Below are 64,512 nucleotides of genomic sequence, written 5' to 3' on the forward strand. Positions count from 1 at the left end.
GCCAAGTTCCCCCATCATCAGATCTCAAACCAACTCTTGATCCACTACTTTTAAGAAGGACTGATGTAGACTGACAAAAGCAGCATAGATGCAATGTAGAAGCCTTAATCAATAAAACCCCAACTGAGGTGATGAACCTGATAGCTACTATGGCAGAAAATTCTCAACAGTTTGGAACTAGAGCTGCAGTCAGTGTAAAGTCTGCCAATGAGGTAACTAAACTTAAGAAAGATATATCTGACTTAGTTTCTATTGTGAATGTTGTGAAATAGTTGGCAAAAGTAGAGATTGGACAACCCGCTACTATTTGCCAAGTATGTCATGGAACTGACCATTCAGCTGACATTTGCCCAAGTGCTCTGCAAGAAGCAATTCCTGAGGTGAGTGTCATTGGAAGCTACAATTATAATGGGCAAAATGAATGATGAGACCCATTTAGTCAAACCTATAATCCTGGGTGGAGAGACCACCCAAATTTCAAATGGGGAGGATAAAATTAGCAGGCCCAGCCTAATCATGGAGCTTCGTCTGGTTCAAGTATGTCGTTAGAGGACATTGTTAAAAGTCTTGCTGATAGTTCGTTTCATTTTCAACAGGATACAAAGAAGGCCATTGAATCTTTGGGAACCCGAGTCTCACAGCTAGCCATCTCTATGAGCAAATTGAAGAGATAGTCTTGCAAACTTCCATCCCAGCCTGAATCTAATATCAAAGAAAATGTTAGTGCAATCATATTGAGGAGTGGAAAAGAGTTGGAGCTACTTGTCAAGCCAGTTGAGGAGCCAGAATTGGAAAATCCAGGAATTTCTTCTTCTGCCAATTTGGCAGTCATACCACCACAAAATAAACAGGTAGTATCTTCTCACCCTTATCCCCTTTTAGATGCATATGTTCCTAAAGCCCCTTTTCCTTCCAGTGTTGTTAGGCTAAAGGAAGCAGTTGCAGACAAGGACAAGGAGCTTTTGAAGATGTTTAGAAGGGTTGAGATAAATATTCCACTCCTCGATGCCGTCAAGAAAATTCCCAATTATGCCAAATTTTTTAAGGAGCTTTACACAAGGAAAAGAAAGCCAAGGAAAAAGAGAGAATGGTGGTAAGTCAATTCGTATCTGCGATCCTATAGAAAAACTTGATGGTGAGTTGATCAAGTTTAATATTTTCGATGCTATGAAAACTTCCACCATAGGGCAAGTACATTATTTATGCCAGATTGATGTTTTTGACTCTCTTGCGTAAGAGGTTATATGGGATGTCTGTGACGACGATGAGGATGACTCAGGAGATTTAGTCCTCCTTGGAGAGCTTGCCACCTTGTCCATGATAGAGCCGATAAGTATGCTTTCATGTTCTGATGATGAATCTTCTGACAAGGTGCTTCATTTTGTTTTTCTGGCACCTAAATTGGAGCTGAAGAAGCTTCCAAACAACCTAAAGTACGCCTATTTGGGGGAAGTTGAGACCTTGCCTGTTATCATCTCTAAGAACCTAACTAAGGAACAAGAAAAGAAACTGGTTGAGGTATTGTAGAAATATAAGTTGGCCATTGAATGGACGTTGACCAACTTTAAAGGTATTAGTCCCGCTGTGTGCATGCATCAAATCTCTTTGGAAGATGGAGCTAAGCCTTGTCGACAGCCCCAACGACATCTGAATCCTGTCTTGAATGAGGTAGTTATGAAAGAGGTCTTCAAATTCTTGGATGCAGGTATTATCTATCCTATCCCTGATAGCGAGTGGGTCAGTTCTATTCATGTAGTGCCTAAGAAAATGGGCATTACTATGGTAAAAAATGACGAGGGTAGTTTGATTCCTGTTAGGGTCCAGAATGGGTGGAAGATGTGTATAGATTTTAGGAAATTAAATGCTATATCTAGAAAAGACCACTTCCTCATTCCCTTTATCGATCAGATGCTCGAAAGGCTTGTTGGAAAGCCCTTGTTTTGTTTTCTCGATGGTTTTTTGGTTTTCTATCAGATCTCGATAAATCAAGAGGACCAACAGAAGGTGACATTTACATGTCCTTATGGCACCTTCGCTTTCAGAAGAATGCCATTTGGACTATGTAACACTCCCAACACCTTTCAACGTTGTATGATGTCCATATTTTCAAAGTATATTGAAAAATGCATGGAGGTTTTTATGGATGACTTTACTATATATGGAGACTCATTTGCAGATTTTCTGTCTAATTTGTCTACGGTGCTAGAAAGATGCATTGAGTCTAACCTTGTTCTGAATTTTGAAAAGTGTCATTTCATGGCCTCGCATGGCATAGTTTTAAGACATATAGTATCTGAGCATGGCATAGAGGTAGATCCTGCTAAACATGATGTTATTGCTAAGCACCCTTACCCCACAAATGTGAGGGAGGTTCGTTCATTTCTTGGTCATGCAGGTTTCTATTGCAGGTTTATTAAAGATTTCAGTAAGATTGCTCAACCGATGACCTCCCTTCTCCAAAAGAACGTGGCCCTTGATTTTAATGACGAATGCCGGAATAGTTTTGATGTGCTAAAGAACGCCTTGTTATGCACTCCGATTATTCGGTCTCCTTGTTGGGACCTTCCCTTTGAGATCATGTGCAATGCGAATGACCATGTTGTGGGAGTAGTGTTGGGGCAGAAGATCGATAAGAAACATCATGTCATCTACTATGCTTTGAAGACCCTCAACCTAGCTCAGTGTAGCTACACCATGACGAAAAAAGAGTTTTTAGCTATTACTTTTGCTTTAGAAAAATTTCACTCTTATATTTTGGGATTTGAAATTATTGTTTTTTCTGACCATGCAGTTCTACGCTACCTGATGTCAAAGAAGGAGTCCAAGCCTAGATGGCTGAGGTGGGTTCTTCTCCTTCAAGAGTTCAACCTGAAACTCCAAGATAGAAAAGGATGCGAGAATGTCGTTGCCGATCACCTGAGTAGGATTATAGGAGAGAGAGGTTGGCTCAGTTCTAATGGAGACTTCCCTGACCATACTTTGATGTAGACAGATGGTATGTCTATGACTCCCTGGTATGCTGACATTGTGAATTACTTGACCACTGGTAAGTTCCCAAATGGGATGAACAAACATAGTGAAGATAAAATTAAAAGTGAGTAAAAATATTATGTTTGGGAGGATCCTATTCTATGGAAGTTTTGTTCAGATCAGGTAGTTAGGAGGTGTGTCCCTAATGATGAGTTCTTTTCTGTTCTTGAATTCTGTCATAAGCATGCATGTGGAGGGCACTTCAATCCGAAGAGAACCACCAAAAAAGTCTTAGATATTGGTACACACTATTTAGGGATGCATATTTTGTTTGCAAAACTTGTGAGCGATGTCAGAAATCTGGAGGGTTGTCCCATAGGAATGAGATACCACAATTCCTTATACTTTTTTGTGAGATATTTGATGTTTGGGGGATTGATTTTATGGGACCTTTTCCTTCTTCTTTTGGGTACAAGTATATTTTATTGGTAGTGGACTATGTTTCCAAATGGGTGGAAGAAAAGGCCACAGTTACTGATGATGCTAAAATGGTTGCAGGTTTCTTGAAGACTAACATTCTTAGCAGGTTTGGCTTCCTTAAAGCAATCAGTAGCGATCAGGGATCACACTTTTGCAACAGAGTCATTCCATCCTTGTTGAAGAAGTATGGTGTCCAACATCATATTTCCAACCCATACCATCCTCAGACCAATGAGCAAGCAGAGGTGTCCAACAGGGAAGTAAAGACAATTTTGGAAAAGGTGGTCAACCTAAGAAGAAAGGATTAGAGCCTCTGGCTTGATGACGCTCTATAGGTTTAATGGACAGCTTTCAAAACTCCTATTGGAATGTCCCCTTACCAGATGGTTTATGGTAAGGCTTGCCATCTTCCAAGTGAAATCCAGCACAGGGCTTATTAGGCTATCAAGAAGTGCAACTGGGACTTAGAGGCAGCTTGGGAGGTCAGACTTTTACAGCTTTAGGAGTTGGAAGAGCTGAGGTTAGAATGTTTTGATAATTCCTTGATTTATATGTAGGAATGTATCAGCAACAGCAGAAGCAACAAGGATCATTTAAGCACTCTAGTTCATTGATTTTGGTAAAATATAAAGCATACTCTTGCAGAAAACAAGTGAGTTTCATGACATACCTTTGTAGAATCTCTTTAAAGCTCGATCTCCAGCTGCAATCTTCTCCAAATCTTGTTGCAGACCACCTCAAGATCTTACCCACTTTTCTCTTGGTGCTCTAGATTGAGTTGTGGGACTCAAAACAAGCTTGAATCAAGGGATTAAGGAGAATAGCTCCCAACAGCAATCTAGTTGAAGAACACTTTCTTCAGCACGAATTTTCTCTAAAATTCTCTCTTGATTGCATGTCCGAAATTCACTCCAAACTCTTCGATATATTATAGATCATCATGCAAGGAAGAGAGTTGCATGAGTTACAGCTCATGCTTAGAGTAACATAAGGCAATAGTAATGGCTTTTGTGTGAGCAAGTAGAAGATGGATAACGGAAAACATGGTTTTTCCATTTTGTGTAATGCATTTTCCAATTTTCTAATTTTATCTCAAAGTCAAAATTTGATATTTAAAATCTATTTTGATTTTAAAACTGAAAAATTTAATTAATCTCATAAATTAATTTTTTAAATAAAAATTAATTAATTTAATATCAAATATTAAATTAATTTTTACACATATCCATCTTTATATATTTAAATCATCTTTAAATATAAATTCTCCTATTCCATTTAATTCTCAAATTAAACACGTAATTATATCTCATATAATTACTAAATCCCTTAATTTTAATTTGAACTTTCAAATTAACTTATCACGCTATTCTAGAGGTAGTCCATTTACGAGCTATAGGGGGACCTCGCGGACCTACAAATCATGGGCTCCAATGATCCGAGATTAATTGGCTAAACTCATTAAACCAAATTAATCTCCATTCGTTAACTAATGGGTCATTCCACTAAAGCCCATAGTTGCACTCCCCTCACTGTAGATATATTATGTCCACATGATTTAATAATCAGCAAGTCGACCCTTCACAAATTGTCTGTAATAACGGCTGGGTCAAATATCTGTTTTACCCCCGAGATTATGTCTTATTCCTCAAGTTGCTACTGATCCTCTAATGAACAACTTGTTTGTGATCCAATCACTTAACCAAACTCTCTCAGCCCAATGAGAGGGTGGAGCCCCTTGTTCAAGACCTGGATTCAGTACTTGAGAGAACAACCTTTCTCCTATCCCTAAATCGAGTAGGCGTGAACTTCGTCTTACACCCTATATCCTCAACTATCTATTAGGTCTTACCCCTGAAATGAGAGTCTTAGTCGGCATTGTTGAGCCAACCCTCACCTACGCAAATCTAAGGATAATCCCGAATAAACAGGAGTTCATAGTTAGCTTAGGATTAAGATTGAGTTACCTAGGTCATCTAGGTGAAATAGTCAGTCTTATACAGTAAACAGTGTTATAAAGTAAGAGTAAATTATTTCTTAGTCCAATCTTATGCAAACTCATTGTATAGGATGCCCCAACTCCTCATGTCATAACATGTACGAATTAGGATCACGTTGTATATAGCACTTTACAACTCTTTGTAAAAACTACAGAGTAGGTTGCATCCAATGGTGTTACCAGAATAAGGTACCCAACCTTATTCATGTACCAAAGATCATTTTGATTATTTACTCGAACCTGATTCACTCTTATGTCTCCACATAAAGTTCAAGTACTCATGAAATAGTCATGGGTCTTAATTTATTGAATTTAGACTTTCATATAATTTATGAAATCAATGATAAGTTTATTGATTATAGAAAATGTTTATCATTTTACAAACTGCGAGTTTTAGGACATAAAACCCAACATTATATGCAAAAAGCGAAGGATATTCAGGAAATGATGCTCACATCCAAGGAGTTTCAGGTAGGGCAAAAGGTACTTCTTTATAACTCTCGATTGAAATTTATGCCTGGTAAACTCCGGTCCAAGTAGATTAGGCCCTTTGGTGTTTCCCACGTTTATCCTTATGGTGCAGTAGACATTGTTAATCTTGAGACAGGAAAGTTATCAAAGTTAATGGGCACAGGTTAAAGGTCTTCCATGATGGCGAGTCTTTGGATTACTTTGACATGGACTACTGGTTGGACTCGCTGGTTGATGCATGGAAAATTGAGTAAATAAATATGCGTTCATCATTCGCTCTCTATGCGTCGCTGGTCATGCGTTGGACTAAGGGATATGCAATATGCGTCTAAGAATCTAGGAGATGACCATGCGTTCCTGCCACAAGTTTTCTTGCTCTCTCACCAAGTACAACGAGATCACAAGTTTCTCGGGGTGATCCGAGGTTGAACTCAGGGACTTATAGCTAAATGTTATGAAGTAATGTGTTTTCAGCGAAGAATAAAAGAATATCGAAGTTTAAGGACTATACGCTACTTCTACTTCTAACTAAACAGATTAAGCAATGGAAATATGACTATGAAAGTTAGGGACACGACAACTGTTGACGTGTAATAAGATGCATGGGAAAATAGATAAAATAATGGAGGGGGTGACTTCACTGTAACATTAGGCTTGATCATAAGGGTAAACCCAACCAGCACAAGTTATGTGATTATGATATACACAATTGACTAAGATGCATACGATGCATATGTGATAGTGTCGATAGGACTTATATCTAAGTTTCTATTCTTGCTCACGCAATCTAACACATAAACAAGGTGACCGCATACCACCGTATCCTACTTCTAGACGCATGTGATGTGATCGCATACTATCATATCCTATCTATAGGGTGCATGTGCTGTGTAATAGCAAATAGAACTTATTCCTGAGTTTCTATTCTTGCTTATGCATTCCAATCTAACTCTCTCAAGCCTAGATTTGGTTTTTAGACTACTCTCTCAAGTATGCCCAAATGATGAATGATGCGCTCATAAGACAAGGTAATCACATAAAGCATGGTTGACATAAGATTATTCCTATCTCTAGGAACACAGCTTACTTTGCTTAGTGAGTTCCACTACTTACCCTCTCCGGCAGTTAGTCGCCACCGATTAGCTCATAGACAATTATTGTGACAACCTCACACTAAGCAAAGAGAATTTTCTCACAATACTCACTCAACGCACCTCTTGGTGGTTTGCTACATGCTTCATATGTCTATGCCGCATGATTAAGTATGTGATACTCTAGCAATCTTACTTAGTCGTTGCAATGAAAGTAAAGGATGATACAGAAGAGGTAAAGGAAGATGGAATCGAAGGAAATAAAGAAATGCATTAATCACAAAATGTTTTAATGTCTTAAGCCACAATGTAATACAATACAGAGATAAAAGAGAGATGGAGAGCCAGATGTAGACAATGTCTTGCTCCATCAGATGTGTCAAGGCTGCCGGTGGTGCCATATATGGGCGGTAGAGTAGTCTCTCTCGAGATCTATCTCCGACGAAGCTCCGGTCGTCACTCAAAATGGTTGTAGGAATGAAGAACTCTCAAAGAATGTCTTCTCACGCTTTGGTCGGTGATCACAAGGATATGCCCTAAGGCAGTAGCTCGGATGATTTCAAGTTGGGCTCTACGGTTTCTATTTATAGAGATCGATCGCCGACACATTAATGGTCCTACTCTGATATTCTATTACTAACGGCATGATGGACTTGCTCTGAATCTCTGCTATAAATGGCGTGGTAGGTGAAATGTCAACATCATCTTTTGATACTCCCAAGGTATGCATTCATGCTTGATTTCTAGAGTATCATCGCATTCTACCACCCTTGCATTCATACCTCTATTATGGTTATACTCTGTAGCCGCAACCTTTATGCGATGGACACATGTGGTTAATGGCCGCAACATCCATGCGTCGAACGTATGCGATCGCGTTTTGCGATGGTGGGAATCACCGCATGCGATCGATTCCTACGATAACTACAAAAATAGATATTTGGACGCAAAATAATGCAAAATAGTGGGTTACAGAGATTTTCAATGCTGATCGACGCAAGCTCACTTTTCTCATGAATTATTAGTATAATCATTGCATATTCTACTTATCAGTCCTCATAATTTTAAATAAGAGGCCTATAATAGCGTGCATTTCAGTCCATTATCACTAGTCTACATTTGAAACGAGCCATTACGGTCGAGCAATCGACCATAAACATTTGTGCTACCTGGAGACAACCAGGTTTAAATTTGCTTGCTTTCTAGGATTAGATTTCAATTTAGTATTTTTCTCTTTTTATTTTTCTCATTTATTGAGCCTAATTCTTTCTATTATTCTTGTTTGTAGGATTTTTCTAGGAGAAAAATAGTTGAGCAGAGGGCTCTACATCCTTCCTTCACCTCATTGTTCAGGGGAGTATTCTGATCCCTCGTTCCCTATTTTTATCATATTAGGTACATTGTGTATTTTAAAAGTTGGGGGGTGGGGTGTTTGGATTTTTGGGCCATTTTTTCAAATTTTTGGGCTGAATTTTTATTGATGATATTATTTAGGGTCCTTGAGCGTTGTGCTCAGACAATGCTTGCTAATTGAGTTTGTCTTGTTGTTGTATTCCTTATGATGACTAGTCTATGATGCACTCGTAGGAATTGTTGTTGCATGAGAATAGGTCAAATGAAAGGGTTCATAATTTGCATAATATTTTTTAAAATTATGCTTAATTTTTTTTATTACATCTCTAAGTCATTTGCATATCTATCTTGACCCTATATACTTACTTAGAATTGAACTATGAGACCATAAGTTTGATTTCACTCTGATAGGCCTTGGTGATAGATATTAGTCTTTTTAAGGTACAATTTAGTAATGCATGCTTGAGATGTAGTCAATTGATATCCCCGTCGCTGAGTAAAAAAAAAAATCATTTATTCATGTTTAAGGGTCTACTCCTCTTCTTCAAAGGGCATGATTAACCTGAGGCGGCCATAACACCCGTGGTTTCCCTCTAAGCTAAAGTATCCTAATGGAATGAGTAAGCTCAGGCACTTTTGAAGGGAAATTGGCCCATAGTTGGATGATTCGCATGACACCCATGTGGGCAAGCCAAAATGAAAGTTGATTTCCTGAATTAAGTTTTCCCTTGTTATTTGTGGAAATATATACATACACACATACACACATACATACATATATATATATATGTGTGTGTGTGTGTGTGTGTATGTATGTATGTATATATATATGAGAAAAGGTAATAGCATGTGAAAAAGACGATGGTGAATAAATTTTGACCAATCCAATGTTATGTCATTACCACTTTGAATTTAGGAAAGCTAATTCAGGATCCTTCGAGCCAGTGTAGGGGAAAAATAAATGGAAGATTCATAAGGCCATTACAGGCTCGCTCTTGTTCAAAATAAATAACTTTGAGCTTGAACATGCATTAAAAAAATTATAAAATGAATTTTTAAACTGTCCAGAAAATGATGGAATGCTTTTTATTTACTTATTCGATTGTGATTTCTTTCTAGTTGACTGTTGAGGCTTGAGTAGGGAACATTCTAGTTTGAAAAACTGATTATTTTTGGCATGATTGCTTGTTTTGACTTGCTCGAGGACGATCAAGAATTAAGTTGGGGGTGTTTAATAGCACTTGAAATGTGCTATCTTCTTCCACTTAACTCAGGGTTGTTTAGCTACTTCATTTTGTTTAATTGATTATTTTGTAGGACTCGAGTGTACAAGAAGATGGATTAAGTGTTCAGGACTTAAAGACGCCAAAATGACAAAATTAAAAGCTAAATTAATCAAATGACCAATGGAGGAAGGCTATTGCACTATCGAGCGTCGCAACGCTGCTATTAAACCTAAGTCTGACGCGAAGTTGACACTGTAGGACATAGTGCTTGAATGCAGGGCAGCGTCGCAATGCTGCACCAAGTGTTGCAACGCTCTGGAAAATCAAAGATGCCATTGTCACAATGCACTCCAACGCTGTAAGGCAGAAGCAGTAACATTACGCTCCTTTGGAGCATCGCGATGCTACGTAGTTTGACGCGAATCCCCTAGCGTGTGTGGCGCAACCGAGTGTTGCAACGTTTTCCCTAGCGTTGCGACGCTGTGGCTAGCCTATAAAAGGAACCCTTGGGGTTCAACCGAAATCATCTCATCTCATCCCTTCTTCTTTTGATTTTGACCGTTATAGTCTATTTTCTAGCTCTATTTTTGTTTTTTTTCCTTTTATTTTTGTAATAAGTCATACCCTTTGCCAATCGTGTTGATTTTCGACATGTTCCATGGCTAAAGGGAAAGAACTTTGGGTTTGTTAATTTAATTTCATTCCGATTTAATTCTTGAGACTGGTTTTGTAATTCCGTAAGTTTTATTATGAATTTTATGAAATTTATCTTGAGCATATTTTTCAATTTTCGTATATGGGATAATCTGACAAATTAGCTGTGCATGTTAAATTGATTGCTTTAATTGACCCTAATTTGTAATCGTTAGGTAGTCGTCACCTAAAAGCATGAGTTAAATAGGTTTGTTGTGTTAATTTGGGATTCCAATTAGCAAGTATTTACTTTATAACTTAGATAAATTTCAATCAATTAATTACTTAGACAATGGAAACTGATTAATTGGCTTAGTTTTGCCTTGAATCTTAATGCCTGTTGATTAATTGATTGGTTAAGGATTCTTGCTTTTCTCTTAATTAACTTGATTTTATGGACTACCGTTTAGGATTCTAATTGAGTAGAATAAGTTTATAATTTAAATAATCCCACGTATCTTTCGAGTAGTCTATGATAGAATTAATAAGGAATGAATTAAATTATAATTACCCAAGCTAAGTATTTGTTCGATAATAAATTTTCTCAATTGTTTACATTGCACAATTTTTGCTTTCACAATTTATTTTAACAATTTTCACAAACCCCCCCTTGGTTACTTCCTACAAGTTCCAACTTTCGAGGAATTCATATTTGGCTCTATGTGATTCGATCCTGGAGTTGCTACTTGTACTACTAGTTAGTATAAAGGGTTAGTTCTGTGCATATAAATTCATTTGCATGGCCGTCTTTCAGGAGTAACATCGTAAGATACAGTCTGTCAGAGGGAAGACCTCCATTCCACTGTTGATCAAGAGGTGCTACCGGGGAGAACCTCAAGAGAGATATCTTCTTCAATGCCTCCACCTAGTTGGTTGTAGCAAGCATTTAAAACAAGCCAAAGAGGACAAGGGATTGAATTCTACGACTTGATTTCTTCCTTTTTATCTTACATTTTCATTCACCGTCTTATTTCATTGAGTTGAGATTGTTGCAAACACTTGTTACCTTTAAGTCAACCTTATCTTTGACTATTCATCACTTCTCCATCTGTTTACTCTCAAATCTGTTTGTGTTTGTAAATTTTTTGACTTAATGAGAGCATAAAATTTGTTGCTTAAGTCTTCCTAATCAGTTGATTAAAGTGATTAAGTAGTTAAGTCACTCGAGAGAGCAATTTAACTATTGAACGCATTAAGTCAGGACGTGAAGTAATTTTAGAGATAGAATTGCTCATGTCTTTTGTAACCAACGCATGCATGTTGGAGATAAGATTATGTGTGGCATTCGCATTGAGAGATGTTGAGCTTAGAATGAATTGAAGAATAGAATTTCCAACTCATAACACATATATTTAAATTGTAAACAAATATCTGCATCATCGTCATTCCATCTTCATTGTGCTCATATAGGCTTATTATTCCTGCTAAGAAATCAATGCATATCACTTACACTTAAAATCATTCATCGATAAATCACTCTCCCTCTGAACTTCTATTTCTTCTTGCATACGTGCCATTAATTTAGTGTAAATAATCAATGCCACTCAGTTAATTAGGAAACCTATGCATTAGTTACGAAAAGAATCCTTGCGTTAGTACATTCTAGAGTCCTTGTGTTCGACCCTTGACTTACCAGGAAACTTAGGTTAGATTTATACTTTGGTCTAACTTAAGAGAACTTGTACACATCAACAAAGTGTGCATGCTGTATCATCAACTCGATGCTTGATTTCCTTACTAAGAGATAGAGCAATTCTTCATCCATATCCATTCATTATAATCATTCATCACCATTCTCCTTCATCATTTTAAGCACTTTTAGAATCAAAATTATGAGGCGAACTACTACTAAGAAATACATTGAAAGAATGTTGAACCAGGTAAGACACTAAAATAAGATTCCTCTTAAACTGAGGAACCAAATTGTTATCCAATAACAAATAACAGTTCTTGCTAAAAAAAAACCTTCACACTTCCTACAACAATAGCTGAGAAAACCTCTCCAGTCCCACTTTCATTGTCATTTCTCCAGTCTCTAACTGTTTCCAGGAGTCAGATTCCTAAAATAAAGAACGAACATGATTAGTGATACCTGAATCAAGTATCCACGCAAAATAATCATTCTCCATTAAGCATGTTTTCAAAACAAGTAAATCATATTTACCTATTTTGGACTTGCTTCTTTCAGTCAAGGACTTTTCTATGATAATTCCATTCATTTCATCAAAATTAATATGGACTATCATATCGATAACATGTTCCCGAATAAATATTCCTAGTAGAAATGAGCGCTAGGTTGTATTGCACCCAAATTAATTTTCATGCCTTACTCTACTAAATATAGTAAGGAAAGTACGGAGTCGATTCTTAGAGAGCCGATTTAGATTTCTCAACCTAGAAATGTAAAGGATGTAACCAAATGGGGAGTTTGTGAAAATAATTAATGTAAATTGCATGAAAATTAAAACAATGTGGAGTAAACTAAATGCATAAAAGTAAATTGAGTGAACTTTAGTGTGAAAATTTATCAATCAAAACAAAACACTTAGCTTGGGTCAACCCAATTTATCTCATTCCTTTTAATTGTATCGTGGACTTAATCATAAAATTAGTGTGAGATTTTTCAATTAGAACGTAGCCTACTCGCTTAGAATCCTAACCGGTAGTTCTTAAGATCAAGTTAATTTATAGAATGAGCGAGAATCCTCCCCTAATCTATAAAATAGCAAGCATTAAGTTTAAGGGCATGCTAAGCCAAACAATTGATTTCCATCGTCTAACCAACTATTCTAGTGAGATTTATCTAGATTTGAAAGTAATGTTTATCAAATGAATCCCAAAGTAACTTCACAAATCTTACTTGATCCTTGCTTCTAGGTGATTAACTACCTAACAATTACAAATTAGGGCTAATCAAAGTAATCAATCATAACACGGTTCATTTATCAGATTGTCTCATGCAAGATAGATTGAAGAATAAATTCAAGATGAAAACTCTAAAATTTAGAACAATCTCAACAAGAATACAACCCAAATCTCAAGAATGAAGAAGGAATGGAAATAAACTACAAGATCCAAGCTAAGCACTTACCTCTTAGCCATAAATCATACTCCAAAATGACAATAATTAAGATCTCAGATTATAAAAATGGTAAGAAGTTACAGTTTATAGTCGAGAGGAGAAGAAAAACGAGTGAAAAATGGAAAAACAACATGATAACCTACGTTTTGGACAGAAAACGTGATATAAAGCAGGTGTCGCAATGCTGCACAAGACAGAGCACGCGCCTCCGTCTGATGTTTGTAGCATTGCAACGCTGGCCTGTCTTCATAAAAATGTAACGCTTCTGCCTTTGAGTGTTGCGCAACACTGCTTTTGAGTGTCGCAACACTCCGACTAGGGGAAAATTGGTAATTTCTCAACCTTATTTCCCTCTTTGTGAAATTTAGCTCCCAACTTGGACGTTTTATCATCTTTTCACACCAAACGCCTTATCAACCTCTTGTTCACTAGAGATCTATAAAAACATCAATTGAACTCATTAAATAGTCTAATAATCCCAATTAAGGAGAGGGAGATAACACATTTTTGGTGTTATCAAACATCCCTTACTTAACTCTTGATCATCCTCGAGTAAGGTAGAACAAACAATCATACAAAAATAATTAGTTTACGAAGCTACAATGCCCTACTCAAGTCTCAAAAAGTCCACTAGAACCATACATACAACAGATTAGGCAATCAAAAAGCATTCAACCATTTCAAGACATATTTGGAAATTCGTTTCAAGCTTTATCATGCATATAGAAGCACAAAGTTATCTATTTTGAACATGAGTGGACCTGGGATATCCTTATGAAGCCTCAGTTTGTTTACCCGCTACTCTGGCTTGAAAGATCTGGAATTAGGTTCCCTAAGCTTAAAGTGGCAATGTCATTAAATTGGAGTGGTCAAAATCAGTTTACTTATCACCCTTATTACATATGTTTTTTTTCTTCCCTTTTTTGTTTTGCTCATCATCATTTTTTTCGAATGGAGAGGAAACATTATCAAGGAAGACTGCTTTCGTTTTGGCTTGCCCACACAGATTATGTGAAAGATATCCAGCTACAGGCTGGCTTCCCATTAAAAGTTCCTAAGCTTACTCATCCCTCTAGGGCACTTTAGCTCAGAGGGAAACTAAGGGTGTCATAGTCGCCCAAGGTTAATCATACCCTTGAGGAAGAGGAGTAAACCTCTCCTTATTCCCACTTCTTTCATTTTTTTCATTGTGGTGAATGATGATGTCAATTGACTACATCTCAAAACATGCATTACAAAATTGAAACATGGAAAAACCAATATCCGTCTCTAAGATCTTTCAGAGTGACAACAAACCTATAGCCTCATAATTAAATCCTAAGCAACCAAGAGACAAGATAGATATACAAAGAGCTCGAAGATGCATGAAAAGATCAAGCAAAAATTTTAAAAATGCCTAGAAAATCATGAATCCTTTATTCCAACCTATTCTTATGCAAACAAAATTCATACGAGTGTGTCATAGGCTGGTCATGGCAAGGAACAAAATAGTAAGGCAAACAACAAACAAGCATGCATTATCAAACATAGTCCAAGCACAGCGCTCAAGGATCCCAAACAGTATTATCATGAAAAAACTGCTCCAATATCCAAACACCCCACCCCTAACTTTTAAAGCTCACATTTTCCCCAGTGTGATTGAAAATAAAGCATGAGGGATAAAAAAAACTTTCCGAGTGAAGGAAGGCTTTGGGTCACTCGAATAAGCTCTTCTCCACCAACAATCCTAACAATTCAAGAATGATAGAAAATATTAGGCTCAATGATAAAGGAAAAATTTTGGAAATGAAATCTAATATAGGAAAGCAAGTAAATTTAAAGCCCGATTGCCTCCAGGAAGCGTAAATTTTTAGGGTCAATTGCTCGATCGTAGTGGCTCATTATCATATGTAAATTGGCATGTCAAACCGGCAGGCGATGTCAAAGCATCTAAAAACTCCCCATCATGAAAGACCTTAAACCTATGCCCATTCACTTTTAAAATTTTCCCTATCTTAAGATTTATAATATCAACTGCACCATAAGGGTCAATGTGAGAAATGTAAAATGATCCAAGCCACTTAGATCGGAGTTTTCCAAGCATAAATTTCAAATGAGAATTATATAAAAGAAACTTTTGCCCTACCTGAAACACCTTGGATGCGATCATTCGATCATGAAATTCTTTTGTCCTTTCTTTGTAGATCAGAGAGTTGTCAAATGATTCCAACCTGTGCTCTTCCAATTCTTGGAGCTGCAAAAGTCTGGCCTCACCAGGTGGCCCAGGGTCTCAGTTACACTGTTTCACTACCCAATATGCCTTAGATTGAATCTCAACTAGAAGATGACAAGCTTTTCCATAGACCATCCTATAGGGAGACAACCCAATAGAGGTCTTGAAGGTCGTTCTATAAGCCCTTAAAGCATCGTCAAGACGAAGGCTCCAATATTTCCTTCCTAGGTTGACCATTTTCTACAAAATGGTCTTCACCTCTTCATTTGGCACCTATACCTACCCATTCATCTGAAGGTGGTACGAGATGGAAAAAAGAGGCTGTAAACCATACTTTTTCAGTAAGGAGGCAATGACTCGATTACAAAAATGTGATCCTTGATCGCTGATGATTGCTTTGGGGAAGCCATACCTGCATAAGATGTCAAACTTCAAGAACTCTACAACAACCTTAGCATCATCAGTAATAGTGGCCTTTGCTTCCACCCATTTGGAAACATAGTCTACCAACAATAAAATATACTTAAACCCAAAGAGAAAGGAAAAGATACCATAAAATTTATCCCTCACACATCAAATATCTCGCAAAAAAGAATGGCGACTTGAGGCATTTCATTTCTATGGGACAAACCTCCAGATTTTTTACGACGCTCACAAGTCTTATAGAGGAAGTATGCAGCCCTAAACAAATAATCCCAGTACAGACAAAAATTCAAGACTTTTTTAGTAGTTCGTTTAGGACTGAAGTGTCCACCACATGCCTGTTCATGACAGAATTCTAAAACAGAAAAGAATTCATCATTAGGGACCACCTCCTAACAACCTGATCCAAACAAAATTTCTACAAATATGGCTCTTCCTAGACATAATATTTTAACTCACCTTTTATTTTATCATGTTGATGCTTATTCAATCTGTAAGGGAACTCACCTGTTGTCAAGTAGTTAACGAGGTCTACATACTAGAAAGTCATGGAAATACCATATGCCTGCATCAGTGTATGGTTAGGGAAGTCTCCATTAGAACTAAGACAACCACCTTCTACCACTAGTTTTCTCAAGTGATCGGCAATGACATTTTCACACCTCTTTCTGTCTTGAAGCTTCAAGTTAAACTCCTAGAGGAGAAGAACCCACCTCAACAATCTGGCTTTGGACTCCTTTTTTGACATAAGATATCACAAAGTTGCATGATCAGAAAAGACAATAACTTCAGATCCAACAATGTAAGAACTGAATTTTTCAAGAGCAAAACACAACCGTTAAAAACTCCTCCTTCATGGTGTAGCTACATTGGGCCAGATTCAGGGTCTCTGAAGCGTAGTAGATCACATGATGATTCTTATCCACCTTTCGACCCAAACTGGTCCAACAGCATGGTCCCTCGCATCACACGTGATCTCAAAGAAAAGATCCCAATGAGAAGCCTGAATAACCAGAGTACACGACAGAGCATTTTTTAGCACGCCGAAGCTTGCTTTGCATTCATCACTTAATTTAAAATCTACGTCCTTGTGAAGAAAAGAGGTCATTGGTTAAGCAATCTTGTTCGAATCCTTAATAAACCTACAGTAGAAACCTGCATGTCCAAGAAAAGATCGAACCTCCCTCACGTTTGTTGGATAAGGAAGCTTAGAAATAATAGTAACTTTAGCAAGATCAACCACAATACAATGCTCATAAATAATATGTCCAAGTACAATCCCATGTGAGACCATAAAATGACATTTTTCAAAATTAAGCACAAGGTTAGACTCCATACATCACTCTAGTACCCTAGACAAGTTGGAAAGACGATCATGAAATGAGTCCATAAACACCTTCATACAATTCTCTATAAATTTAGAAAAGATACTCATCATGCAGTGCTGGAAAGTAAAGAAACCAGTGACAGTTTTGTAGCTGAAAGTGGGGATCGTTCCAATTTTTCATATTTCACAAGATTCACAAAAAAAAAAATTACATAACCAAAAGGAACAGAGATTATGCATAAATCGAGATTAATTTTACAACATGCTTTTTGTAAAGAATTAGGGAGAAGAAACATACCTTTGAAGAGCACTTCTTCACGTGTTCCCTCGAACAGATCTCGATCCGTTCTTCCAATTGGGACACCACCATAAATGGAGCCTTCTGTTTTCTCTAGCGTTGAGAATTGGCAAGAGTTGTGGGCTCTGACTTTGATTTGGAAGAGGGAGGATGAGAGATTTTTTCTGAGAACCTTTCTTTGTGGTTTTTCTGTAGAGAATTAAGGAAAACCATGAATGTCCACCCTTCATTCACCCCATTTGCACATTTTGGTTGAGAGATTAAGGGGAGGGGAGTTGTAACTCCCTCCCTTTAATTAAATTAATATTAATTTAATTTAATTAATAATAAAAATATACATAATAACAACCTTATTATATATATATTTACTATATGTTATATCGCATATAACACATAACTTATAGTTACATATTGTATCAAATACAATATACGCTATAGTTTTATTTTCTCTCAATTATTTATGATATTTAAGATAAATCATATTTATATTAAATTCAATTACATGAATCTCATTCATATAATTAATATTCGAATCATATTCGAAGTCCTCTCATCATATTATAATGTATCAGATACATTATATTAATTATATCACATATATAATTAATTCTCTCATTTAATTTAAACAATTCAAGTTAATCCAAAATTAATTCTCAATTAAATCCTGTTGAACTACAGAAGGGGATCCTATGGACTTGTAGATTAAAGCTCCAATGGTAATTCGATAATTAACTAAACTCTTTAATTAAATTACCCAACTTCCATTAACTGTCGGTCATTCCACTAAAGACCGAAAACTGCACTCTTCACACTATAGATATATTTTTGTGTCCATTAGATATAAGAAATCAACAGTGCGATGACCCTTCACAAATTGTTCGTAAGTACAGTTAGGCCTAAATTACCGATTTTTCTCTATAGTTACATCTAACTCCTTAAGTACCACTAATTCCTCTAATGAACAATAAGTCATAGTCCAACTATGACCAAGTCTCTCTCGGGCCAAGAGAGGGTGTGGCCACATTATTCAAGCCTCAAAATCAGCCCTTAAGGGAGACATTTATCTACTTGCCCTGACATCAGGGAAGGAGTGAATTCCATCTTGTGTAGCTGTGTTCCCAGCTCCCCAATCAAACAAATCCCCAAAATGGTAAGCTTATTGAGTTGGGAATCTGGCCACCCTTACCCATACAAATCAAAGGACCGCCTTCATGAGCAGGAGTTCACAACTCATTCAGGATTTAAGTCATGTCACCTATGGTCATCCTAGTGAAGTGAAAGTATTTATTATTAACGGTATTATATAATTAGACTAATCATTTCATGGTCCGGTCTTATACAAACTCTTTGTATAGGATACCCCCATTCACATGTCTCTACATGAATAATCAGGATCAGATCATTTGTAGTACTTTACAACAGTTGTAACACCTACAAAGCGGGTCCTATCTGTAGTGTCACCAGGATAAGGTACCCAACCTTATCCATCTACTACAGACCTTTTAGGTTATTATTTAAACAAGATCCACCTGTATGTCTCTACATACTTGTTTAAATTACATAAAATAACCTAGGATATTTAGTTTATTAGATTGAGTGTATGCTTATAAAATAAAAATTATTTTATTAATAATAATTTGTTTATACAAACTTTACAAACTACAAGAATACAAGAGATTTAGGACACCAATCCCAAAAATTTCCCACATGTCTTAAAGCTTAGGGAGCCTAATGTACAACACAAATGAAGTACAAAATACAATAAACTTGGGCATACACTATATCCTAGTAACATCTCCTACTTCCCCTAGACAATATGTCGCATATCTCGTAGACCAAGACTTTCTAGATGACCTTCGAACACTTTAGCCGTGAGAGCCTTCATAAATGGATCACAACGTTGTGCATCGAAGCAATCTTCATGACAATCACATCACCTCGATGCACAATCTCCTGGTCAAATTATATTTCCATTCAATGTGTTTGCCTCTTGATGACTCCTTGGTTCCTTAGAATTTGCCACAACACCACAGTTATCATAATAAAGTGTGATGGGTAAAGTCATATTTGGAACAACTTCCATATCAATAAGGAACTTCTTAAGCCAAATAACCTCTTTATCAACATTACAAGAAGTCACGTATTTGGCTTCCATAATGGAGTCGATAATAAATTCTTATTTGATACTTCACCAAACTACAGCTTCACCATTCAGATTAAACATTAACCTTGATGTGGATTCCTGAGAATCTCGATCAGTCTAAAAATCAGAGTCCGTGTATTCTATAAGGATCAGATCCTTATCTCTATACACAAGCATATAATCCCCCGTTCTTTGAAGATACTTGAGGATTGTTTTGACCGTTGTCCAGTGATCTAATCTTGGATTGGATTGATATCGATTAACAATCCCTACTACATAGAAAATGTTAGGTCTAGTATATAACATTGCATACAAAAGGCTACCAACAGCTAATGCATAGGAAATTTGTCTCATTTCCTCAACCTTTTGAGAAGTCTTAGGATACTGTTCCTTAGACAATATAATTCCATGCTTGAAAGATAATAAACCCTTCTTGAAATTGTGCATCGAATATCTGACAAGCATTTTGTCAATATATGATGCTTGAGATAATGCCAACCTTTTGTTCTTACGATCACGAATAATCTAAATCCCTATAAAAAACTGCACCTCTCTTAAATCTTTCATTTGGAATTGGGCGGCCAGCCATTACTTTACATCAATTAGAAATCCTACATCATTCCTAATGAGTAGGATATCATCCACATACAACACGAGGAAAGCTACTGAGTTGTTGATGATTTTCTTGTAAACACAAGATTCATCAATATTTTGATCAAAGTCAAAATAATTGATCGCAACATCAAATTTTATATTTCAAGATCGAGATGCTTGTTTTAGTCTTTAAATAGACCAATTAAGCTTGCAAACCTTTTGCTCTTGATTTTGTTCAATGAATCCTTCTGATTGTTTCATGTAGATGGTCTCTTTAAGATTACCATTCAAAAAGGTAGTCTTGACATCCATTTTCCATATTTCATAGTCATAATATGTGGCTATGGATAAAATATTCTTGATAGACTTTAACATGACAATAGGTGAGAAAGTTTCTCCATAGTCCACTCCTTCAACCTAGGTATAACCCTTTGCCACAAGTCTAGTTTTAAAGTTATGTACCTTTCCATCTACACCTCTTTTCCTCTTGTAGATCCATTTACAACCTATAGGTTTTACCCCATCAGGTTGATCTACAAGCTCCCAGATAGAATTGAAGTACATGGACTTCATTTCTTGATTCATGACTTTAATCTATTCATCTTGTCAACATCTTCCATTGCTTGTTTATAAGACAATGGATCCTCAACTCCATCATCAGATATGACGTCTTGGGCTTCTGTTAAACCCATGTAGCATACAGGTAGGTTCTTAACCCTCCCACTACGTCGAGGCAATCTCAACTCTTGAGATGGATATATATAACTAGATGAACCCACATCAACAACTTTTGTTGATGTATCAGCCTCTTCAACAACCCTTGTTGAAGTCATAGTAAATTCATTGGAAATTTCACTTAAAACAAATTTACTTTGTGGCTTATGGCCCCTCATGTGGTCTTCTTCCAAGAAAGTAGCGTTTTTCGACACAAACACTTTATTCTCACTTGGATCAAAGAAGTATCCACCTCTCGTTTCCTTGAGGTAACCTACAAATAGGCATACTTTTGAATGAGGTTCCAACTTTTTGGGATTTGTCATTAGCACGTGGGCTGGACATCCCAATTTTTGAAGTGGCATTTACTACCTTTACGACCTCTCCACAACTCAAAAGGTGTTTAAGAAACATTCTTTGATGGAACATTGTTCAAAATATAAACTTCAGTCTCTACTGCATATCCCCAAAACGAGTCAAAAAGTTTAGCATAACTCATCAACGACCGAACCATGTCCAACAGGGTTCTGGTTCTTCTTTCCGATACACCATTTTGTTGAGGTGTACTAGGGCTAAGAGTTGGGACGTAATTTTGGAATCTTAAGTCCATATACTCTCCACCACGATCAGATCATAGTGTTTTAATCTTTTTACCTAACTAGTTTTCAACTTCAGTTTTGTACTCCTTAAACTTTTCAAGAGCTTCAATCATATGTTGCATTAGGTATAGATACCCAAATCTAGAATAATCAACTATGAAAGAGATGAAATATTCATACTCTCCTTGTGCTCTTATATTCATCAGACCATAAAGGTATGAATGTATAAGCTCTAAGGTTGTTTTGGCTCTATAACCTTTTCCAATAAAAAGTCGTTTTGTCATTTTTTCTTCAAGGCATGACTCACATATGGGTAAAGAGTTTTCTTCTAAACCATTTAGAAGTCCATTTTTCACCAATCTTTCAATCCTATTGAGACTGATGTGACCTAACCTTAGATACCAAAGATGGACATTTTCTTTAGGAGAAACCCTCGATCTTTTTATAATTGTTGCTGTTTTGAACATTTCAATATTTAGCATGGCTTTTGTAACTAACAACCTTAGTACGTATAAGTTACTTTCCATTGAACCAAAGCCTAGTTCCATTTCATTCTTGAAAATAAACACTTTATTCTCATAGAAAGATAAGGAATACTTTTGTTCAATTAGATAGGAAACAGAAATTAAGTTCCTCTTGATATGAGGAACTACATATACGTTATCTAATAACATATATCATTTCTTGTTTAAAAGTAACTTAAGCCTGCCTATAGAAACAACTGAAACGACCTCACCAGTACGGACTCTGAGAGACATCTCTCTAACTACTAATTGTTTCCAGGAATTAAATTCTTGGTGGGAAGAACATACGTGATTAGTAGCTCCTGAATCAACTATCCAAGAAGAATCATCATTCTCTACTAAGCACGTCTCCAAGACAAATAAATCAGATTTATTTTCTTCGGAATTCTTCCTTTTCTGAGAGAAGTGGGATCAACTCGACAACCCATATCATAAACTCCAAGTTTCATCTAAGTGGACAATCCTCATTGATTAACTTCACTAGAGTTAACAACTATTACCTTCTCTATTTGCCCCTCGACATTCAATATGTACTGGAATTTATCTATGGAGCTAAAATTACTGGTTCCATTGTCATCAACCCCGTTTTGCTTGAATTGTGAAAATTTTTGCCCGAACAATTCTTGCATTGATTGCATGATCTCATGTGCAGTGACCATGCTCTCAAGTCTTTTGCTAATGCATCGGGTATGCTTGCCAAAATGTGAACTCGTGCCTTGAAATTAGCCTTTTTTCATATCTCAAATGCATCACGAACATTTTGTGTTGCATCAGGGGTTAGGAATTTTGGACAATCCTCAATCATGACAATGTTTAGGTCCTTAACCATGAAATAGGTTTTAAGTGATTCTTTTCATGTCGCATAATTAAAGTCAGTCAAACTAGAAAAGACAACTAACGGAAAAGTACTGTTTTTTGCTGAAAATTAAACAAATTGATTTACATTAAATTTTTGGCATAACTCTAAAACATCGAATCAAGTTTAACAAAATCTAAATGAACCTCATTTAACATCTAATTTTGCAATGATGCTTCAGTGATTTTGGACAAAAGCCACCAAAAGATAGTCAGTTGTCCCTTCATTGAAATGAGACACTCTTAACTAATCATTACACCAGAGTAACTCTTATTCCTATAACAATCAGTCATCATTTATTTCGTCAAAAAATCATTAACTAGCTTAACAATTTCTCGTAAGTGTGATATTTCATTTTAGACCCTAGATTTTTGCCCCAATGAGCCAACCGAAGGGAAAAATACTGATTGGGGCAAAAACGAAAGCAATCCTATCCATTTTTTTTGTTTGTTTTGATATTGACCTACTATACAAACCATCTGAAGGGGGACGCTCCCAGGGTACCTCGAGGTCGTGCAAGAAGATCTCATGGTGCAAACCAATGAAGGATACCGTAGGACATGTTGACACATCCCTCTCCCACTTACTATAAATACTCTCTGCATTCACCTTGATATTGACCCATGGAAACACCATCCGAAGGGGGACACTCCCAAGGCGCCTCAAGGCCAAGCATGAGTCTCACGATGTGAACATTAAGGGAGAAACGTGAGTGGAAAATTTGACGTATCATATACATCTTTTTCCTTCCACTGAGTATTTTAATAACCTAGGATTTATTTTACTTAGGAAAAATACGGCTAATTATTTTTACTAAGTTATTTTTTTAGTTTGCCCAAAAGTAATACTTACTTTGGATAGTTAAACAATTTTTATTAATGTCCGTTAAACACTTTAACAAACCTTAATCAACAATTGTATGCTTGTATTAAATCTATCTAATTCACCTTTCTAGGTCAGTTCCCAGGTAGGGGTGTTATATTTCCGTCAACTTAAATACCCCAGCCTAGATAGAACTAACCTTAAACAAAAGGTCCCTTATGAATATGTTTGCTACACTTTTAATCTTGTATTAAAACCAATTTAATCCTATTAAACTGATTAAAAAGATTAATCTAATTTCTAATTTATTAGAAATTTGTGATCTTAGGTCTATGTCAATTAAATTTTAAAATATTTTAAAAAATGATTTTACCTAAGTTTACATGAAATTCTGGATTATTGATTTTAATTTCTAATTTCATTTATTCATAACTATTATAAAATAAATGAAACAAATTAAAACATACATTGCATCGTATGACATGCTTTATAAAATTATAACAATTATAAGATTAACTGAAGTAATGTCATGCATCATGCATTTCCCATTTCATTACTAACATACATAACACATATATCTAAAAGTAACGAAATAAATGACATACAAAGCATGCATACATTCAAACTATATATTATAACTATTATAATATAAATGATGCATGACTATGTTATTTATGCATGCAAATATATAGTATAACACTTATATTATATGATGCATGAGCATGCTATAAAATTAAAACACGCAACTATATATTATAAAATTTATAATATAAATGATGCATGAATAACGCAAAACCTATGGTGGGATTTCACTATATGACATATATTAAATAAATTAAACCATACATCATATGCATAATTTAAATCGCAATTATGAACTGGGATTGGACTCCTAAAAGCATTAATTAAATTAATATAACGTTTATATTAATTTAATTAACCAAAAACTACCTATTACAATAATAAATAGTTCAATCGATTCGAAACAAGTGAACCGAGTCTTGAAACAGCTCGAACCGGACCATCAAGCAATCGAACTACCTTTGAATCACTCGAACCAAACGAACCAGACCCGAACCAGCTCTAAATCGAACTGAACCATGCGCAAACCGATGCTGAAACGCTATTCTTCTCCATCTCGAAGAATCGCGAAGTCGTGCCTTAGTGTCGCGATGCTACAGAGAAGAACTTTGTTCGCTGAATCGTATCGTCACGACGCTAAGGCACAACATCACGACGCTACTGTACAGTCGCCTATTGTATAGATTTGATCTTCTTCGAACCTCATCTAAATTGATCCCTGTTTTTGTTAGAAAATCGTCGGGAATAGCACGAACGACTCAATACATCAAATGTACAGACTCGATAACATTTATGCCCAAAAACAAAGGGCCCTTACAAAACGAAATTTGTAAATCAAAGCTATAAATCTAAAAGCTCTAATCCTGAAAGCATCCAAATTGCAACCCACATTCATTCGACATTCATCAACATGAAATAATCACAGAATGCACCCACAAAAATTTTCAATTAAATTCTAGAAAAAAATTGGGATTGAAACCTCTACTCTGATACCAATTGAAGGGAAATAAGTGACGGTTTTGCAGTAGAAAGTGGGGATCGTTCCTATTTTTCATATTTCACAGGATTCACAAAAAAAATTACAAAACCAAAAGGAACAGAGATTATGCATGAATCAAGATTAATTTTACAACATGCTTTTAGCAAAGAACTAGGGAGAAGAAACATACCTTTGAAGAAAACTTCTTCACGTATTCCCTCGAACATGTCTCGATCCGATCTTCCAATCGGGACACCACCACAAATGGAGCCTCCTGTATTCTTAAGGTTGAGAATTGGCAGGAGTTGTGTGCTCTACCTTTTCTTTGGAAGTGGGAGGATGAGAGATTTTTTCAAAGAACCTTTCTCTTTGATTTTCTTATAGAGAACTAAGGAAGAACATGAATGTCAACTCTCCATTCACCCCATCTGCACATTTTGGTTGAGAGATTAGTGGGAATTCCCTCCCTTTAATTAAATTAATATTAATTTAATCAAATTAGATTAATAATGAAAATATACATAATAACAACCTTATTTTATATATATAATATATATATATCGCATATAACACATAACATATAGTTACATATTGTATCAAATACCATATATGCTATAATTTTATATTCTCTCAACTATTTATGATATTTAAGGTAAATAATATTTATATTAAATTCAATTACATGAATCTCATTCATATAATTAATATTCGAATCATATTTGAATTCCTCTAATAATACTTTATATTATAATGTATCAAATAAATTATATTAATTATATCACATATATAATTAATTTAATTGATTATATCATATATAATTAATTCTCTCATTTAATTTGNATGTATCAAATAAATTATATTAATTATATCACATATATAATTAATTTAATTGATTATATCATATATAATTAATTCTCTCATTTAATTTGAATAATTCAAATTATCCAAAATTAATTCTCAATTAAATCCCTATTGAGCTACAGAGGGGGCCTTATGGACCTGTAGATTGAAGCTTCAATGGTACTTCCATTAACTGCTGTCACTCCACTAAAGACCAATAGCTGCACTTTTCGCACTATAGATATATTTTTGTGTCCATTGGATATAACCAATCAACAAAGCGATGACTCTTCACAAATTTCTCGTAAGTACAACTGAGTCTAAATTATATTTTTGCCCCTATAATTACATCTAACTCTTTAAGTACCACTGATTACTCTAATGAACAATAAGTCATAGTCCAACTATGACCAAGTCCCTCTCGGTTCAAGAGAAGGTGTGGCCACATTGTCCAAGCCTCGAAATCAACCCTTAAGGGAGTAAATTATCTACTTACCCCGACATCAGAAAATGAGTGAATTCTGTCTTGTGTAGCTGTGTTCCTAGCTCCCCAATTAGACGGATCCCCAAAATGGTAGGTTTATTGAGTTGACAATCTTGCCACCCTCACCCATACAAATCAAAGGACCGCCTTCATGAGCAGGAGTTCACAACTCACTCAGGATTCAGGTCATGTCATTTATGGTCATCCTAATGAAATATAAGTCTTTATTATTAATGGTATTATATAATGAGACTAATCATTTCGTGGTCCGATCTTATACAAACTCATTGCATAAGATATCCCCGCTCACATGCCTCTACATGAATTATCAGAATTAGATCATTTGTAGCACTTTACAACACTTGTAACACCTACAAAGCAGGTTGTATTTGTAGTGTCACAAGGATAAGATACACAACCTTGTCCATCTACTATAGACCGTTTAGGTTATTATTTAAACAAGATCCACCTGTGTGTCTCTATATACTTGTATATGTTAGGATTGATGTCCTAATTCTCTCAGTGGTCTCGTAGTTTGTAAACATTTTGTACACTTTGTTATTAATAAAATAAATGTGATTTTATTTGCATTTACTCATATATAATAAATTAAGATTCGTGGTTATTTCATGTAACTTAAGCATGTATGTGAGACATACAAGTAGATCATACTTTAAGTAATAATCTAAATGGTCGTAGTATAAGGATAAATGAGGGATACCTTATCCTAATGACACTACGGATACGACCCCCTTTGTAGATATTACAAGTGTTGTAAAGTGCTACAAATGGTCTGATCCTGACCATTCATATGAAGACATGCAAGCGGGGTTGTCCTATACAAAGAATTTGTATAAGACCGGACCACGAGATGATTAGTCTCTTTATATAACGTCGTTGATAATTGAGACTTACATTTCACTAAAATGATCATAGGTGACATGACTTTAATCCTGAGTGAGTTGGGAACTCCTGCCTATAAGGGCAGTCCTTTAATTAGTATGGGTGAGAGTGGCCAGACTGCCAACTCAACAAGCCTACCTTTTTAGGGATTTGTCTGATTGGGAGCTAGGAACTCAGTTACACAAGATGGAATTCACTCCTTCTCCAAAGCAGGGGTAAGTAGATAAATTGCTCCCTGGCTGATTCTGGGTCTTGAACGTAGTGACCACACCCTCTATTTGGAAGAGAGAACTAAGTCATAGTTCTATTATGATTTATTGTTCATTAGAGGAATCAGTGGTACTTAAGTAGTTAGATGTAACTACAGGGGCAAAATAGTAAATTGGCCCAACTGTACTTACGAGCGATTTGTGAAGGTTTATTGCACTGTTGATTGGTCATATGGACACAGAAATATATCTGTAGTGCGAAGAGTGCAGCTGTCGGTCTTTAGTGGAGTGATTAACAGTTAACGGATGGTGGATCTCGTGACTAAAGAGTTTAGTCAGTTATTCACGTACCATTGGAGCTTCAAGCTACAGGTCCATGAGGTCCCCTTGGTAGCTCAATGGATTCAAGTTGAAAATCAAATTTTGGGTTGATTTGAAATGTTCAAATTAACAAGTGGAAATTCAATTATATGTGATATAATTGAAATGATGTATTAAATACATTAATTGGAGGAATTAATATAAATATGATTTATATTAAGTACATAAAATAGAAAAAGAACTATGATTTATATGTTTCATATGATGAAATATTAAAACTATAGGTTATAAATATAATATGATAAGTTGGTTATCATATTTATTTATAATATATTAATTATATGATAATTAATTCTTTTTCTCTAATAATCGAATTGAGTGGGAGGTTATTGGAAGTTTTATGGTAACTGTGAGATAAAAGAAAATTTGTTTTTCAAAATTAGTAGTTGATTCATTCGGAAAATTCTCACGAAAAAAGGCTATCAAGTAAAAAGAGTTTTTACTGAGCGATAGCGTTGACAACATAAATGATTAAGCTAAGAGTTGACTATACGATAGTTACTTGTTGATCGTTGCTACACGATCGAGTAGCAAAGTCTATACGACAGGCTTCTGTTTTCTAAACGATCGAGTACATCGTCTATACGATAGACAGTCTTCATATCTCCCATTTACTCGATTGTCCACTGAATCGTATACCTTCTATATTCCTCAATCCAAGATCATACAAAGCCCACAACTCTTGAATTCTCACACCCAGAATACCAACGTAACACTTGTGGTGGTATTCTAAATTCGTTCGTGGATCGAGTTGGACTTGATTGAGTTCGAGGTGCATTCAAACGTTCGAGGAGGTCGTGTTCTGTTCATTGCGTTCGAGTGCTGTTTTGCACGTATTAGAAACTGATCGAGGGATACTTGAAGAATAGTTCTTCAAATGTACGCATACTCTATCCCTTGTATTTTCTTGAAGCATGCTGTAATTTCTGTTTATGCATAATCTATTAGTTTCCATTTAAGACTATAATTGTTGTGTTCATTCTGAATGGAATTTGGAACGATCCACTTTCGCTGCTCATGGAGATCTCTATTTAGATTTCCTTCAGTTTAAATTACATAAAATAACCTAGGATCTTTAGTTTATTAGATTGAGTGTATGCTTATAAAATAAATTTATTTTATTAATATCAATTTGTTTCTATAAAGTTTACAAACTATGAGAATACAAGTGATTTAGGACACCGATCACAATAGAATGTACCTAGACCGAATGACATCCTTTTGAAAGCAAAGGTGGCATAGAGGCATGTAAAGGTCGTCTTCTATTGATCTTCCTTGTTAATCGAGATCTAATAGAAACCCGAAAAACCATCAAGAAAACAGAAGAAAGGCTTTCCAGCTAGCCTCTCGAGCATCTGATCTATGAATGCGATGGGGAAGTGATCTTTCCTAGTAATGACATTTAACTTCCTAAAAGTCTATACACATTCACCATCCATTTTGAATTCTTACAGGAATTAAGCTACCCTCTTCATTTTTAACTATAGTAACACATGTCTTCTTAGGTACTACATGTATGGGACTAACCTACTCACTATCAGCAATAAGGTAGATAATAATTGTATTGAGGAGTTTAAAGACCTCTTTCATCCCGATCTTTCAAAACAGGATTCAAACGCCATTGGGGTTGTTGACATGGCTTAGCTCCTTCTTCAAGAGAGATTTGGTGCACACACAACAGGGTTAATACCTTTGATGTCTACTAATGTCCACCTAATGGAAAGCTTGTATCTTTATAAGACCTTCACCAATTGCTCCTCTTACTCATTAGACAAATTCTTTGAAATAATCATAGACAATGTTTCATCTTTTCCAAGATAGACATACTTTAGACAAGTTGTTTCTATTTTTGACAAGTTTTTATAAACATATCATGTGCCTATTAATTAAAATTTGATTTACTCGTAGGATTTTGATGTTGATTGGAACAAGGTGTTCATGTAAGTTGCGTTATAGATATAAAAATCTCCTTTCTTCTAATAGTTGTATAAGATGTGGACCTATGAAGCATAGACATGGATACAGATATGAGATACGGATACGATATGATATGATGATACACCCATTTCTTAAAAACTAGGATACTAATACGTCGAAAATACATTTTTCTTTTTCTTAAAAACCTAGTATATAGATAAATTTAGCATATAAGTGTATGACAATAGTAAAAAATACAATTAACAATGAAATACAATACAAAAAGTAACATCTAAGATGTTGAAGTACAATGGTCAATAAAATGCAATAAGTGACTCGTATTGATCAGAGAAGAAGAAAGAAGATTACAGGGAGAAGTATGAAAATAAATGAAGAACTTATTCGTTGAATTGTTGAAGATATTCAAGTGGGCTATATTTTGGTAGACTTTGTGGGAACTCAAATGTGAAGATGAAGATTAGATAATTCTAGGGTTTGGTCTTTTATTTTTTTTTCCTTTTTAGTTTTGGACTCGAATAATGAGGTTTTAAAATAGGTTAAGCATAAAAATAGATACGTCAAATAGCATATCAGATATGTATTTGAGAAGTATCTGGAAGTATCAGTATCTGATACGTGTCTGATATGGATTATTTGCCTCACATAAAGTATCTATGCTTTATAGATGTGAACCATGTCCAAAATTTTAAGAATCCACTCCTATAAACTATTATAAATCGAATGAAGATCTTCTATCTTTGTCTATCAATGATAGATAGAGATAAAGTATTATATCTGTCTATCTCTGTCTATCTAAGATAGATAGAGATAGATAAATAATAATACAATACAACATCAAAATTATGCAGTTTTGGTAATGTATTTTATGATTTTATGAGAAACAATTAGTTTCGTTGCCTGGGAATTATGAAGGAGATTGTGAATACAATCAACAAAGACATTTCCATCGTACAATCAAAGGACATTACTAGGCAACGAAATGTGAAGAAAAAGAAGAAGAAAAAGAAAAAGAAATGTCATGCTTAATAACACATTGCAACGAATGACATGTTTAATAAACAAATTAAAATCACACATTGAATCGAATGTCATGCTTAATAAAAGTATAGCATTTATAAAATTATCTAAAGTAATGTCATGCATCATGCAATTCCCATTTTATTATTAAACATACATAATATTTATATACTAAAGTAATGAAATAATTAATAACATCCATACATCCAAACTATATATTATAACTCGTATAATATAAATAATGCATCTTATTGACGCATGCAAGCATATATTATAATACTTATATTATATGATGCATAAGCATGCTATAATTAAATCATGCAACTATATATTATAACATTTATAATATAAATGATGCATGAATAATGCATAACCTATGGTGGGATTTTACTATATGGCATACCTTATGACATATATAATAAAATTAAACCATACATCAAAAGTATAATTTAAATAGCAATTTATGGACCGAGATTGGACTCCTAAACCATTAATTAAATTAATATAATATTTATTTTAATTGAATTAATCAATAGCCTAACTATTACATTAATAATAGCCAAACCGGTTAAAAAATAGGTGAACCGGATCTTGAACCGCACGAACCAGATCGTCCAACACTCAAACCGTCCATGAACCACTCGAACCAAGCGAACCGGACGCGAACCAGTCGATTTTTCTGTCTCGAAGCATTGTAACGCTGTGACCTAGTGATGCAATGCTACCAAAAAAAACTTTTATTCCGCCTCATCACAGTGTTGCAATGCTAGGGCACAATGTTACAACGCTATTGTATAGTAGTCATTGTACAGTTGCGATTTGCTTCATTTCTTCTCCGATTTAGACCTCGTTGTCACCAATACGTCACCAGAAACAACACGAACGACTTAAAACTTTAATAATACAGACTTGATTGCAATTAATGCCCAAAAAAAAAGGGCCCATACAAACCAAATCATAAAATTAAAGCAGTAAAAACTAAAGCCTCCCAAAACATCCATAAATCGCAAACCACATTCAACCATTCATTCATCACAAGATAAAATTACCGAATGCAACACCCACCATTATTCTATAAAAAAAATTCTAAAAAAAAAAGAAAAAATTTAGGACCAAAACCTGGCTCTGATACCAATTGAAGGAACCCTAAGGTCCCTAGTGGGAGTGGGAATCAATCCCAAAATTATTTTCACATAATAGAAATTTTTTACAAAACATAAATTTATGCATTAAACAAAGAAATTACAGCAAGCAATTCAAGAAAGAGAAATTAGGGATGAATGATGCTTACCTTTGAAGACAAATTCTTCGTAAAATTGCTCGATCCGATCACGAGCGCTTCGAAACTCGAACAAAAATACAGCAACCCAAATGGCCACCACCATAAGAGAACCTCCTGTATTCTCTATTAGGGTTTGAGAATAAGCAGTGGTGGTGGGCTCTGCTGAAGTTTTAGGAAGAGGGAAGAGAGGATGAGAGGGGAAGAAGAAGAACACTTTTTCTTAGGAGGAGGTCCAAATGCAAGATTAAGACAAACCCCACAATGTTACACGTCTTAATTAGAGAAAAAGGATGAAGGAGTTATAACTCCCTCCTTTTATTAAATTTATATATATATATATATTATAACCAACTTATCATATAATATATTATATATATATATATAATATATATATATATATATATATATATATATATATATATATATTAAATTATATCTTATATCAAATGTAACATATAATTATAAGTTTTTATATTGTATCAAATACAATGTAACCTATAGTTTATATTTCTCTCAATTAATCATGATATTAAGTATATATCACATTTATACTAAATTATATAGATCTTATCCATATAATTAGTATTTAAATCACATTCAAATATATTTAATTCCTCTGAAAATAAATTTTATGTTATAATGTATCAAATACATTATATTAATTATGTCACATATAACTAATTTAATTAACTATATTTTATATAATTAATTCCATTAATTAAATTGAACAATTCAAATTATTCCAAAAATTATTCTTAATAATCCCTGTTGAGATACAGATGCGACCTTTTGGACCTGTAGATTGAAGCTTTAATGGTACTTGGATAATTAATTGAACTCTTTAATTAAATTATCCAACATCCATTAACTGTTAGTCACTCCACAAAAGATCGACAGCTACACTCTTCGTACTACAGATATATTTCTGTGTCTATCGGATATAACCAGTCAACAGTACGATGACCCTTTACAAATTGCTCGTAAGTACAACTGCTTCAAAATTACTGTTTGCCCCTGTAGTTATATCTAACTCATTAAGTACCATTAATCCCTCTAATGAACAATAAGTCATAGTCCAACTAGGACGAAATCCCTCTCGAACCAAGAGACAGTGTGGCTACATTGTTTAAGCCCCGGAATCAGCCCTTAAGGGAGCAATTTATTTACTTACCCAACATCAGGGAGAGTGAATTCCGTCTTGTTTAGTTGTGTTCCCAGCTGTCTAATCAGACGAATCCCGAAAATGGTAGGCATACTGAGTCGGCGATCTAGCTACTCTCACCCATGCAAATCAAATGACCTCCTTCATAGGCAGGAGTTCACAACTCACTTTCAGAATTCAGGTCATGTCACCTATGGTATTTTGATAAAATGTAAGTCTCTACTATTAACGACGTTATATAATGAGACTAGTCATTTCGTGGTCCGATCTTATACAAACTCTTTGTATAGGATACTCCTACTCACACATCTCCACGTAAATGATCAGGATCATATCATTTTTAGCACTTTACAACACTTGTAACATCTACAAAATGGGTCATATCTGTAGTGTCACCAAGATAAGGTACCTAGCCTTATCCATCTACTATAGACCGTTTAGGTTATTATTTAAATATGATCCACCTGTATGTCTCTACATACATGTTTAGATTACATAAGATAACCTAGGATCTAAGTTTATTGTATTGAGTAAATGCTCATAAAATAACAATTATTTTATTTATAACAATTTGTTTATACAATGTTTATAAACTATGAAAATACCAGAGAGATTTAGGACATCAATCCCAACCTGATATGCCAAAAATTGTGGGTCTGTTAAAAGGATAAAATTAGAATAAGCAATAAACAAAAGATTTAATTTGAAAATTTTGTCATATCTATAATTTTCCATTTGTTGAAGGCATGCCCCTAATTGTACTTTTTTGGATTTGCCACCCATTACAAATTTCTTTAATATTTTCAATTGTTTTGTTATTTAAAACAATTTCCCAAAAATCAATTTGTACCTCGGATTGCAATGTGCACCATTTATCTTGAACTTTTAATTTTATCATATTACATCTTAAAACTTTGATAAATGTTTACACTTCTTTTTACTTTATAATAGACTTCCACTTTAAAAAATGTTTAAAATATAAATAAAAATCTCTTTCTACTTTTAATAAATTATAAAAATAAGTGACAGAGTGATCATTAGAGATGTCCAATTTTTCGGTCCTGATCGGGACAGGGATTCCTCAATTAGGCGGAAAATTGGAAAGGGAGTGGGGGAAAAAATTCTCCGTGAGCTAAACGGGGATGGGGACGAGGATTCTCTGTCCCCGCCCCGATTAGCTTCTACATATTTATTTAGTATAGTTATTTAATGTTATATTATTATTATTGTATAAATATTACATTTAAATTTCAAATTTGATTATTCATTGGGAAAGATAATGAATATGTTTAAATTGAATATTTAAATTTAGATTATATATATATATGAATAATTTGATTTATATTTATTTCTTTCTACTAAAAAAATTAATTAGCTTTTTAGGCCAAAATTTGAGTAATTTATCTTTAAATTCAAATTGTCGTAAAAACTAAACATAATAAACAAATTTAGTGACAAAGTTAATTATTTAATTACAATTTTCTCATATTAGTGATTTAAATTAATTAGATTTAAAAAAAAAAAAACTAACGGGGAAAAATTCCCCACGGGGAACCCGATCCTCGTTGAAAATTTCACGGGGATGGAGAATAAAATGGGGAGCGAAGATGGGGATGGAGAATGACATCCCGGCCCTGTCCTGCTCTGTAGACATCTCTAGTGATTATTGTATAAATTTCCATTGAATAACTATTTAATTTATCATTTTTCAAATTTGTCAGCATGCAGAGATTTATCAGATGCAAAAGTGATCAAATTGCATAATATTATTATTCAAGGTTTAGTCCCAATTGATGGATACTAAATATATAGGGTTAACTCAACTAGTTTACTAGCTCAAATTCTCACGGGGAGATATTTCAAAGATGGGGGCTTTCTGAATGTTCTTCTTGGGAATAATCCCTCTCTTACCTAGAGAAGCATCATACAGGGAAAATAGCTCTTTAAGAAGGGTTATAGATGGAAAGTCGGTAACAGGCATGCATATACATTCACAAAGATCCTTGGTTGGCTGGTGAAGGTTTTAAGAATCTCGATGTAGCTTAGAGAACAAAAGAGTTAGGGACATCATGGATACAGAAGAGTTCTGGAATGTTTGGCTGTTCAGAGATAGTTTTATGCCCAATTATGCTAATGTGATCCCTCAATAAACCCGTACATAATCTAGGGTTTGGATCCAAGGGGGTGCTTCTCGGTCAAGAGTTCCTATAAGCTTACTAATAATCTAGACCTGGTGTTAATAACGCTCAAGCATACATGTCAAATTATAATATAGTTAGGATGGTCAAGACCGAGTATCATCCTCAAGGAGTTAGATCGATAATCTTTAGCTATTTAGAGATCGTTCCAATTTTATTTTGGAACCGGCTCATTATGTAAATTAAACTAAATTAATCTAAGAAAACAATAAAAGTGATGTAATATGAAGTTTATTAACGAAAGGCGTTTTAGGGAATAGAGTACATCCAAAGGCATTATTACTCACAATTGGTTTCACTCTTGAACCAATTAACACAACATTTAGATCTAGAAATCTTTTATCCAGATTGTCCATCTCAAGATCAATCTTTTCTTTCACCTAATTACTTATTACTAATCTCTTGAAACTAAATAATTAAGCAAAGTATTAGGACACTTTATCAACAACCTCTACCGTTGTCCGACTACTCTAATATTTTTAAACGATAGTCTAGCATGCATGATCTAATCAAAAACTTACTCTCAAGCAATATTCAAATCATAAAATCATTCAAACATTGATCAGACATTCAAAAGCATTAAGAATGGTCATGCTAGAAAGTGTAAATGCAAACTAACATTCAAGAAACAAAGTGTTTAATAATAAAGCCAAAGAACTCATCTACCCCTAAAACTATGAGAAATTAGCCTAACATGGCTTCTAAAGATAGAACCATAGCAAGAATATAAAACTACAGAAAATAATCCAAGATGAAAAAGGGAAAAGAAAGAATTATCTGGCATTCTGATCCCGTTTACGTGATGGAATTGGCCCTCTGATGCTCTCAAATTAACTTCAGCATCAAGAAACCTTTGTATTCTACTCAGAACTCCCTCTCTAGGCTTAAAAAGCTCTAAGATAATGAGAACTACCGCAAACCCTCCTTTATATAGATAAACGTTCTCCCAAATTGTATATGAATTGGATAAATAAAAGATAATATCTGTCACAATTTTACTTGATTATAGAAAGTAGATGAAAAAAATCTAAAATATAATGTTGTAGATAAATAGAGAGTGAAAAAAAAAAAGAGTGGTCATTTACCTAAAACGGTCATTCAAATAAAATTTTATGACCAAAATATGAACCATTGGTTTTAAAGCATCGAGACAACGCTTCCCACGCGGTTTTCACACCTTTTTTTGCCTTAGTTCCCCCCTTTTCATCAACTTTGACCCTTTATCTTGCCATAGGTCAAACTTTGACCTATTATAAAGGTATTTTCATCATTTTAATCTCAAAATAGCTCATCCCAGTCTAAATGCTCGATTCCTACATATTAAACAAACAAGTAGTCAACGAACACAAATTAACAATAAAACTAACAAAATACTAAGCCTAAAAATGTAATTTTTTAGCGTGTTTCAAGTGTCGAAGGCGTCAGACTCTAACCTTCTCAAATTCAGACCTAAGTGGATTACGATTTGGAAGCTTAATGTGGTCCCGAGGATGAAACATAATATGTGGAAAGTTATTACCGATATCCTTCCCACCCTCAATAACATCGTTAAAAAATGAATTTATACTAATCCCATTTGTTTTTCCTGTAGGAAGTTTGTGGAGACGGGTAGCAACATGTGAGTTTTCTAAAGGTATTTGACTTTCCCTTTTCCTTACTTATGGGGCTTTTGTGATTCTTATAGGGATTGTTGGAGCTCAGCCAACTGCTAGGACAGTATGATGGGTCCCCTTCAAGAATCAGATATAGAGGTCGCAACTATCTTTCTATGGGATGTGTGGAGTCATCAAATTTTTTTCAAATCTAGCAGCTCTGCTCCAAACGTTGGGTATCTTCTCCATCAAATTCGTTTGCATGTTGAGGAGTTCGTGTTCGGTTGTATGTTCTAAAACTCGCAGTTTGTAAATTTAAACATATTCTATTCGAAATAAAGATGTTATTGAGGTTTATTCAATAAATATGTTATTAAATATGTAAATTGCACTTGTAAAAGCCTAAATCCAATAAATTAAGATCCATGACTATTACATGAATACTTGGACATTGGACACATAAGATTGGATCAAAGTTCAAATAAATAGCTAAAACAGTCTATAGTATAGACATAACAATGGATCAAGTTGAAGTAAATAGCCAAAACAGTTTATAATATACGAATAAGGTTGGGTACCCTATTCTGGTAACACTATTGGATGCGGCCCACTTTGTATTTAGTACAAAAGATGTGATCCTAAATCGTTCATGTGGAGACATGTGAGGGGGCATTCTATGCAATGAATTTGTGTAAGACCGAACCAAGAAACAGGTCACTCTTACTTTATAATATTATTTATTGTTTCAGACTGACTATTTCAAAGCGATGACTTAGGTAACTCGACCTTAATCCTGAGCTAGCTATGAACTCCTATTTATTCGGGATTATCCTTAGAATTGCATGGGTGAGGGTTGGCTCAACAGCGTCGACTCAATAAGCCTCCCATTTCAGGAATAAGACCGAGTAGATAGTTGGGGACATAGAGTGTAAGACAGAATTCGCTCCTACCCTCTTTTAAGGATAGTAGAGAGGTTATTCTCTTAAGTACTAATTTCAGGTTTTGAACAAGGGGCCCCACCCTCTCATTGACACTAGGGACTCGGTTTGGTGATTGGATCACATACCAATTGTTCATTAGAGGATCAGTGGGACTTAAGGAACAAGATATAATCTCGGGGGTTAAACAACATTTGACCCAGCCGTTATTACGAACTACTTGTGAAGGGTCGACTTACTGATTATGGTTAAATCAAGCGGATAGAAATATATCTACAGTGAGGAGAGTGCAACTATTGGGCTTTAGTGGAGTGATCGGTAGTTAACGAATGTTGAGTAATTCGGTTTAAAGAGTTTAGCCAATTAATCTCATATCGTTCGAGTCCATGATCTGTAGGTCCATTACGTCTCCCTACTAGCTCACAAACGGATCAAACCTTAGAATAGACTGATGAGTAAATTTGAAACGTTCAAATTCGAATTAAGGAAATTAGTAATTGTATACAATAAAATTACATGTTTTATTATTGAATTAAACGAAATTGGAGAATTGGATAGTATTTAAATTTTATTTAAATATTAATTACATGAATAGAGATTCGTGATTATGGATTGATGTTTAATTAATTTATTATTTGATATTAAATAATTTAATTATTTAAATAGTTAAATTAATTATTTAAAATTAAATTTTATTAAATTAATTATTGGAATTAATTTTATTTAAAATTAATTATAATTTTTTTTCATTTTCTGAAATTTGATTTCATATTAATTAAAAACAATTAAATTGAAATTAGGATTTCAATTTTAAAAATTGATTTTAAATTAAATAAAAATGGGAAAATAGAATGAGGGGGTGTTTCCTTATCAATTTGGATTGCATGGAAAAGAAAAACAAAACTCAGCTCATTCAACTGAGATTTATGGCCATGCATCTGGAATTTCTGAGTTGAAGTGGTGGAAGAAGTGTTCTTCATCCATTAGCTGCTAAATCAGAAAATTTCTCCAAAATTTCCCAAAGATCCAACTCATTCTGAATCCCACATTTCAATCTAAGATCCAAGAGAATAGTAAGGAAGATGAAATGGTGGTCTACAACTATTTGGAGTGGAGATTCAAGTTAATTTTGTGGATTGAAGTTCTTCAAAGATAACTTCTTGAAACCCTCTTTTTAATTGATGAGCATATTGTCTTAGTTACTAAAATTGATGAATTAGAGTGTTTAATGATTTTGATTTCTTCCGCTAATTATTTGCTAACTCCAACAATTCAGGGTTGGTGTTAGGGTGCCAGCTTTCCCACCTATGCTAGAGAGTTAGTTGAGTCAAGTGCTCTGGTCCCCTCTTGAGGCTAAAGTTTGGAATATGAATGTTGATGCTTCTTGGTGCATTCGTTATGGGCATGTACAATTAGTTGGATTGTATGTGACTTCACTGGATCTCTCCTTTGCTCAAGCTGTGAGAAGGTGGGGACGTGCTAAAATATGAATAATCTGGAGGCCCCAACAGATCAAGGGCCTGTCTGATCTATTGCCTCGACTTAGTGGCTATGTTTTTCTCCCTTTGATTGTGGAATCATATTACGTCAATCTTGTCTTTGCCTTTAATCATAAGGGCTACAATTTGTCTGAGTTGAGTTGTTTCGTGGGGGAGATTGTATTCTTGCCTGAGGTTGCTCGAATTGTGTTTTTTGATTTGTATCCAAGGTCGATGAATGGGGTGACACATTGTCTTACTCATGCAGTAATGTCTAAAGGTAATTTTTGGCTAGTTTTGTAAAGCTCTCTTTTTCCTTAATTTGAAGAAGTTTGTAGAGATTCTTTTAGTTTGTTTGGTTGGTTCTCCTCGGCTATTTGTGATGAGGTATGTAACTTGAACTCTGGTCTTTCAAGAAAGTTGCAAAATTATTTTTCATTTAAGATCAAAGTTTCATATTCTCGTATATGTGTATGTGTATGTATATATATATTAAAAAAATATTTTTTGTATCTGAACTTTCATTAAAGTTACAATTTCGTCCATAACCTTTAATGAATAACATTTTAGTCCTTGTACTTTCAAATTTGTAACAATTTAGTCCATATTAGTATAATTTAATGAAATTTCTTAACGTGTAGATTGAATTTTAACAAATTTGAAAATACATAGACTAAATCGTTACCAATTAAAGTTGAATGACTAAATTGTTTGTTTAGCTTTCAATATTTATCTTTTTCAAATATATATACATATACATATATAGATATATAGATATATAGATATACAGATATACATATAGATATACAGATAGATATATATATACATACATATAGATATACATATACATACACACATATATATAACATGAGTGTAATTAAGTGTCAATCGACATGCAGTTTTTCATTTAAGATCAAAGTTTCATATTCTCATATACGTATATGTGTGTGTAGATTTAAAAAACACTTTTGGTCTTTGAACTTTCATGAAAGTTACAATTTCGTCCGTAAATTTTAGTTCATAAAGATGTAGTCCCTATACTTTCAAAATTATAACAATTTGGTACATATCCTGAAACATATTAGTATGATTTAATAACATTTCTTAATGTGTAGATTGAATTTTCACAAATTTGAAAATATATTGACTAAATCGCTATCAACTAAATTTGAGAATGACTAGGTCTCGTTTGATAACCATTTTGTTTTTTTGTTTTGTTTTTTAAAATTAAGCCTATAAATACTACTTCCACTTCCAAATTTCTTACTTTGTTATCTACTTTTCACCAATGGTTTAAAAAATCAAGCCAAAATTTGAGAATTAAAAAAAAGTAGCTTTCACAAAATTATTTTGGGAATTTGAAATTTGGCTAAGAATTCAACGATTCTGCTTAAAAAATATGTCAATCATGGTAAGAAATATAGATGATATAGACTTAATTTTCAAAAACAAAATTGTTAGCAAACAAGGTCTAAATTGTTAATTTTTTTCTAAATATAAATTGAAGGTTAGAGGATATGAACTTGTTGATCTTTAGTACATATAGATATCAGTTGAACTAAACTCTTATTGGCGACTAGATTGTTACTTAAATGGAACTTAAGAGATCCAAAGTATTTTTAACCTACTATTAACTAAACTCTTGTTCGCGACTAGATTGTTACTTAAATGGAACTTTAAGAGATCCAAAGTATTTTTAACCTACTATTAACTAAACTCTCTTGTTTGCGACTAGATTGTTACTTAAATGGAACTTTAATAGATCCAAAGTATTTTTAACCTACTATTATACGTGGGAGTTCTTGGGAGATAACGGATACGAAATAGATAATGATGGTATATTTATTAAATTGATTGTAAAGATGTCGAAGTCTATGTCTTTTGATAAAGTTGAAATTTAAATAATGAAAAGAAATTAAAAAAGGGAAGTCACTATCAGTATGAAGCACCTCTCTATTCCCACCAATAAATTTTGGAAAAGCATAAAAAATCTCTTCCCCACAAGGTGGATTCCCTAATTACGGCGTTGACGGACAAACTTTGAAAGGTATTTAGAAATGAAAGGTAACCCTTTTTTGGATGTGATGCGCAAAAAACAAGAGAAAAATAGTCACTAACATGTCTAGTTGTACCTATCTTTTATACATTCCATTAAATTGACTAATCATAAGTTAACGTATAATGAATTTTTTTTATTTTTTATAATATTTTAATTTTTTTTATAAGTGATGAAAATAGGATACATATAGATAGGTGCATATTAGGATGTACCTAGACATTAACCAAAACAAGATACATAATTATGCTTCAAAATGAACATGACTCAACTAACATCGTGTCTGTATTATCAACACGAAGTTAGAGATTCAATTCTCTCACCCTCAATGATATGTGTGTATGAGAGAGGGGTTAAATTACTATTTTGGTCCATGTACTCTGAGATTTGTTCAATTTTAGTTCAATCTCTTTCAAATATAATGTCAATTTTTTAATTTATGCACTTTCAATAAATTTTAAAAATGTATAGCAAATAGAAAAATTCAAAATATAGTTTAAAATTTTCAACAACGGAAACAAATAGCAAAATTCAAAATACAGTTTCCTTTTTATACATATAATTTAGTCTTTTTTAAATATAGATACTAAATGTTTATGAAAAAAAGTAATAGCCAAAGAAATTGCTAAAAATTGCTTCTGGTCTCTAAATTTTCATAGAAGTTACGATTTAGTTTCTAAATTTTGATTTGTAATAAAAGTTTATGTGTTTTCAAATTTGTAACAATTCAGTCTATGATCCTTAATATGTAACAATTTAATCTTTATACATTAAAATGTATAATAAAGTAGTCTACATTATGAAATTTAGTATTAAAATTTAATAAAATTTCTTGGATAGTGAGATTGGTAAATTAATTACGGATTTGCTATATTTGAAAAAAAAAATTATGAGAATACAAAATTTTTTTTTAAAAAAAAAAAAAAAAAAAAACAAATTTTATAGAGAGAAAAGTTAGGACATGAGACACAAAGTTTTAAAGATAGATATAGGCAAATAAGATAAATTATATTTTCAAGTCTTTTAATAAAATATGATGGTATCTATCTTCTACATTATTAAACATAATTTATTTTACTTCATCAGGTAATAAAAACAAAGTTTGAATATTATTTATTATATATAAATATATATTTTATAAAATTAAATATTATTTTTAAACTTTAAATTAAAACCTAGCATTCTACATGCATAACACATGTTTATTATTTGTATATATAAAATATTTTTGACAACGTGGAATGAACTTTGATATTCATTTATTACAAGAATTATTATATCATTTTAAATCAACTAAAATGTTCAAATCACTATTTGTTTCTTTCATTTCTGTGAATTGAATTATGATAAAAATTAATTTTCACATAAAAATTTATGTTAAATGATTTTAGAAGTTGAGAGGACGTAGTCAAATTTTGAGACATGTCGACTATTATGGGCGAAATTTTTATATATATATTTCTTCTAAATATCTATTAAAATATTTCTCGTCGGTTTGAAATTCCGTCCCTTTCTACTCTGACTTCAACTTTGCATTTAAAAGCAGAGGGACTTTCAAAAGTTCTTCAAAAATCTACTCAAAGCTCAGTTCATACATACGTCTTCCCATCTTTATTCTCCCTTGAATTCAACGTTATTGATTTCTTCTGGTGATCTAGTGAGTGATTTTTCTTCTCTTTTACTTTCTGAATGCTTTAATCTATTGAATGATTTGAGACTGTTTTCTTGTTTGCATCTTGCCTCGATTGTTAGATTCTCTGTTGAACATAATTGATTTCTTCTAGCGATTTGAACGAGTGATTTTTTCTGATTCCGAGCTGATTTTTCTTTGGCGTTCTTATGGAGTAATTCTGTGTGATTTGTGTTTTGTTCTGTTTGTTCGATTGATACTTGAGTTGGAGATTTCTCCTGGAAGTTCGATTACTTTTCGTTAATTTGATTTTTCATCTTTGACAATCCGATCGACTGTAAACCGAAGACGCTAGCGTCTGGATTATCTGTTTTTCTTGTTGATTTCTGAATAAATTTCGATCCTCCATGTTTTCATTCGTTCAAAATCAGTTTCTGATGAGATTTCTAGAACTACAACCATTCAAAATCTCGTCGCGAACTTCACTTTGCCATCAATTGCTCTTCCGTTATCTCTGAGATTCAGTTTGAATATATGAATTCCGATTCTTCTGTTTTCTCTTATGCAAAATCAGTTTCTGTTAAAATTTCTAGAACTACAATCATTCAAAATCTCTTTGCTAACTTCATTTTGCAGTCAATTACTCTTCATCATCTCCGAGATTCAGCTCGATCACAAAGAAATTCCGTTTTTACTCAATTTCTTTTCCGAATTAAAAAAAAAGACAATCGATTCTGTAATAAAAAAGCTCAACCAGAATTTCAGTATTACAAGATCCGATTAGTGACCACAACAAACAATTTTCACTTACAGGAGTTTGTAAAAATGGCAATAAAGTCGAAAGAATTCGCAAAAGGCGATCTGCCAGAGGAATTGAAGAAATTACTTAAGGCAGTAGCGTTAGAATGGGGAGACAAACTGGAGGACATGGAAGAAGGTCTGCAAGTGAGTCGATTAACAGGAGCGATGACGAACGAAGTGTACCAAATGAAATGGAGCTCAAAAACTGGAGCGCAACCACGGAAGGTTCTGGTGAGAATGTACGGAGAAGGAGTTGAGATTTTCTTCAATAGAGATGATGAGATCAGAACGTTTGAATGCTTGTCGAAACATGGCTATGGACCTCGTCTTCTTGGCCAATTCTCTGATGGAAGAATTGAAGAGTTCATCCATGCCAGGGTATGTAACTTCTCTTCCGTTCTGTTCTGTTCTGTGGAACTTTATTGGGATGTCGACGTTTTATCATTTCTCTCTCCTTTGGGAATCAAAACTAATCAAACAACTAACCAACCAATATCTCGGTTATGCCCTTTCCCCATTCGAAACGCGTTTAAATTGGCATGATATTTAGGTCAGGGTTAATAATCATTTTCTTTCATTTTATTACCATAGTTTTTGTTTTTAATAAAAGAGTTGAATTTTTTAGGAAATTATAGGAAATAATCCTCAAATGTTTCCTTCTTTCACAACTAGGCACAATTTTTAGAAAATTTATGAAAAAGTTTTTCCAAGTCGAGATGGACTACCGAGATTTGGATAAAAACTTAACTTTTATATTGATTGTTTTGAGTTTTCTTGATGAAATCTTAACACTGAAATTCTATATATTTCCCAATCTTTACATAATTTTTTCGCAAAATTTGATTTTTCCTAGAATTTTAAAATCAATAGTCATTCGCAATCCATCTAAAAAATCCGTAATCGATAAATCTATTTAGAATTTTAGAAATTTAGATAATTGTGGTAACATAAATTGGACGAAACATTTAAAAATTACCTGAGATTTGATATTATGATAGCCCAAAACAACTATTTCACAAGATGGAAATATTTAGGGGTATTTGGGACAAGGAATATCCTAAGACTATAATAATCATCTATTGTTACACTATTCTTCAATTAATTACAAATACTATTTTAAAACCCTCATTAGCTACAATATTTACTATTTGCTACAATCTTTACTATTTTACATTCATCATTTTTTTATTTTTTGCTACAGTGTTTATGTTTTCCTTCTCAAACTAAAATAGTTTACACCTCAAACACTTACTATTCTAACCTAAACTAAAATAATTTACACCCCAAATACAAATTTTTATAACCGTTATCTAGGACTATAATAACCAATCCATTGCCCAAACGTCTCCTCAAGGATTATTTCAGACAATTTCCCAATTTTAGCCAAATTCTCAAAACAAAAATAATTTTTAAAAACTATTCTTTTAGTTTTAGAAAATTGCATTGATAGAAAGCAGATAACAATAGAATAATTTTAAAGGTGGAATATGTATCTTAAATTTCAAAAAGTTAAAAAAAAAAAAAACCAAATATACTTACCAAACACGTCTTAGTGGGTACAAAATTGCATTCAAATTCTTAAAGCCTATCTTTGATAACTATTTAGAGAGTGTTTGGCTAAGGAGTTGGAATTGTTAACTTTTTACTCCTTGTTTCACTTAAAGAGTTCATGGATCCATGACTAAATAAATAACTTCATGTCTTATCAACTTAAAATATGGACTTCGTGACTAAAAAACTATTTCGGCTTCACACTCTACTCGGTCTCAAATGTCTGTAATTTTTAGACTTAATTTTTTAAATAAAAAAATAAATTTATAAACACTAATTTCACACATAAATTTCTATATTTTGTTATTCATTTTACTATAGTATTTTAGAAAGTCAAGTAAAATTTTGAGAACTAAAAAAGTTTTTTAAAAGTAGNTAATTCAAGTGTTTTTTTAAAAAAGCTAAAAACTATAATTGAAAAATAGAGCGAACACAACTGCAAAATTTCAAACCTAGCATTAGGTTTTGGGGTTTTCATTTTTGGAAAGAGTTGGTGGACTTTACAATCTTTTTCTAGCTATACACAAACAAAGGAACAATAAACACTCAATATTTTTTATGCACTCAACCCCAAGTAAAATGAGAATTAAAATAAAGAACGTTTTATTCATTGAAAATGTGTAAATTAAATTTAAGATTTATAGAAATTACGAGACTAAATTTAAGATCCAAGGGAAAAAAAATGAAACTGAAACCATGAAATTAATATTTTAACCTTCTACAAAAATTTTATTACAATCATAGCTTATAAATTAGTGTTTAGTAAACTCAAGTTCGAATGAAAAAAATAGGTATTAGTGTTTGATAAATAAATACTATATTATATTGTTTTAGTTATAATAGCTAAAATAGACCTATTACTAAAATTTTTATTTTTTTGATATAAAATTTTAAATAATTCTATAGAATGATATATTTGATTACTATAAATTAATTTTTAAATGTTAAGAGAAGTTTTATTTAAAAAAATCAATATGATGTAACTGCATTAAAATTAAAAGATATAAATTTGATTAAGTGAAAAAGAAATAGACATGTGAATTCATTCTTAATTTTAAAAAATAAAATTAAAAATTAAAAATAAATTAAAAACCACATCTAAAAATCCAAAAGTGAGTGAGAAACTGATTTAAAAATAAACGTGAATTGAACCTATTTTTAAAAGTGATTTTAGCATAATTAATCTTACCAACAACTCCAAATGCACCCTATATCGGGTACTAAATAAGGATAAGGTTGGAGGTGTTTTAGTGACTTGGATATTAAATGTCCTTTGTGGACCCACAATTACTTTTGTCCATAAAATAAATTGGAATCATAAACATAAATGGTTAAAGGAAATATAAACTTAATTTGAGAACCTTTTCAAAAATTAAAATAAAAACAATTTGAGAAAACTCCAATTTAAACTAACCCCACGGATCTTGCACAAGTCGTAATTTTTTTTTATTTTAAAAAAAAAAGACTTTTTTTAAATATAATAAAATAAACAAAAATATTTATTTGATATACTAAAATTTTACTGTTTATCTACCACGATAGATTACTATTTGTGTTTATTTGGGTCATGATAGATATATATAATAGTCTATTACGTACATAAAATGTGATATTTTACTATATTTGTAAATATTTTCAACAATTTTTTCATTTAAAATCATCATCCTTTAAAAAAAAATCCTTTTCTTTTATGTTAAATAAAGAAATGCTTCATAAAAGAAATGTATAAAATTTTGTTACCAATCTAAATACTATTCTGATTTGGAACTTTGGAGTGATGTTAGAATAAGGAAAAGGTATTTTTAGTTAAACAATATTTTTCAAAACTTGTATAATGCTTAGATGGATAGTCGAAAAATAATTTTAGAAATTCGAAAAATACAAAAGAAAAACTTTTATGATGTAATAATTATATTTTATTTTTCAATTTTATTTGCAGACGCTATCAGCAAGTGATCTCCGAGAGCCAAAAATATCAGCACGGATAGCAAGTAAATTGAGAGAATTTCACAATCTTGACATGCCTGGTCCAAAAACGGTTGTCCTTTGGGATAGAATAAGGTAAAACATATGAATTTCACCTTTAAAAATTTTTGCCCTTGGAAATAAATTGGAAAAGGAGGAAAAAAATTAAATAAAAAAAATAACATCTCGCTGGTAATGATTCATTTTAAATTTTCTGTTCTCAGAAAATTTACATGTTTCTTCCGATTTCTTTATTGTGGTTTCAATTTTTTTAATAGAAATACTTGAATTCGTTCTAAAAACAAATATAAGTGTTTCTGAAAACTACTTTTTTGTGCTCCATTTGATAATGTACAATTTCTTTTTTTAGTTTTTTCTAATTTATTATTGTTTCCCCTGTTTCTTTAGTATGATTTTGAAATATGTTAAAAGAAATAAGTGCATTCCTAGATAAATAATAAAAGATTGAGTTTTCAAATTTCGACTTAATTTTCTAAAACATGAATAAAAGGAAATAATCATACAAACTTATGGCTGAAGTAGTGAGTTATCATCAAAGTGAGCTTAGTTTAGTGATATTGACAGTGTTCCATCCTTAGAAGTCGAATGTTCAATAAAAGAAAGTAGTGAGTTATCAAATTGGACTTTAAGTTTTCAAAATTTAATTTAACATTTTAAAGTATTATTAAAAAGTAGATAAGAAAGCAAAGAAATTTATAAGTGAAAGGGTTGCTGATAAGCTTAATTTTAAAGAATTAGAAAACCATATAGAATTAACGAACGTGTTTTTTTAGTATTAACAACGGTAGGGGTGGGAGATTGAACCTTTGGCCTTTTGGATTAGAGTATATGTTATTATCACTGAGGCAAACTCACTTTAGTAGAGTTAATGAATGCGTTGATAATTGGTTGGATAAGAAAATAAATTAATTAATTGTTAAAGATGATTTGTGTAGTAACTTTTTTCTTTTCACAAAAATAATCAGAAATTGGCTAAGTGAAGCCAAAAGATTAATTTCACCAAGTGAAGTGGAAGAGTTTTGTTTGGAGACATTGGATGAGGAAATAGACTTGCTTCAAAGGGAAATCTCAAAAGATTCTCAACCCATTGGCTTTTGTCACAATGACTTGCAATACGGCAACATCATGATGGATGAAGACACATCATCAATAACCCTAATTGTAAGAGTTTTATTTTATTTTATTTTTTGTTGGCTTCACCATTAAAAAATTTGTTTAACATACAAGATGAAACTTAATTTATACTGTTTAACATACAAGGTAAAATTTGACTGTTAATTGAAAAACATTGAAATTTTTGGATAATTTATTTATATTTGCAGGATTATGAGTATGCAAGTTACAACCCAATAGCTTATGATATTGCAAATCATTTCTGTGAAATGACAGCAGATTACCACTCTGAGACTCCCCATATTTTGGACTACACTTCATACCCAGGTTACACTCTCTATATATCTATTATTATTATTATCTTTTTTCATATAAAATAAAAAAAAATTCAAACATTTTCATGTATTTTAACTACTTAAAAATGCTTTTTTTAAGGATTTAAATAGCCATTCCAAACCCACTTGAATAAATCATAGATTTTTAAAAATTGTGTTTTTCTTCTCATAATTTCTTACTCATGATTTTTAAATTACTTATAGGTAAACATTTGAATTTTTAACCAATTTTTAAAAAGACAAAAAACTATTTTTTTTTAACTTTGGTTTTGATTTTAAAAATACTACTAAATCGTAGACAATAAAACATAGAAAACCAATAGAGGAAGTAGTGTTTACAGACTTAATTTTTTTTTTTAAAAAAAATGTGGTTACCAAATTGGGTCTTGAATTTTTGTTTTTGGTTTTTTTTTTTAATTTTTTTTTTAAAAATTAAGCTTATAGATGTGTTTATGAGTTTCTTTGTTATGTAATAATCTATTGATTTTTGTAAGTGTTTTAAAAAAACTAAGCTAAAGTTTTAAAACCTAAAGAAAGTAGCCGTCGGAATTTTGTTTTTGATTTTGGAATGTATCTAAGAATTTACATGTTTGTTTAGAAATGATGAAAATCATTCTAGAGGTTTAACGCGTAATCAAACAAAAATTTTAAAAATCAGAAATCTAAAAGCCAAATAGTTATCGCTAATGAGATAAAAGTTATCTAACACACAACAAAATTTGTTATACATGATTTTACAATAATTCAAAGAATATCAAAGAGAAACACCAAAAAATAAAACACAAATAGAGTACAAAGTTTGGTAACCCATTTCCGTGCAATACCACCTACATCTAGGTGAAATGTACCTAGGAAATATAATTTCACTAATATAATCAAGTGATTATAACATTGCACTTATCTGTAAATATGCGACAATTACAATGACACACAAATAGCTTGACTCTGTGAATGATCATTTAAGCTCCCCCTAGGTATGAGATTCCCTCTCAATGAAACTTAAGTTTCTCTTAAGTATGAGAATATTAGTGGACGATCACTTAGCTAAGTGTGGGTCTCTCTCTCACCAAGAACTTTTATCTTTCTACCTTCAAATATATGGAGACCGGTTTACTTGAAAAAACTTAAACTCCCCGTATGTATGAGAATCTATGCTCAAAATATAGTAGAACAAATCAATAAGATCTGGAGAACCACTCAAGATTGACAATGACAAAAGCTTCACATTCTCATAGATTGACACACTTGTGTTATTTTACACAAACACAAGACATCAACTCAAATATTATTCAAAATGACTAGTCGGAAAATACACCAACAAATATGCACTACACATATATCAAGATATAAGAAACCAATCTCAAATCAGAATCAACACGATAATGAAGATATTACATAAATATGTTCAAATTTTACCTGTAATAAAATCAGCCAACCAACCATAGGGCGGAAACAAACTCACCAACCGATAACTTTATTTTTCCAATCAAATTGAATCCTAAATCTCTTATTCATTTTCATTATTAATTATGATGACCAAAGTCAATCACATTACAATGAATTTTCTACAAAATTGTCTGTTTTCAATTACTTTTATATATTTATATTTAAAAAAAAGGAAATGACAAACATATTCAGAAATATTTAAAATAAAATATGAAGCTATCCACTCAATTTTTTCTACAAATTTGGTTTAAGGACTTCCAACTTACAGTAAATCTTCTTGCAGATCTTGAAGAACGTAAAAGATTTGTTCGTGCATATCTCACCTTATCAGGTAAAATACCCCTGCCTTTTTCAGTTTTCCTACTCTCTCTTTTATATCTACTATACTATAATATTCATTTTCAAAAAACAAATAATAATGATGATGATGATAGTAGTAGTAGTAGGATTTCCTCCATACAGGGAAGGTGAACCAGAGAAGAGGCAGTCTTCACTCTCAATACTCTCAATTCGGGTCCTTTTCCCCGTGTTTGGGTCTATGTTCCATAGAGAGTGTGATATTATATATATTAGAGTTCCAAAAAAGGGCCCTAAAAGAGGTCTTATTTGAGAGAATGCCTCTAACGAGACTTAAAGTCATTTACCTCCTCTTGGAATATGAAGATAAGAGAAACTCAAAATCGACATTTTCCCATGAGTAGAAGATGGCTACTGTGTGGTCATTTGTTTACATCCATTAAGACGGACCGTTTTCCCCCAAACCCCCTCGGGGGGTTTTGCTCTTTTATTATCCTTAAGGAAATGACCTGAGGAAATCGCCGAATTCTTATCGAAATTTGGCTCTTTTCCCTTCCTGTTATGAGTGCAGAATTCTGATCTCCGATCGGTGGAATATCGTGCAAATCCATTTGGTTTCCCCTCGGATCCCCCTTCCTCTTATTCATCACAAATCATTTCATGATTCACTCCCCTAACAATGCTAATAGCTCGTTCCCTCGCAATACCACCCAAAGTGTTGCTCAGTCTCTCAATTGAAGTTAGCTTGAAGGAAGGAGGACAGACTCTCAATTTCAGTTAGCTTGAAGGAAGGAGGATAGACTCTCAAGACCAACTTATGCAACTGACATACAACAGTCAGTCCTTATATTTTGCTCATCTAAAGACCTCCGGTAGTTCCATGAGGATGCTTGCTCGTGTTGTTGTGTTTCTCAATCGTAGTGTAGCCTTACTTGACCTTTTGCTCTCTCAGATGTTAGTCTTTATTTCAAGTACGTTCCTTCACAACACCATCTCGGGTGTTGCTCAGTCTCTCCTAAGGTGCACTATCATGTCAAATCTATATTGGCAATTTTCGGTTGGTTGGTAGTTATGGTCGAGGGGTAAGTTGTCTCAACTTGGTAGCTCGACTCATGCCACGACCTAGAATGTCGTTTCACTTGCTACAAATAATTATTCTCAAAGTTTGGGTTAATCCAAAAAGTTGTCAACTGTAACATACAAATTCTAGGACTGCAATCTATGTGCCCGAGTGCTTGGGTTGACTCCCTACACTACAGTAAGATTTCTATGTGTCAATTCTAAAGTTAATGGGAGTTATATCGTCGTTTATTGCCACTGGAATTATCATAGGTGATTGATGAACCTCGGTAGACTAATCATGTCTTATTGTTGACCTGTGTACGCGACAACGTTATAGGGAAGTTCGGATCCGAGACAAAACGACATTAATTATAGGCTATATTTTGATCAATGGATGACTTCTAGACTCACCGAGTGAGGTGGCACTACATGTGTGACCCACCCACTCCCTTCGAAAAAGGAGAAGCGACATAAAGGGGCTTTCGTAAAACCGTAAGGGTTAGACCTACGTGGAATTGTGTTAAGACGGGGACTGGTGACTCCTATTAGCTTAGCATATCTCCACACGCTATACACGTCTATCTTACCATCAAGGTCAAAAAGAAGAATTTGTCTATTTGTGATATAAGACTTTAGCCAAAATGCATGTGTTAAGCATATCGCTGGTTTTTCGATTGGATGGATCACTTTCAAAAAGAGAAGACCAACTTTGACATTTGTCACTTACGTACGTAATTTGAGTTTTGAATAAAACATGAAATGGAATGAAATGGGTACATTCATAATAATAAACAAAATACTATAAAAAAATTAGGAAAATTATTTTAAATAACAAAATAACTGAAAATATTTACAAATGATAACAAAATATCACAGTTTATCTATGATATATTGCGATAGACCACTATCTGTGTCTATCATGATACAGATAAACACAGAATCGCAGTCTATTGCGATTCATCGCAAATAAACAGTAAAATTTTGCTATATTTATAAATATTTTTGTTCGTTTTTATATATTTGAAAACCACCCATAAAATTACTAACTTTGATGGTTTGTTTGATAATTAGTATTCTACGGTTTTTAGTGTTCCTAAACTATTTCCATAGAATAATCTTTTTAAATCATTTCCTATTGTGTTTATTATTATTATTTTTTTAACATTCTTTTTGTTTAGAAAACATTTGAAAATATTCCCTCTTTCAATTTCTTGGAGAAGTATTAGTTTTAAAATTTAATTTAAAAGACGTGGGGCATATTTTTGTTTAGGAGTCATGTTAAAAGAGGTTGGCTATCTTCCAAACTAAAGAATATTTTTTATGAAAAAAGGGGAAAAAGATTTTAATTTTATCACTAAAAAATTTGTCAATTTGTATTAAATTTTATCTAAATTTTAAATTTCCTCAAATTAGACTCCATCTATAGATTAAAATCGCAATCTTGACCTTGAAAAGGATTACATTTTTTTAGGATAAGTTTTTAATTTGTCAAAGAAAATATTGTTATATGGGTTGGTTTCAATGAATTATAAAACTTTTGTAGGGTACAAAATTGATAAAAATTTTTTTAAAAAAAAAAAAAAAACATTAAAGTTGATCTTCTTTTGGTTAAATTTTATGTTTTGAAAAAATTTAATAATTAATTAGTATATTAATCAAACTTATATTTGTGAAAACTTAATATTAAAGAGATTTATACGTTATTATTATTATTTTTTTTATATAGAATTAGTGGGTGAATTAGCAAAATTGAATAATAGATTAAAAATGAAACATTTATCTAAATCTACGATCTATTTTGACAACATTAAAAGTTTAGAATGAAAATTGTTACAGTGTAATAAGTTTAGGAATTAAAATTGTTTTTTAATTAAAAAAATCAGCTAAAGAATAATTTCATTTTGGTGTAGAAAAAACTTATTTAGGATGATAGCTTTTAAAAATACATTTCTTTAAGAAAATTGATGTGTTGGACTGAAAACAGGTGAAAAGCACACTGAAGAAGAAGTGGAGCAGCTAGTAGAGGATGCTGAGAAATACACTTTAGCAAATCATCTCTTCTGGGGCTTGTGGGGAATTATTTCAGTGAGTATTCTATTATTCATATTTCTTCCTACACAATCTCATTCTAGGGCATAGTTGAAAGTACTTTTAAAATAGTCAAAATATCACTTTTGTTAGGTTATAAATTAATCTAATCACTTTAAAACCATCCATATTTAGTTTAAACACTTTTTTAATGTAATTTTCATAGATTAAAATAATACATGCTTGAGTAATCATTTTAAACATGATAAGTGATTTATTTAACACATTTCTAAATCATTCTAAAACATGTCTTTAGACTCAACAGACATAGTATTTATGTTTGTTGAAATTTTCATGTAGGGACACATAAACAAGATTGACTTTGACTACTTTGAGTATGCTAAGCAGAGGTTTGATCAATACTGGCTAAGAAAGCCTGAGCTCTTGGTTTCTTCTGTTGTTAATCACTTTTATGATCTCATGATAAATTGATATCAACAAAGTGTTTCAAATATCACATATATGAATTTGAAGAAAGATGACAAGACTGAACTGTACATGTTCAAATTTACAATAAAAATAAGTTGCATTAAGTGAAAACATGTGGAATTCAAGAAGAATCAAGCTTTGTTAAGGAACAAGACTTCAAGCTACTTCAAACTGGCGCTTCATGTAGCCTTGCATAGTTACAAATTCATGGTTTTTTTTTTTTTTTTTAAAAAAAACAAACACTTCCAGATGTATGATATCTACTAAAATATATTTTTCAGTTTAAAGTTTTCTATTTGCTTTTTAGGCTACATTTACATAATGGCTAATTATGATCATAAAGTTGGAAGGTGACAACTCTTGAAATGCCTCCTAGAATTTCTAGATTTTCATTTTGAGGCTACATAAAATTATGTAATTTGTATTTACAAATAATATTTGAAGATGTAGCAATTTGAGTTTTAAATCATGGAAGCTTTTTTATTTGTGTCGTGTGTACTTGTGATAAAATGTATGAATATTCGGAGCATTGAAGTGAGGTCGATATTTTTCTTGCTTGTGAAATAATGCTTTGAAGATTAAGGATATCACAAGCTTTGTCCGATCCTTGGTTTGTTAGATCATCTCAAGAATTTGGAGTATACTCCCTATGCTCTATTCTATGTAATAAATCTTTTATAGGGTGTTTAGCTAACCATCATAAGTTAAGTTGAGTTGGTAAAAATTATCAGCTAAATGTTTGACTCACCAACTTTAAGTGTTGGTGAAGTTGAGTTGGTTATTTTTACCAACTCACCCCAACTCTCTCTCCTTCCAATATTTTCAATGGTTCCATGCATCGGCTACCGCCGACGATATACTCTGACGACCACCTTCACACGACCAACTCAATCGACAAACTCCAGGCTCCAACAACCACATCCAACGATAACTCCGAAAAAGATCACATGCAACAATCAGCTTCGGTGACAACCACCTCTAATGACAAGCATCGACATTCACCTTAGACGACCATCTCCAGCAAAGATCACCTCCAATAATCAACTTCGGTGACGACCACCTCTAATGGCTAACTTCAATGATCATCTTAGACGACTAACTCCAACCATCAACTTTGTCATTTTAAAGGACTGTGAGATCGGATGCGAAAGTGCAGATCGTGTCTAATTTCAATTTCACATAATTATAATTATAGAGAAACACATTATGCATTTTACAGAAATTTCACAGTATGCTTTTGAATTAAGTAAAGAAGGGAGATTATGATTAGAATTATACTAACTTTTGAAGAACCAATTCTTCATGATAATCCTCCTCGATCCAGTCACGAACACTTAAAAAATGAACCGAACAAAAAATCACAGCAAAACCAAATCACTATTTGGTTAGACATCACCACCAATGAGCCTTCTATATTCTCTTTAGGGGTTGAGAATTACAGGAGTTGTGAGCTCTATCTATTTCGGGAGAGGGAGAAAGAATTTTTTAGAGGAAGTGCATTTTCTTGGGAAACTTACGTTGGGAAAGAACTTCACACACCGACAGTCTGTAATCTTCTGTGAAAAAGATGAAGAAAACGTAAAAACTCAACTCCCCTTTCCATGATTGAGTGAGGAGAGAAAATAGGGGGAGAGAGTTATAACTCCCTCCTAAATTAATTCAAAATTTAATTCAATAAAAATTATTATATATATATATATATATAGTACTAATATATTATATATAATAATATATATTATAAAACCATACATATATTATATAGTAAACTATATGTAATATCTAAAGGAACCCGAAGGTCCATAGAGGAAGCGAGATCGATCCCAAATTTTATTTTATAGAAATCAAAATTTACAGTATGCAATTATGCATCAAAAGGAATTTACAGCATGCAATTAATTAAATTAATTAGGTAAAAGGAAACTGCTTACTTTGAAGCAAAGATATTCACGATAATCCCTTGAATCAGTCACGAATAATTTCGTATAGGACACTACTAATTAGAACTTCTGTATTCTCTTTGGGTAGAGAAATCTCAGAACTGTGTGGGCTTTGACTTTTAGGAGAGGGAGAATAAAATTTGAGAAAGGAAAAATCTTGGGAAGATAAAAAAACTATCACATTCACATAAACTATCACCAATTCAGAGAACCTCTCTCTATGAAGAAGATGAAAAACCAGATCGATCGAACTAAACTTCCCCACTCACCACAAAATTGAGAAGGAATTAAGGGGAGTTTGAAAGAAATTTATTTATCTCTCCTCTTTAATTTTGAAAAAATTAAATTAAATTTAAAAATAATTTTATTTAAATAACTATATATATATTAACTAACTTATTATCTGTATAAATAACTATATATTATATCATATATAAAACATAATCTATAGTTTTTATATTCTATCAAATACAATATAACCTATAGTTATTAATTCTCTCAATAATACATGGTATTTAATATAAATCCAATTCATATTAAATTTAAATCTCATCCATATAATTAGTATTTGAATCATATTTAAATATTTAATTCCTCTCAAATAAATTAAATATTATAATGTATCGAATACATTATAATATTTATAATTAATTTGAAAAATTCAAATTAATCCAAAATTAATTCTCAATAATCCTAGTTGAGCTACGATGGGATCTTATGGACCTCTAGATTGAAGCTCCAATGGTACTTGAATAATTAATTAAACTTCTTTAATTAAATTATTCAACATCCATTAACTGTCAGTCACTACACTAAAGATCGATAGCTGCACTCTTCGCACTACAGATATATTTCTGTGTCCATTGGATATAATCGGTCAATAGTGCGATGACCTTTCACAACTTTCTCATAAGTACAGTTGGGCCAAAATTACCGATTTTCTCCTATAGGTACATCTAGCTCCTTAAGTACCATTGATCCCTCTAATAAACAATAAGTCATAGTCTAACTATGACCAAACCTCTATCGGGCCAAGAGAGGGTGTGGCACCACATTATTCAAGCCCTGAAATTAGCTCTTAAGGGAACAGTTTATCTACTTACTCCAACATTAAGGAAGGAGTTAATTTTGTCTTGTGTATCTGTGTTCTCAGCTCCCCAATCAGAGAATCCCTAAAATGGTAGGCTTATTGAGTCGACGATCTGGCCATTCTCACCCATACAAATCAAAGGACCGCCTTCATAGGCAGGAGTTTACAACTCACTCGGGATTCAGATCATGTCACTCAAGAAATGTAACTCACTCAAGACATCGTCTATATTCAACAAAAGAAAAGCTATTGAACTATTGATGATTCTCTTGTAAACACAAGGTTCATCAACATTCTGATCAAAACCATAAGATTTGATCGCAGTAAAAAAATCTTATATTCCAAGATCGAGAAGCTTTTTTCAATTCATAAATGGACCGATTAAGCCTGCAAACCTTTTACTCTTAACCTTAGGTTATGAATCCCTCATGCTACTCTATATATATGGTCTCCTCAAGATTGTCATTAAGAAAAGTAATCTCGACGTCCATATGTCAAATCTCATAGTCATAATATGAGGCAATGGATAGACTTTAACATAGCAACATGTGAGAAAGTCTCCTCATAGACGACTCCTTCAACTTGGGTATAGCCCTTTGCCACAAATCTAGCCTTGTAGGTTTGCACCTTCCCATCACACACCCTGTTTTCTCTTATAGATCCATCTGCAACCTATAGGTTAACTGTATCAGGTTGATCTACAAGATCCCAAATGGAATTAAAGTACATATACTCCATTTCAAGATCCATAATTTTAATCCATTCATCTTTGTCAACATCCTCTATTAACTTCTTGTAAGACAATGGATCCTCAACATCTCCGCCAGCTACGATAGCTCGAGTTTCTGCTATAATGAATAGGTGGGTTTGCAACCCTTCTACTACATTGAGGCTTCTTCAACACTTGTGGTAGATGTGACCTACTAGATGAACCAACTTCAACAACTTTTGTTGAGGTGTTGGGCTCTTCAACCACTCTTGTTGAAGGTTCAGTAGTTTCACTGGAAAACTCATTCAACATGATCTTACTGTGAGACTTATGCTACCTTATGGGTCCTCTTCTAAAAAGGTAGCATTTGTCAACACAAACACCTTATTATCCTTAGGATCATAGAAGTAACCACCTTTCGTTCTTTTAGGGTAACCTATAAATAGGCACAATTAGGGTGTTCAAAAAACCCGATAACCCAACTAATCCGGACTACTCAACCCAAACCGTAAGGGTTGGATTGGGTTAGATTTTATTTTGGGTTGGGTTGGGTTAAAAAGTATTAAAAAAAATTAAATTTCGGGTCGGGTCTTGGGTAACTCTCATTTAGAGTCGGGTTGACCCGACCCGACTCAAATATATATATATGGACAAACCCTTGGCCACTTGTCCCTCATATTCGCACTCGCAGCGCAGCGCCACGATCCCTCTCATCTCACGCCTTACACCTAAATGCCTCACAATCATGCCTCTGGCCTCACGCCTCTGGCCTCACACAGACTCGCAATCGCCTCACGTTTCTAGCCTCATGCCTCAGTTTCTCACGCCTCATGCCTCCGGCTTCACGGTCTCTCACGCCTCTACCCTCTCGGTTCCTCACGGTCGCCGTTCACACCTCTGCCTTAAAAGGCAGATTTGTCGTCCTTCACGCCATATCTTCGTCGTCCATTTTAGTCTCATGCCAGATCTCTTAGTTTGCTCATCATCTCTCAGTCCTTCACGCTAGATCTTCGTCGTCCGTTTCTTTTGGTATGGAGTTTTTGCTTTTATTTTTTATTGATGATGTTGAATCGAAAATTTGCAATATTATCTATGTGTGTTAATCACTGTTAAGTCAATATTAGGATGGATTATGGGTGGCTAATCCCTAAATTATTCATTACTTAATTTTTGCCTTACCATTATGTAACTAATTGAATTAATTTTTCTTCAACCTCGCAGTGTCCCGAGAATAGTCGGATTCTCCAAAGCCGTCACAATGGAAATGGAATTAGACACGGTCGAATCACCATATTCTAACTTCATTGTGAATAAAATAATTTAATTTTTATTGTGTACATATACTGTTTATGTGTGATTGATCTTTATACATGGGTTGTTTTGAGTTAATTGAGAAGTTAGTGTTTTTTTCTAATTGTATAGGTAGGTGTAATTAGTTGTTTACTAGTTTCATTTATTATATAGATGGACAATAGTAGTGTTAGTGCAAATGGAACGGGTAATAATGAAATGTCGCCTCTTCCTCCTCCTCCCTCTCCCAATGTTAGCCAAACTCCTAAAAATATACCACCCCTACCTCCTAAGTCCAATCGAAAGAGACCTAATAAACCAACTTCATCTGTGTGGGATCATTTCACAAAAATGGAAGCGAGTGCTAATGATGGAGCTAGGTGCAAGTGTAACTATTGTGGTAAAGATTACGCATGTGACAGTAATACTTGTGGAACTAGTACTTTATGGAAGCACTTAAGAAATCAGTATAAAAAGTACTCATATAAAGAAGAAGAAAAAAAAGGACAAACCACCCTAACTCTTGTACCTTCAAATGATGGAAAATGAGTCAATGCTAGTAATTTTGTGACGACATTGTTTAGCCAACAAGTGTGTAGACTAGCATGCACTAAGATGATAATTATGAATGAGTTGTCGTTCAAATATGTTGAGACAGAGGGTTTTAGACACTTTTGTAGTGTTTCGTGTCCTAAGTTTGATGTTCCATTGAGAGTAACAATCGTTAGAGATGTATATCAACTTTATCTTGAGGAGAAAAAAAAAAGTTGAACTCATTTCTAGTTGAAGCTCTCAAAGAGTTTGTCTTACTACTGATACATAGACTTCGCTACAAAATGTGAACTACATGGTCATCACTGCACGTTTTATTGATTCTGAATGGGTTTTGCATAAAAACATATTGAGTTTTTTTCAAGTTGCTAATCATAAAGTGGAGACTATTGGGAAGGTGATTGAGAGTTGTTTGTTGGAATGGGGGATTGACAAAAATTTTTCCATCACCGTTGATAATGAAAATTCTAACGATGTGGCTATTTCTTATGTTAAGAGAAGACTCAAAAGTTGGAAAAAAGTTGTTTTAGATAGAGAACTATTACACATGAGGTGTTGTGCCCACATTATTAATCTTATTGTAAATGATGGGCTGAAAGATATGCATGATTCTATTGCTAGTTTTCGTAATGTTGTGAGATATGTTCGATCATCACCTAGGAGAATGGAAAATTTTAAAGCTTGTGTGAAAGAAGAAAAAATTCAGTAAGGCTATTGTTTGTTTAGATGTGGCAACTAGGTGGAATTCTACTTATTTAATACTTGAACATGCAATTAAATTTGAGAAAGCTTTTAGAACTTTAGAGGAAGAGAAAGAGGACTCAGATTTTGTCGATTACTTTGAGGAAGATGACTGTGGAAATAAAAGATTAAGGCCCCCAAGTATATCTGATTGGTTGACTGTATGTGTGTTTATTAAGTTTTTAAAAAGGTTTTATGAAACTACCACAATGATAAGTGAATCTTCATATATGACTTCTAATGTTGGTTATAAGGAAATTAATAAAATTAAGTTTTCTTTAAACAAATGGAGCAACAATACCAACTCTGTTCTAAGTATGATGGTTATGAATATGAAGACAAAGTTTGATAAGTATTGGGGTTTTCTTGAAAAAATGAAAAAATTGATGTTTGTGGCTATGGTGATTGATCCTTGGTACAAGTTAAAGTACTTGAATTATTGTCTTTCCAATGTTTATAAGAGTGATGTTGTTAAGGATACAGTTGAGCATGTGAAGTTATATTTGTATCGTCTATATGACTTTTACAAATCACATAACACTTCGACTCGATGTAGTCATGGTACCAATGATTCTCAACAATCAAAGACTGTCACTATAAATGAAGATGATCATGGTGTAGACGATGACATAGATGATTCGTGGATAACTTTTAAGAGATTGAGAGAAGAAAAAAGTTCATAGAAAGTGGAGAATGATTTGACTTCTTATTTTTCTAACAAGGATATGAAAGATAAAGATGATTTTGAGATTTTGTATTGGTGGAAAATGAATGGCTACAAATTCTGATCAGTGGCTTTTGAATCTGTGTTTAGTATAGGAGGGAAGATTCTTGATTCCTTTTAAAGTTCTTTGACTCCAAAAATAGTGGAGGCCTTGATATTTACACAAAATTGGATTCGTGGCAGCTCAGTGTGTTGGGAATGTCCTAAACTCGCATGTAACGACCTAAATGTGTAGTATGTTTCTAGGACGTTACTTTATGCATGCATAGGCTTGGCAATATATTTTCTCAAAGAATAATTAAATAAAAGAGATAAAAATTTTATTTAATTAAATAATGCTCAAATAAGCAAAGAAGAGAAAACAAAAAAAATACTATTCGGGGTACCCCTAACCCAACTTTAAGATCACAAATCCAATAAAGGAATATTTCATAAGTTTTTAAAATGCCTGACTCCTAAACCAGATTCTAGTACATGAAACCTAAGTACGGAAGCAATAATCCGTCCAAATGGCCAGGTCACGGAAGCAATAATCCGTCTAAACTTTGGCCTTTAAATAAAAGAAATGATTAATTCCACGAATTAATTTAAATCTTACCTAGATTTTGGGACGTTACAACCTTCCCTCCTTAAGAAACTTTCATCCTCGAAAGTTCTAGTCTTGGAAGAGCTCTGAATGCAGTGTTCTCTCATCCTTTCGCTCCCAAGTTACTTCCTCAAATTGATGGTTCTGCCACAGCACCTTCACTAGTGGCACCTCCCTGTTGCGCAAAACTTTCACCTCTTTGGCTACAATTTCCGTAGGCTTCTCTTCGTAACTTAAGTTTTCATTCAGCTGCAAGGGCTCACAGTCCACCACATGAGACGCGTTAAATACTTCCTCAGCATGAAGACATGAAAAAATTATGGATTGCAGAGAGAGACGGTGGTAAAGCCAGACGATAAGCCACAGGGCTAACTCGCTCCAAGATCTCGAATGGTCCTACAAAACGCGAATTCAGCTTACCCTTCTTTCCGAATCTTAGAACACCCTTTATTGGCGCCACTTTCAGGAACACTTTGTCAACTGCCTCGAACTCAAGGTCTTTACGCCTAACATCAGCGTAAATTTTCTGTCTGCTCTGTGCTACTAGCATTCGAGCCCTGATCTTCTGCATGGCTTCATTTATCAACTCTACTAACTCAGTTCCCATAAGTTTCCTCTCCTCAACCTCACCCCAGCAAACAAGAGACCTGCAACCTCTATCGTAAAGAGCTTCAAATGGCGACATGCTAATGGTGGCCTGATAGCTATTACTATAAGTAAACTCTGCCAAATGCAAGTGGGAGTCCCAACTTCCTGAGAACTCCAACGCACAAGTGTGCAACATGTCTTCCAACGTCTAATTCAAGCGCTCTGTTTGCCCATCCTTCCGGGGGTGGAAGGTTGTACTAAAGTTTAACCGCGTCCCTAAAGTTTCCTAGAGGCTCTTCAAAAAACTAGAGGTAAAATGAGGGTTTCTGTCGGACACAATTGACATTGGCACACCATGCGATCTTACTATCTCCTTCATATATAGCTAAGCCCATTTACTCACCAAGTACGTGGGCTTCCCTAGAATAAAATGCGCTACCTTAGTGAGCCTGTCTATCACAACCTAAATCACTGAGAAGCCCTTCGCTGTCCTGGGAAAACCCATAATGAAATCCATAGCCACAGTCTCCCATTTCCATTCTGGCACATCCAATGGCTGTAGCAAGCATGCTATCTTCTGCCTTGGGGCCTTCACCTATTGACAGACTAAACATCCGCCGACATAGTCGGCTATCTCCCTTTTCATATTGGGCCACCAGTAATACCGCTTCAAATCTTGGTACATTTTAGTACTACCTGGGTGCATCGAGAATGGAAAGTTGTGAGCTTCTATCAACAATTCCCCCTTCAGGCCATCATCTGCCGGAACGCATAATCGTCCCTGATACAGAAGACCCTAGTCCACCAACACAGAAAATTCACTGGCTTGGCCCGACTCTACCTGATGAAATTTCTGAACTAAGTCCGGATCACCCTACTGTGCAACAATAATCCTCTGCCTCAAGGTTGGTTGTACCGTCAACTGAGCTAGCTGCGAAGTGACTTCCCCTACTGCCAACGCAATCTCTGCTCGCTCCAGATCCTTACACAACCGAACCTACTTAGTGATCAAGGCGGCCGAATGAGCGGTCTTCCGACTGAGGGCATCGGCTACCACATTTGCCTTATATGGGTGGTAGAGGATCTCGTAGTCGTAATCCTTTACTAACTCTACGCTACCTCATGTTTAACTCTTTCTGGGTGAAGAAGTATTTCGGACTCTTGTAGTCAGTGAAAACTTGGATCTTTTCCCCATATAGGTAGTGCTTCCAGATCTTCAGGGGAAACACCACCACTACCAGTTTCAAGTCGTGAGTAGGATTGTTTCGCTCATGGTTTTTCAACTGGCGGGAGGTATAGGCGACCACTCTACCATGCTGCATAAGCACACAACCCAAACCTTTCTTAGAAGCATCTTTGTAGATCATGAAATTCCCGGAACCATCTGGTACCGTGAGAACTGGTGCTTAAACCAACCTCTGCTTGAGGTCCTGAAAACTGTCCTCACAAGCTTTGCTCCAAACAAACGAAGCTCCCTTCCTGGATAGCTGAGTCAACGGTGTGTCCATGCTAGAGAAATTCTCTACAAACCTACGATAGTACCCAGCCAACCCTAGGAAACTGCGCACCTCGTTGACCGTTGTAGGGCGGGGCCAATTTGTAACGGCCTCAATCTTAGCTAGATCCACTGAAACCCCGTCTTTC

At 33.7% G+C, this 64,512-nt stretch overlaps 1 protein-coding gene across 3 annotated transcripts; it reads left to right on the plus strand.

The window, feature by feature from the left end:
* The first annotated feature begins 43,417 nt into the window (after window positions 1-43,417).
* LOC120084444 (probable choline kinase 1) lies at window positions 43,418-59,767 on the plus strand. Of its 3 annotated transcripts, none has more exons than XM_039040221.1 (8): window positions 43,418-43,570; window positions 44,357-44,722; window positions 47,835-47,956; window positions 48,847-49,042; window positions 49,204-49,321; window positions 51,059-51,106; window positions 54,119-54,219; window positions 59,609-59,767. In XM_039040221.1, the coding sequence occupies exons 2-8, from the start codon at window positions 44,369-44,371 to the stop codon at window positions 59,684-59,686; spliced, it is 1,017 nt and encodes a 338-aa protein (XP_038896149.1). In that variant the 5' UTR covers window positions 43,418-43,570; window positions 44,357-44,368; the 3' UTR covers window positions 59,687-59,767. The 3 variants fall into 3 exon arrangements, with proteins under 3 accessions (XP_038896149.1, XP_038896148.1, XP_038896147.1); XM_039040220.1 differs by lacking the exon at window positions 59,609-59,767 and adding an exon at window positions 54,523-55,134 and having other exon boundaries at window positions 44,180-44,722; XM_039040219.1 differs by lacking the exon at window positions 59,609-59,767 and adding an exon at window positions 54,523-55,134.
* The last annotated feature ends 4,745 nt before the right edge of the window (window positions 59,768-64,512 follow it).

This window comes from Benincasa hispida, chromosome 9, assembly GCF_009727055.1.
Source record: "Benincasa hispida cultivar B227 chromosome 9, ASM972705v1, whole genome shotgun sequence".
NCBI lineage: Eukaryota > Viridiplantae > Streptophyta > Magnoliopsida > Cucurbitales > Cucurbitaceae > Benincasa > Benincasa hispida.

Bases quoted from the DNA above. Each gene is read 5' to 3' on its own strand.
- LOC120084444 (XM_039040220.1), top strand. From the start codon at position 44,369: ATGGCAATAAAGTCGAAAGAATTCGCAAAAGGCGATCTGCCAGAGGAA. The intron at 49,322-51,058 runs GTTACACTCTCT...ATCTTCTTGCAG, and splicing joins GGACTACACTTCATACCCAG to ATCTTGAAGAACGTAAAAGA. The intron at 54,220-54,522 runs GTGAGTATTCTA...ATTTTCATGTAG, and splicing joins GCTTGTGGGGAATTATTTCA to GGACACATAAACAAGATTGA.